This window comes from Harpia harpyja, chromosome 1, assembly GCF_026419915.1.
Source record: "Harpia harpyja isolate bHarHar1 chromosome 1, bHarHar1 primary haplotype, whole genome shotgun sequence".
Taxonomy (NCBI): domain Eukaryota; kingdom Metazoa; phylum Chordata; class Aves; order Accipitriformes; family Accipitridae; genus Harpia; species Harpia harpyja.
The window spans coordinates 35,678,758-35,750,676 of record NC_068940.1 but is presented as its reverse complement, the minus strand read 5'-3'; the positions used below and the strand labels follow the sequence as shown (position 1 = coordinate 35,750,676).

Sequence of the window (71,919 nt, the reverse complement as noted above, 5' to 3'; positions counted from 1 at the left end):
GCCTAGGTCATCTGATGCTCTGCAGTAGATCCATGGCTCAGTGCAAGGAATTTGCGTTGTGTGGGAATAAGCCGATGCACTTTCTGCTCTGGTCTGCCCCAAGCACTCCCCTCTGAGGAGTGCAGAGGTATAAATGCAGCTTTCCTCTGGTGCAAAACCCAGTCTCCAGTGTCTGGATGTAACTGTCGGCGTACGTGTACAAAGACACATTTAATTTAGGTTGACAGTGCTCTCTTTTATGATGCAGTGAACACTACTACTATGTAGAGAGGGAATGGAAATGTTAAGCTACGTAGTGTGCAGTGTGTAGTGGTTATCAAGGGAAACCAGCTATGGTTGCACGGAAGCTCATGGTTTTCCCAGAGCTGTACAGCTGAAGTTGGCATGGGTAAAGGTGCTTTTGGGGACAAGGTCTGTTACCCAGAAAGCGGGGCTGGAGTGAAGGGTGCTTCTTCCTGCAGGTTTCTGAAGCTTTACTTCTAGGACTTCAATGTTAAGGCCTTTCTGTAGAGGCATCTACACAGAGGACTGCTTGGAGGGATAAATAACTAGTAGTTTGTTCTCCTACTAAGAGGTTTTACACTGGTCTCCAAACAGTCCTGAGCTGGTGATAGCTGTGGAGTACTGGGATGTGCTTCGACTGAGGTGTAAGTACATGTGCGTGTGCATGGAGGTGTATGTACATCAGTTAACTCTGAAAAGATTGAGAAAAGCTTGAGACTATGCAAACCCAAGCAGCCTTATTCAGGTTCCAGTTCATCACTGGAATGGTATTAATCAACCACTGGTTACAGACACGTGTCTAAGTCACCGAGTTTGGATTCACAGACCTTGAGACAAATGGGATCTTGGGGATTATTAACCTAACGTGCTTACTGCAGGCGTCCCTGCTGGAATTCTTGTGCTAGAAATCATACTTATGCAAGTGAGGCTCATACAGGCAATTAATTTTAACTCCAAAATTCATGTCTTTAGTGTTCAGAGACAGGAAGGCAGCTTGAGATGTGGTTTCTCCCCATATCTAATGAGTTTTATTATGAGGAAATCTTCTACTCGATCAGATGCGTCCAATGATTCTTTAAAAGGCTTTGGATGTGTTTAAGAGGGTACCAGCGCTCACCACAAATGGAAGGAGGAAAAAATTTATGAAATCCGAGGCTTTGTCACCATGGTGACATCTATTTGAGTTTGGAAGTTGCATTAGTTTGAGCTCACAAATTTTTCTTTTCCTGTCATTAAAGTCATGCCTCTTATCCTCTCAGTTACCCCCTCCTTCTCTTCCTACCCCACAATGACTGCATTTAAAAACTAAATTTCCTTTCAGGGAACAAATACACAAGATAAATTACCTCCATCTATTACTGCTTCCAGCAAGCTGCCATTGCTGCAGTCCATATCTAAGTAGACCTTATGTATAAATGCAAAGAGAAAAAATAGTGTCTTCTCCTGTGCCAAACAATTTAACAGCTATGATCAGATATGTCCAAATGTGAGAGGTCTTTATCCATCCTGTAATAATCACAGTGCTGACCACACTCACCCCTCCAGTGACTCCACTGAATTAGGTGGAGTTCACAGCAGAGATGAATTTGACCTAGTAAGTACATCAGTGGTCTTTTGGGGTTGCTTTACATAGCACGCAAAGAAGCTCTTCAAAGATTTGTGGTACAACATAACCTTGACTTCAACTCTAGTTTTAATGGCTACTTGGAAGATGACAAAGACCACACTCTTTGGGAGACTGCCGTAGGGTGAGAAGCCTCAAAACCACATGGCCAAATCTAAGGATAAGTGAAGTCTATACAGCCCACACAACTGCAGTGGCAGCTGTCAGAAGTATGCCAGAGAAAGCCATGCTCCTCCTGGCTGACAACTGGAGGGTAGAGACTCTGAAGCACAACTTAAAGCAAAAATGTTCCTTTGATGGATATCCAAAATTGGTGACTGCTTCCTTTCAGGATGAGCATGCTGTGCCCAGGGAGACGCTGATCATCTCTTGATACAACACTGCAATCAGCATGGATTGATGGTGTGACAGAAACAGTGATCCATAAGCAACGGTACCTAAAGCCCTTGGTTTTGATGAATTTGGGTGTTTGTTTAACTTGCCATAGGAAGAAGCCAAGCTGTGGTTGATGAGTAGAGCCGGGACCAGATTTATCCATTCACTAATGGTTTTCTGGCCACTGAGAAGCTTGCTCTTAAACAGCAGAGATTGTGTCCTAGCACCTGATTTTTAGATGGAATTTTCTCCCCTGCACTGACCAGCATCACACATCATCCCTCGCCGCCTCAGTCTGTGCTCACAATCAAGTTCCCTCTCAGTAGCACGTATTTTATTAAATTTGGCTGTGAGAATGTCACCAATTATGACGGGAAAAGCAAGAGTGGAGGTTAGGGGGGAAAGGTGAAGGTTAAATTCAGACATTCATGAGTTTATGGGGCAGTTTGTCCTCAAATCAAAGCCAGGCATTCATGTCGAGCTACGTAAACAGGAATAAACGCTCATATGAAACTCGCTTAAGAAGCAAAAACCCATAAGAATGTTTGCCACAAAATATGTGCTTTCTTCTCCCTTCTCCTTCTTTCGGCCCCAAGAAAGGAGATTGCTCAGAACATGTTGCTATCCTGGACAATGTGATAACTCTAAAGATAAAGACAAAAAAATCCCTGCCAATAGACACGCAATCACGCTGAGAAGGCTGCTGTGTGCTGCAGCCACTGCTGGGAGCACAGCCTGCAAACTGGCTAGCGTAGGATCCCAGAGCAGAGGTGCATGCCCAGTCCTGGGGTGAGGAGGACACGTCCAGGTCCTTATTGAAGTGTCCAGTGATGTTTTTCCTCAATATCACACTCAGTAAAAAGTTTAACTCAAGGTAAAATTTTGGGAAGGAATGGGAAAACTGGTGAGAATGTTTTTTAAAAAGCAAATTAACCTCAGATCCCCAGCTACCTTTTATTTACCAAACAGAAGAAGTTTCCCTGTGTGATACATTTCTTAAATTATAGGTTTCCCATTTCCTGGCATCCTAATAAAGTCTAGATGAATGATGAGAGAGTCTGCTGGGAGAATGAGTAAACATCTCCTACTGTCTGGAATGTAAGACGACTACTGTCTTATCCTTTGTTACAGGTTGTTAAGATAAAATTACCCTATATATCAACAGCACTGTCAATGAAATTAGAAAGGGCATTCTACCTCCAAGCTGCCTGGAGGGTTTGAGGAGGGAGGAGGGAAGGCAGTTGCTTCTCTGTTTATTTTGGTTTTCCATTTGCTATGAAAGGAGGAATGGGGTTTTGTTTTGGGGTTTTTTGGCTTTGTTTTGGTTTTTAATGCAAACGAAAAAGAGGAGAAACGCCAAGGAGGATGTGCAAGGCAGGTTCTGGATATTTCACCAGCTGTGCAAGCAAAAGAGGAAAGAAATAGTAGCTTGGTCAAAATCCCGGAGTAGTTCATGCCTGAACTGCAGTGGCAGCAAAGTTTGGGTGCAAAGACACCCTGCAGCTGTAGATGTGGCCCCCATGTAGGGCAGAGGCTGTGAGTCCCTGAGCTAAGGGCACTTCATCTCTCCTGGCCTTTTGTCCCCCAGCACACGTGGGCGCTGAGCAACACCTGCCTGGCATGCAGTGTCCTTAAGGGCGCCCTCCCACAAGGGATCCTGGGGGCCAGCAAGCAAGGAGCACCCCAGGGTGCTTCACCAACAGCACCTCTCTCATTCAGCCCTTGAAAATCCCTGCTGTCGAACGTGGTTAAACATAACTGGCGAGTTGAAAAGTTAAGAGGTCTTGGGAAGACAGGCATACGTGCGTGACATATTCCCCAGAGCCTCATTCACATAGGAAGGGAAGCTGACAAGGAACACTTTCCAGACAAGTGTCTTCTTTTCAATTATTTTCAGTTCCCTTTAAATAGCAGAGGCTCCTGGGGTAATGTGTGCAGGCTCTGCTTGCTCTAATGAGTATTAGCTCATGCAGGAGTAGGTCCTGCTGGTGGCGAGCCAAGGGTGAGCAGCACTGTCCTTCCCGTCGTCTGTGTGTGACTGCTCGGGAAGGAAAGGCAAATCCTGGCAGCCCCGTTCACACAGTGGCCACCCTCACTCCAGCAATGACCACCCTGGTCCCAGGGAGACTGGCTAGAGAGCAGGGAAGGGGGCAGATCAGCATCGAGCTGAAACGATGGGAGGTGAGGGTTGGCATCCCGAGAAAATCATTTGCATTTTTGAGAAGACCCAATCTAATCTGATTTCTAATTCAGCTCTGCAAAGTGCCTACATTTAGTGTTTTCTCTAGATTTCCTCAAGACACCTCTCAACCTCAAATTTGCTCCTGTGGTTTGCCCCATTTCTGTTTCCACCACGCTATCTACTGCTGCAAATTTGTCAGCTACAGTTTTAGGAGCACCGTCATGCACATCCCTATAATCCAGTAGTGTCTCTCTGGTGTCTTTTTTCTCAAATCTTGATGCTGTTGCAGTTTTAGTGGTCTCTAGAGAGAAACCACTGGAGAAGATCTACTTCTCCCAGAAAGTATTTTCTCAAAATGTGAGTCTCATGAGCATGCACTTGATTGATTGCCAAAATAGTAGAAAACAGTCTATATTATCTGCCTGTACTCAGGAAAAATCCAGTGTTGACCTGTTTTCCTTGTAATTAGGCTTTATTGCCAAGTAATTACCTGGTTTAGACTTGTTATATTAATTGTGTCTTCAGCTGTCACTACTCTTGAATCCTATAGCCGTGAGAATGGGATCCAAAACTTAACTCCCACTGCCTCTATTCTGCACAAAATGAATTCTCTGCTCCAGACACCTGCCCCAGATGATCCCTGTGCTCCAGGAGGTCATGGGCTGTGGTGGGGCTCAAGGGTTTCTTATGGAGGGATGGGACTCTGGTGCAAGTCAAAGATAGCCTCATCACTTACATGTCCTCTCTTGTATCTACGTCAGCTTCTGTTACGATCTCACTCTTTTGCCCTTTCTTTCTCTGTTTTTGCCAAGCACTTTGGTTTTTTTCTTTTTTTTTTAAAGTTGTTTTTCCATTTTTGAAACTCAGACATTTCATACTATTTCAAACATATTTTTGTTTTGAAATCAGAAAAAAATGTAACTGAAAACAATACCAGAGAAAAGCTGGAAATAAAAAGCTGAACTTGGGTGAGAAATGCTCTTGGATTCACAAAGCATTCCTCAGTTTCCGCCATCTCATCTTGTAGTGTGTCAGAAACTTTACATGTCACTCTCATGCACTTACATGTGTGTGTGCATACATATACATATGAGAATTTTCTCTGACAAGCTGTAGGGCTTTGCTACAAATTTTCCATCCCTAACCACGTCAGGAAGAAAATATCTTAATGCTCTATTCACAAAATACTTTTGGCCTGTTTCCATTTGAATGTTATGCTTGTTTGCATAGGCAATTCATAGGGGAGTTCATAAAACCTCTTTTTACCTGAATTTGTGAATGCCTGCCCACTGCATGGGCTTAAAATGAAATTACATTGGAAAAGGGACTGTTTTGGGATGCATACATTTTGCACATATCCTTTAAATAACTCAGATATGTTTTCAAAGGAGGATGTTTTTCCTATGGACTGAAGGACACGTTTGTACCACTTACTATTTCTTCAGCTCCAAAACAGCGCTAAGTAAATAGTTGAGGTTTTTGCCAGCTCAGTGTTTCCAGCACTTGTATCTTCCCCTTAGAGAGATCCCTCACTAAAGGACAACGTCTTTCTTTAATTCTCGCTGCTTAGTTCCAGCAGGAAACCCTTCTGCTACCTCCATTCCCAACCTAATACTGTGATAATGCGGACAAAACTGCTTTTCGCAGTCCTGCTGCCCAGCCCTGCACCGCGGTGCCAATAGCGGCTGGCACAAAACGGATGTTTGTCTTTATTAATCATACACACACAATCTGCAACCTGAACTGTGTACAGAAATGAATGGAAAAAGTGCAACCTGACCGCGAAAGTATTATTTTATAAATAAGGTCCTTTAGTAGTAGTTAATTGGATACACATTTTGCTAGATTCATGATACATTATAAACTATCATATCTGAATTGACTGACTGAGTTCATGTTACATCTCCAAATTACCAATGACCATTCTGCCTTGCAACATCAGACCTTGGGTTCAGAAATCTAGCTCGAGGGCCTTTTTTAAGCACATGGCGCTTTTTTTTTTTTCTAATAGAGATTGATTTAGTGTATGTTTAATGGCCCCATAAATCACTCAACATGCCCAACTCACATACAAATTCTGCCAAAAAAAAAGTTTTCAAGGAAGCAGATGCCTTGTTCTTGGAACCAATTTGCCTTGCTCTCTGCGTGTGCGTGAAACCACCGTTTCAAGATCCTCCTTATAAAAATGTTCTGCTCTCCCAGGTCTGAACATTGGTCATTTTCTCTGGGACTGCTTTCTTTCTATGCCAAGTTAAACTCGGGCTATTCTCCTGCTGTGCCTGTTCTGTTCTAGTGCCTTTTAGATCAGCAATAAATAAATTCATTGTGCGTTTCAACAAGAAGAAAAAGAAAAAGCCGGAGTTGCATTGTGCTTGCTCTTGTGAAGATCTATTGTGTGCAAAGTAGTGTGCTATCAAATGGCGTAGGTCATTTTTCATTACCCCACTGAGGATGCAGCTCAAAGCAGAGGATTATAGAAACTCATTTCCTTTGGTTAAGGAAAAAAAAAGAGTTAACATTCAATAAACTCAAGGGCTATGACGCAATGTGGCCCTCAGAACCTTCCGAGCGGAGCTGTTAATAGCTTCCTTTCCCAGGACGCGGGTTTGCCCCATTCACTTATCGACTTTGATGCATTAGTAAAAGAAAATATCAACCCCTCATAACTCTCAGAAATGATACAATACATCACTTGAAAGTAAGCTAGGATCAACACATTGTTAACTGTTTGATCTCTCGAGTCAAAATTAATGATAGGTGTTTTGCACACAAAAAAATGAATGTTAAAAGCCTATTTAAGCTAACTAAAGACATCCATACAACATCAGGGTTGAATTGGAGGTGATTTCCTGCAATGCAGCTGTTATAAGTTTATCAGTCTGCGGGTGGCAGTAACCAGTAATCATAACCAGATTGCAGAAGGGTGGGATGGAACTTATCTTTAAATAGAAGATCTAACTAACTAACTAACTAAAGCAAGCTGGTTGAGAACTAAGTTCACAGTATTATTCACTAGAACACCCAAGGGTCTGGGAGAAGCCGCTTTTCTGTATATTTTAAAGAAATGAAACGATTCTGAAGGTTTAACTGCTAGGCAGGGAGAAACCAAGGTTCATAATGATTAACAGCAGACCTCCTGCGCTCTTGTACTCGCAACATTTACACAATAATGATAGCTAATAAGAAATGGCATTAAGAAATGACTTCAACTTTCTCTGCTGAGATGTTGCCATAGGCTGTTGATGAACTTTTAGCTCATTCTCTTGTGACATGGAAAGGAAAGATCTGAAATGTAGCATATATTTCAAGCAGAAGAGCAATTGAAAAAATTCCAAGAAATCTCTCTGAAGAGCCAAAGAGAAGTGTTGCACTGCGAGACAATGCCTCTGGACAATTACAGCCTGTTAGTTTTAATGCATCTCGAATTGCTTCCGTCTGCAGCTAATCTGACCACTGGAAACAGTCACTTTTGCAATGCCCTTTAATTTTTCTGATTTGCGTGTGGGCGGTATCTGTTGGTATTAATATGAATGTTTTCCGGATTGAATTAGAGAAAACAAGACAAGCTTTCAAAGTAGCGTCAACTTTCTTTGAGAAATGTGAACTCAGGAGCATGTCGAGGCAGTGGCAAACCGTGCGGATGATTTAGGTCTGTCCCAGATCACTGTCGTGCAAACACAAAAAGGAGTGACAGAGAAGTCCCACTGGCTCCTCAGATCTCGCCAGCACCACTCAACAGTGTCTTTAGCCCTCTTTGTTCTTAATTCTGCCGAATACTCTGCCTTTTCTGTGCGCTGCTTCAGGTGCGCTTGCAGCCGGCCTCGCTGCCCACGGCCAGCAGGGATACCCCTATTTCCTAACTCGCTGACCCATGCAGACCCCCTGTTTTCTATGACTGAATGAATCCCTTAAACAGTTAAGGAGCGAGCCAAAAATCTTCTTCCATTCCCAAAGTCAGCGGAACACACGCTTTGTTTTTAAACTCACACAAGTTTAAAATAGCTGCTGTGTTAGCCTTTCCCATCAACAGATACAGCTCCTGCCATCTCTCAACGCTCCCTCCTGCAAACAGCCACCTTGCCATTGGCTTGTAGGAGCTGCCTAATGCCCGCTTAAACCCGGTTTCTGGACACTGCAGGTCTGGGGAAGCTCAAATTTGCCTTTTTACGGAGAACAGACTGAAGAATGGCAACTACATTTTAACACAAAATTCTGATAAAAATGACTATGTTTTTAAAAATTCTTCACACAGCTTTCCTTCAAATTTTGATGGTTTAAAGCTAAAATAATCCTTCCCCATGTCTGACATCTGTACTTTATTTATGCAACACCTTTTTTCGTAGAATTTTTTTTCATTTCAGAGGTGTTTTTCAGTGGAGTAAAAGAAAACTCTTGATAAAAATGAAACTTTGAAATCTATTTCAATTAAGCCACTCAGCCATTTCCAGTTGTTTGATTTCTGAATCTTACTCAACAAAACCTCCTAATTATTTATCCATAGCCATGGGATCAGCTCACTCCCTTCTGCTCCCCAATGGGACTATAAAATCCTCAGCTGGCAAATCTGCCTGTACGCCATGCTGTGAGATATGACACATCACAAATATCTGGAGAGGGTAAATTTTCCATTCAATGAGGTAGCAGAGAGAGAACAATTTCATTGCCTATGTGACGACAGGTGGATGGTGGCCAAACACTTTCTAGTTTCTGACTTGCTATGTGTTTTCCCAGTTGTTATTGCTTTGGAAGTGACCCATCCCGGGCAGTCCAGTTACCAGTCTGGGAGAGCTGGACTGGGCAGGACCTATGGCCACTCGGTGCTTGCCCTCGTGCCTGTCTGCTCACTGAGTGTGATTACTCCTCACCAGGCTCCTTGGCATAAACTCTGTCCTCCTGCATGCAGTGCCAGGGCTTTGCATGCTTTACAGCCCACCTCATCATATCAGTTCCTTTAAAAATCCTGCCACATCTGCAAAATAAAACTTTTACAGACAGGGAAACTGAGGTACTGATGGGTGATGCCTCCTGCCCAAAGTTATGCAGTGGATGATGAGAAACAGAGATCAAGACTCCAGATCCAATTCCTTCCATATCATACTGAGTTACGTCTTGTTTAAAGTACAGAAGTGAGTGTAGCAATTATCAAAATTCAATATAGGAACTTTTTCTGTAGTAGGCTCTGAAATACCGTTGTGTTAATCGTTTAAGATATAGTAAGGGCTGTGTTAAGACATTGTGTGGTTTAACGCAATCCTTAGACTCACAAATTCACTGTTAAAACACAGCCTTGTGAGAGCGTGGGGAGCACTGCCTATCAATTTACACTGGAGGAAAACCTATACGCAGAGAACAGGGGAACTGGTAAACAACCAGTTAAGCGGTTCAGCCCGCTGTCACTCTATCCCCACTGCATCGCAAAGTGCTGAATTCCTAAATGTGGAACCCAGATGCAAAAATAACAAAGACCACATTAAAGTGATGTTAATCATACAAGCTATGGCTCTAGAGGAAGATGCGGAAGTGCTTGGGAGGCTGATATAGGACTGGGGGAAAGATAGCGCAGCCTACAATTGCTTTTTCAAATGACGTGTGAAGGGAAAAAGGTTTCTGTGCCTCTACCAAACCTCCTTGCGTGCAGCCTTGGGCATCTGAGACCATGCACATGCGCCCACACGCACGGGCAGGGCTCCCAACCCCTCTGCAGATGTGGGACCCCCAACCTTCCAGACAACCTTGGGAGAGGACTACCTTGGGAGCGATCCTTATTACAAACCAGCCATGGGATGTGGAAAATCTACCTTTTTTACACCAGGCTTTCCAGGGAACTGGTGATTTCCCTAGAAACACCCCAGCTGCCCAACCAGCCATGTGAAAGAAGCCCAAGCCCCCACTCAGAGGTGTGCTCAGCCCTCCTGCCTCTCCTTGCTGGTGACAGGACAGAAGGTCCCTCCACAGTGGGGCCAGGCAAGTGGGTGGCTTCTTGTGGCTGGCAAAGGAGTCTGTGAAAGGCCACGTAGAGACACAATGCGATTAGGTGAAGGTGAACACCAGCATGCACTTAGTAAATGGATGATTGCTTCGTTAGTGAGCTCTTTGGGACTGGAGCCTGAGAGAAGGGAAGATATAGGCTCTTCTGTACTTAAGCTATACCACCCGGGGGAGAGGAAATGATGCCTTGTGATTGAGAAAACCTGATGGGTAAATTATCCCCAAATGAGGTGAAAATCGGAAGCTCCCAGAAGGGATTGAGTTACAGGACTTTGAACCAGTCACTGAGAAGCTGAGCCAGACCTTGGTGCTGGAGGCCTGGTTAGAGAGGGTAGAGTTTGTCCTGAGGAGGTGAAAAGTCTTATGGCCTCTGGTGCTTCAGTGACTTGGGGAAGGTGTGAACTCTTCTTTCCCTGGAAGGACGAAGTGCTGGTGCTACCTTGATGTTGCTGCCTGCTTCTCTTCAGAAGACTCTGTGTGGGGGAAATGAAGAAGGTGACACCTGGTAGTGGAGAGGTAAGCTTTATCTTTTGTAGTCCTAAATAATATGATATAGTAGTTTGGAATGACTGAGAAATAGGGTAGTGTGGCTGTTGTGGGGGTATGGCTGGAGGGCCAGAAGTAGGGTCTGGAGGAGCCCACTCTCGGGCAGAGCTGCCATGCTGTGTGGGACACAGCAAATGAAGAGCCTTTATCTGTTGGTCTTCAGCTGGCCTGGTTACGAGTACGGAAGCAGAGGCATTGGGATGTTGGGGTTGAACACTGGACAGACGGCAACTTAAAAATGCTATGTGAATCCCATGAGAGGAGTTTCTGTGCAGTGTTTTTAGAGTAATGTTATTATAATTATTATTCAAGTGCTTAATTTGCTCTGGCTTCACCTTCTTGGTTGTGACTGGGTTTGAGGCTGGTTACGTACAGAGGCAAGTTGGGCAGTTGCCTCGCTTGCTGTGGCTAGCAAAATCTGTGTGCTGGCTGTGTGCTTTGTGCCTTGTTCTGCTGCTACACTCTCTGCTCTACTTACTGCCGGGGTTGAGTACAACACAGAGTAAGGGGAAGGTTCCTGCAACCTCTTCCCACCCTGCAGACAAGATAATCCTGAACTTCTGAATTTTGCTTCTGTAGTATGAGCTTGTCCTCTAAGGAAGAGCGGGTGTTGCTTTATCCGTGTAGGGGACCAAAAGCGTTGCTTGGAACAAGGGGTGCAGAAGCAAGAGTAGGAAGTGATGTTCTGCCTTTGAAAGCTGGTTTGCTCTTGTCCTTGGGACAGCAGAGTTCAGCCTGCAGTACTGGCTGGAGTGATACCGCTGGTCTGCGCCCCAACCCTGGGCGGGACGTGGTGAGCTTTATCCTAGAGTGAGCTGATTCCAGCCTTCTGAGTAATGCAGGCTTATTGGAATAAGCTTTCCTTTGATCTTGTAGACAGAAGTCCAAAACAGCTGCTCTGCAATAGATAAGGACAGTGACTCTCCAGGCTGATCGTGTTTGGAGATTAGTCCTCAGGATGTTGCGCAATGAAGGAGCGCAGCCCGTAAAGGCGAGATAGTCCTGCTGGTGTGCGCACCTGTAAATGGGACAGTGGTGTCAGGGAAGAAAGCTGTCTGCTTGTGTATCATGGCTCTAGCGTGCTAGGTGTGATGTAAATGGATGAACTTCTGCTTTGTGTGTCTCTGCTATATGCCCACAACTGTTTCCTCTTATGGAAACTGGGGAGAAATGCTATTCTTGCCTGTTAAACCTGGGGCATGTATGCTGAATCTGGAAGTTGCTGTAAAGATTTTTTTTATTTTTTCCCTTTTTAATGGAAATTACTTGGTTATGAAGTCTTTCCTTAAAGTTTTTAGTAAGAAGTTCTTAAAATCTGTTATTCCAAATAGATTCACTAAAATGCCTCTTTGTGCATTACTTGACTTAAATGTTGCTTTGGTCTTGCAAGAGAGAATGACAGCATTCACTTGAGATGGGTGTGTTTGGCAACGTTGATTTTGGGCTTCCTGAAGTGATCACAAAAACCTGTTGGATGTATGTATTTTCAGTAGGAAAAAAGCTCCGCATTCCCCTCAGAGCTTTTGCAGGGGATGAAAAATATTCTGTATGGATGATCTCTGTTGAGTGTGGGTCACTATGAGTCCAAGCATTGGTCCTTACCAGGAATCCACTACATCTCCAGGCAAGCTGTCTTGAACTGAGCAAAGGGCACCTACTTAATGTCTGGAGTGGGGATGATGTGGCTTGTGTCACCCCTTGGCCTTTGTATGTCACACCTTTCTTGGCACTTGAGGATGTTGTGGGCTGAGATTCCCCTGACAGCGATGCCAGCTCTCCCTGCGAGGAGCCGGGCTTGGATTTGGAGGCTGCCAGAAGTGTGGGTGAGACTGTGGAAATAACCTTTGCCTGTAGTCAAAGGTAGTCAGGAGTGGTGGTGGACATGACTTCACCGTGCCCACTGCTCAGCATGAGTAACCAGTTCCATGCATTTCCATGCCAACCATTAATTTCCAGATGCAATGACTAGCACGGTATTTTCCATTTCCAGATCTTGTTTGTATTGGCGTGATTTAAAATACTTTGTAATTACAGTGGTTCCTATAGTCAAACTGCTAGAGCGATGCATGGTGCTTAGAAGTTTCTTCTTTAGCTAGCAATTTTGGTAATGACAGTAATTCAGATAATCTATCTTTGTGGCCTTGTGGCTTTCAGAAGTATAGGGCTTTTCTTTTTTTTTTTTCTTTTTTTTTTTTTCTTTTTTAGAGATGCAGGCCTATCTCTATATATAGCTTGGTGAATATCTAGTATTCTAGATGTGTTAAAATAAACTTAACTAAGAAATTCCAGTCCCATTGCCACAAACTTTCTCATGTTGCTGTTCATGCTAATGCAATCAATGGGGGAAGAAAATGGAGGGGGCAGAGGGGCGAGCTTGGCAGGCTGCGGTGGCCACTGGTCGGTTACATTGCCAGGCAGCTTTGGGGGTTTGGTTGTGTGCCAGCAGCCTTTCCTCCTTGAATTGTTGAGCGATTGTGAATATGCTGGACTTTTCCCCTGAGCTAAGCAGACTGGATAGAAGTGAAACAGGCCAGGGCACAGTGAGAAACCCATGGCGTTGGCACCGAGGTGTGCAGCCCTGGGTGCGTGGGGTGGGCTGTCCTGTCCCCAGAGGAACATGGTGGTGATGCCTGACCAAGCTCTGGGTTGTTTGTGTCTGCTCCCCGCAAGTTAACAGTTGAGGGGGGATATGGTGGTTTCCTCTCAAAGATGAGGTGGCCTCAGTTGAGCTTCATTTTGGCCAACAGCTCAAAGCACAATAAACGGTTTTGGCAGCCAAATGTGACAACAGCCTATTGAACCAGGAAAATCCTTCGGTTTTGGGAAGATGGCCGAATCCCAAAGCTGCTCTCATTTGCTGGTTGTCCTGGTTTCGGCTGGGATTTTATTTTGGTTATTAAACTGTTCTTATCTCAACCCATGAGTTCTACTTTTTTTTTTCCAATTCTCCTCCCCATCCCACTGGGAGCGGGGAGGAGTGAGTGAGCGGCTGCGTGGTGCTTAGTTGCTGGCTGGGGTTAAACCGCGACACTGGTTAAGTCTACCACCAACAGAGACGCTCCTAAATTACTTCTGGGAGAAACTGGTCAGACAGATCAGAGGCAGACATCTCCCTCAGTGTGCAATTATATGTGCTGCTTGCTTTGAGAAGAGGCCAAAGCAAACGGGAAGCAGCAATTAAGGTAGGCACCAGCAATGAAGACCTAAAGTATAGGGCACGGTGTTTATCAGTTGTCGCTGCACAGAAAAGGTCTCTTCTTAATTTGGCTGAAGAGGGAAGAGCTGTAGCTCAATATTTTTGTGTATTGATTGAGTAACTGTTATTTTTCCCAGAAGGTTCTCATATGTAGAGGAGGGTGGGAGGGGCAGATGTTGATTAAATGTAAGCTCTTCTGCAAATGTGTGTGTGACCTCTGGCAAGTTGCTTATTCTTACCCTCCCTTCAGAGGCAAGGAACAGAGGTGGAATGGTCTGCCATACCTCTGTCCAATTAATCTGTATATTTTTCAACTAGAGGCTGACAAAACTGCGGGATCCCAAGTCTAGAACAAGCCCTTGAGGTCACTACTGTCATACCAACAATAAATCAACCAAAATCACATTTTTTTTGAAGTCTTTAGCAGTAGGAGCAGTAAATGCAGTCTCTCTGATATTCTGTGACCATGCAGCACATTGAAGCTTGCAGGAAAGAGCTGTTGAACACACAGCATGTCGTGTCCAGGATGTGTTTGTGTCCATAGTGTGTAGGGGAAGTCATGTGGTTCCTGTAAAGCAATAAAACCTCACTGAAATCTAGCTGAATTTGGAATCTGTATGTAACTAGAGATTCTGGTATCAACAGTTTTCTTTGTGGTAACCTGTGTATAAGGTTGCTTCTGCCACTTTCCAGAGATCTGAAAGTTAAAGCTAAATCAAATGAAATAGTGTTGTCACCTGGCTCTAGAACCAGGGAGTCTTAACAGATGGACAGGTGGCAGCAAGACCAGCGACGGCCAAATTGCTTCTGTTTGTGGCACCTGTACATGTATGCAAGGAAGTGCTGTGGAAGGTGTTTTGGAGATGCAACAAAAGAGATGTTGGGTATGTTCCACCTTTCTCCATAAGTGTGTAACTTGAAGCTAGCCCCATCAGCAGAAATACTCAATTTGATCCACAGAAATCTGTTGTCTGGCAAAAGGACAGTGTGCTTATTCCTTCTTCCCTCTCCCCCCTCCCTCTGCTACTTTCTAGGCTTTGCTTGAAGCTACTGTTGGTTTTGAAGTCCTCTTCCAAACCTAGATGGGTGTTCAACTCCCCAGGTCTTAGGGCAGCAGTCAAGTTACCTTCCTTTTCTTAATTTTATATATACACACATGTATTAGAAACGTGTAAATACATATATGGTTGCAAGGGTATCCAAAGCACGCAGTAGTGAGGACTTGCCAAAGCAGGCTAAGAGCTGGAAAAAAATCAGGCAGTTCAGGAAGATGGCTTGAAATTAGTGCTGGAAAATAAACATCAGAAGGGTTGGAGCTAGCTCATTTCAAGTGCTAAAGGAACTCTGTGTGCCTGCCTCTCCAGTGTCTGGTCCTCCTCTCTGCAACCATCCAGTACAGTCAGTGGCTCCCCATCAACCTGTCTTGGGTGTCTTCTTCCTTGCTTGTGTCCAGTGGACCTCCATGCCATCTGAAATCCCTTCTCTTCTAAACAACAGTGCAAGACTCATTCTCTAACAGTGTGATCCTTGATGCCGTCACAGTTTTATTACAGGCCTTAGAGGCTTGGTAGCCTGTGGTCAAGTTTACAGCTTTCCCCACCAATGACAGAACTATACCCTGCTGCCATCAAGAAGCAGTGGGAACAGCAAAGCTCACTAATGCTTGCTTTGTTAATGAGAAATAGGAAGTATTACCTTCAGCCTCAGAGCCCTACTTGAAAAACAGCTGCCCTCATAATAAAGGGGGGCCACTCTGCAGGGTGCTATGCTCATGTCTTTGTCTAGTAAGTGCTCCTGCTGTAGGGACATCATTGTCCCAGGTCCTTGAAAGCCTGTAGCTTACACAGTTCTCTAGTAGGTTGCTAACTAAAGGTTAATTTGTCCCAGTGTAGGTGTAGAAGAGGGATGTTGTCTTGCTTGCAGTGTGATAAGGGGCCACAGAATATCTATGCCACGCTCTTACAAACTGAGTTTTGATCCAGTGTTTGATTGATCAGCCAGGGACTGACCTAGATGATCTCTTCCAGCTGTCCATTTGCTGAGCATCTTTCAAGAGGAAGCAGGTGAATCATGGACTTGATACTTCCCTGGTCTTCTACCCCTTTTCATAAAGGGAAGGAGGACACATCTGAGGGGACATCAGAGTATGTCTGACACATGGTCTGGAAATGAAGCAAAGGCAACTCCAGCATCCTGCAGTGTTGGTGGAGATGTTTTTCTTTTCATTTTCTGAGAGGTGCTGCAGCAGAAAACCAGATCTGCTTCCTCAAAGACTGTCACTCCCATCTGGAGAACATAATATTTGACCTGCAGGCTAAATTTGCTGTCAGTCTCCCACATCTCCCAGGAAGGAGTCTCCATCTCTTTTAACTTGAGGCTGTTACCTCTTGCCCAAACAACAGGTTTCCCAAGGCTTGTTCTTGAGACAGGTGAGAAACATGAAATAAATGAATGCAAAACACAATCTTCTTCCTTTTTAACTAATACCAGTAAGAACACTTTGAAGAGAGAGTGCTTTGCAAGTGCTAATTAATAGGATTGTCACTGTGACTGCATTGCCACTGCAGAGGAATCGGGCTGCAAAGTGCAATGTGTCACTGAAGACGTGTGTCTCTCTGGTTGTGATATTTTTTTATTGAGCATCTTGTTCTCAGCTGCTACTAGAAGCAGGAAATCACTCAAAGCTGGGAAGAGCTGATACAGTTTGTGCCTTGAATTGGTTATGCTTTTCCACCTACTCCTGTGAAGCTGGAGCTATTCTTCTGAGCAGAAATCCCTCCAGCAGGTCTTGGAGGGAGCTGGCTGCCATTCCTGACTAAAGACTGAAATGGTTGCAAGATCATGACTGAGGTGGTGGAGGCTGGGGTGGGGGATATCTCAGCCTAGAGCCTAGACTTTGTTCCCAAGCACACCAACCTCATGAAAGTCCTTTACTACCTTGTCTCGTTCTTTTCTGTGGACCTACTGGAAGAAACCGTGGGACATTGGGACCCCAGTGTACTGACTCTATCAAGTGTGCTCTAAGCACATCCCCACTAGTATGGACTATTAAGAGCTTTGTTTTTTCCTGCAAACCAAAAATACCAACTTTTAAAAAATATCTGGAAATAAACAGTTACATGATCCACTGAAATTCATAACAAAGGACAAATTGAATCCTTCATGCTGTGTAACAGCCATAAATAAAGGCTTTATGGCTGAGAAGTTGTAGGCAACGTTCCAGCAAAATCGGATTTATTCCCTCCCCACCCCCTGCAATATAAATCTCTGGAAATGGGGGTTCCGAGAGCTGTTCTGACACACTGTTCACTACAGCTTCTTAAACCAGACTCCCTGCCAGTATTTATAGTTCAGGTTCTGTGCATGGTGTGTGTGTATGTAACTGCACCAGCTTTTACAGTTGATTCCTCAGTAGTCATGTGAAACCAAAACAACTGATGGGCTGAACTTAGAATCACTTGTGCATTTCTGTAATTTAAAAAAGAAAAAAAAAGTGTTCCTTGCTGTTAGGAAAAAGATCTCTTGATTAAAGTTGCTCCAAGTCAATGGTGGCCAAACCTCTGTGAGTTTGTTCCTTCTCCCCCAAAACCATTGGCTGGGTTTCCAGGGGAACCCTGCAAGATGGATTTTAACATCTGGTTGTACAGTTGCAAAGTGAGTACCTGCACACTTTCTTCTCGCAAATGCCTGGCCCTATCTCTGCTTGCTGTCTACTCCAAAATTTAGCCCTGAGGTTTCATGAAATACATCCTTGGAGTAATTAACCAAGTCCTAAAACTGCTGTCCAGCCAGGTCATTCCCCGTTAAGTAAGAACAACTCAATTCAGTGGATTTTAAGAGCTGGATTCTAGCTTCAGAAGCCAAATATAGGTCAGTAGTAGCAGTAGATCGCCAAGAAATGAATAAACAAATCAGAAGCAAAACTCTTCATAGGTCAGTTTGGGATCAGCTGAGTGTGTTGGTTTGTACTCCTTTCCTGTACACCTAGTATATAGTCAAAGATAGAAGCTAAAATGAGGAATTTGTTCTCATTAAGCAATTGCCCAATACCTTTTTTTTTTTTAAAGAGGCTGACTAGTACTTCTGTCCAAGGCAGACAGATGTAGAACCATCGACCTCTCTGCTCTTGTCTACAGCTTGTTATAAACGCTGAACAAAATGGCTTAAATTGTTGGGACCTGAGAAATGATATCTTTGAGCTCTGACCCTTCATAACTGAATCCAGACATTGAATGTCTCTGCTTCCACATATTTTATATGAAGCACCTGACACAGCAGCAACAAATAACACAGGAATAAATCCAGCAGCCTGCAACAGTTTGCCTTCATTAGCCAAGCCAAAGGTCACCTTGCTGGTGTCACCATTAGTGTCTGGCCACTACCAGGGCCATTGCCTGCTCTAGACCTTAGCAGAGAGATCATGCATTGGAAGGGAAGGTGGGGAGCCAGGTCAAAAGGCTCCCAATGCCTCTGTGGGGCTTTTTGTACCCCACAACCACAGTGACATCCCAAACCTGTATGTGCCACTTTGGAAATTTAGCATAAACCTGAAGTCCTGGGCTTGAGCTACAGGTGCTGACATGCTAAAGCACAACAGATCTGCTGAGAACCTGGCATCCCCCCCTTTTTCTTAAGAGCTGCTTAAAATAAGACCATTAGGCCAAAGTTATCAGCAGCACAGAGCTGCTAACTCAGGAGTCACTTCAGCTTCCCATTCAGAAAGGGTAAGTGCATGGTTTTAATTACAGGCAAGCCCATGGACATTGCAGTGAATACAGCCACTCGCCCCCTCCCAATTCCAGACACAAATGCTCCGTTCCCCAAATTACTGCTGACTGGCCTGGGATTGGGTTTTATTGCAGACAAGCAAGCCAATTCTTTTGAGGGTGAGGTTAATTCAAGCAGCCCCATGTAGAGCTTTATTCTGCAAATGGTTAAATGCTTAACCATGCCTGCAGAAATTGGTCAAGTGCAAAGCAACGTCTCTAAGGGTTTGTGGGACTGAGGCTGTAGCCCCCTTTTCTCCCCTAGTTTCCCCAGTACTTTTCTCTGATGGGGAAAAAAAGTGAAGCTGTCTAAAGATTGTGCTGTCTTCATTTATGGAATTATTTCAAACATCAGGATTCTATTAATTGGAGAAAACAGCGGATTTGTCCCAAAGTGGCAAACCTCACAATATCAAAATAACTCTCAAAACACTAAAATTAAAAAGTCTGCTCCTACTGCCTGGTCAGCAAACAGACCCTAGGAAAACCAGCATGCATGCTAGGAAACAAATCAGTGCATTAAATGTGTGTTATGCAAAACTTCTGATCTTTCTTAGCTGCTGGTTTAGGAATACAAATTCTACTGCATTAAGCAGAAAAAGGGAATAGATATTTTTATTTAAAACAGAGTAACCCAAAGTGGCCATAATAACCCATTTGTGTTGCTTTTGTACTTGGGTAATGAATGACTGTAGTATAAAGTGCTCCTATTTTTTGCCTCAAGGTCTTGTCAATCATTACCTGATAAATAAAAACTTCAAACAGGCTCCTTTTAGCTTAATTGGGCAGAGTTTCTCTCCAAATGAACGGCTGAATAGAGAGAATAATGTGTTTGCGGCAGCAATGGAAGTCAGCAAGCAGGGTATTTGGATGGAAACATACAGAGGATGCAAATTCTGAATTCTGAACTCAAAAGATGAGTCTTTTTGGTTTTACTTATCCAGAAAGTGTCTGTTCCCATTGCAGTCAGAGCTGAAAGGATTGAATAGAGCAGCAGAGGAAATCCCGCGATCCTTGGCAATGCCACTGAGCTGCGCTTGTGCGAGCTCTGCTCTCCCTCTCTGGTTTTAGGCTTTACAGCTGACACTTCCATAAAAATCAGAAATCTTAAAATTACACTAAGGCTTACTTAAATCATTATCTTTTATTATATGAACGTTGGCAGCAACGGAGGCAGTTTCCTGTGCAGGGACAAAAGGATCCTATTGTCAGTACTGGAACAGATCTAAACCAGCTCAATTAAACAAACATAACATCCTCAAAGTTTGGCCTGAAAGGAAGTTAAAATAACTGATCTATAAAATGTTTTAAATGTGCTTTAAAATGTCATTACTCAGATAAATCTAGCTGTTTTGAAGCTGGTTCACTAGAGTTTTATGGCCCTGCCAGTTTATGGCAGCATACGTATTCATGTCAAGAATGCCTCTTCCAGAACAGTAGATGAGACAAAGCCACAGTAGTGCTGCGGACTGAGGGGAGGCTGCAACCAGCTCAGGAATGGAGTTTTGGCTCCCAGGCTGGGAAAGCTGCTCCGAAGCATATCCAGCAAGTTGAGTGTGTTTGTGGCAGAGCTGGAAACCAACCGATATTTCATGATATAAGGCTGGACGTGTTGAAGTTAGTGGTAAAGCTTCTGTTGGCTGCAAGACTGGCACTGTAAAGCAGGATCATTTTTTTTTTTATGTGTTTCTTCCCTTCCCCTTGCTGGAAGCACCTCTGACTTACACTGGGTCTAAATGCAGAGAATTGGGACCATACTGAGAAATACCAGAGGATCCTCCTTCTAAAATTAGTCTAGGCATACAAAAGCGTAGTAGGCATCAGTTTAGGTCAATAAAGGTCTTCCCACTGATGCTTTGCTGGACTGCAGATCAGTGCATGAAGCACATATACTTATGAATTTGTAATCACTTGTGAAAGATGGTAGTTTAACTCCAAATTGCTGATGATTTAAGCCTCTGGATCAGCAAATACATCTACATAAACTGGCACAACTCTGCTCACAGTTCAAAGTAAACAAGAACCAAAAATTGCTGGTATGCCCTGAAGATATAATGTTTAGTTAATACAGGGATTTAGACCGTTATTTTTTTCAGCTGCCTCCATAGCAATGCGGTGTGGTATCCACAGTAGGAAACCTCATGCCAGCAGCATCTCTGAAATATGCTAAAACAATCTAAATTAGAAAATGTCAGCTTCTTGGCTGATGTTCCTTTGGAGTTTCTTTCTTCCTTTCTTGTGCCTCTATAATTTTATTGGGATGACTAAATCTCTGAACTATGTTAGCAGTAAACAGAACTAATTTACCCCCTGCTTCTTTGAAACAGCTGCTGACAGCTGCACTATAATTCAATCATGGATCTTTGCAGTGCAGACTGCAAAACATATTCATATTTTTTTGTATTCTTCCCTCTCTGTTGTATTTGGACTGAAGGAGTCGCACCAAATAGTGACATGTGCCGGTTTTGCTTGTATGTAGAGATTGATCTACGTGAAAACAGAGGCTCAGGATGAAATATTGCCCAGCCAAAAAGGTTCTTTGAATATAGGGAGAATAACCACGCAGATACACAATGTTGTTGGGATATCTTTTGCAAAGTTGCAATGATTTATTTTACTAGTTTGTACAAAAGGCTTCTGACAACTCCTGTATGAAAAGAACCAGAAACGTGTATGCATTTTTGCCAACTGTTAATAAATATCTTCTTAAATAAGGAAACAAATGTGTTTAGAAACTGAGAATCATTTTTCCTGGATGTGACTGAAAAGGAATTCCGAGGTGGAAATAAATAATTCTTCTTCCACTTGTGACAACTATTTACATAAAAATGTACAAATAGTGAAGCTGATGTTGAGCCTAGCAACAGAAATCCTGTTATTATGTTTCAAAAAAACAAAACCAAAACAAAACAGAAACAATCCCCACATAATATTTAATATATGAATCCTATACAGCAAGATACCGTGGTCCAAGTTAAAAATGCAATACACCAATGCAGTGACCACCAACACTGAAACACCCGCAAGAAAAACTAATCCTTGACTACTAAATAGTGGAAGTTTAGGCATGATTAGCTTTTAACTTTCTAGGCAGCACCTTAACCTCCTTTAGGAGGTTTACAGAAGCACTGGTGTATATACGTATACAATGTCAAAAGACACTTCCAATCTGTGTGATTTCAGTACCTCGCTCTAAATAAGAGACGCACTGAGGGCAGTTTTGGCTGTTTATCATAGATGGTCTTGTCTGCAGGCTCCAGGGAGAGATGGTCTTTGGGCCGCAGCTGTTGTCCTGCCGTTTGGCTGCGTGTGGCCAAAGTCTCACCTTGGGGCAGCTAGGAAGCTTGCTGGAGTTGCACTTGCAGAGCCTGCGTGCTGCAGCCAGGCTGGTCCTGCAGAAGTTTGAGTTGCCTGGGTTGGAAGCTGGTCACATCTGGCAATGTGGCAACCACTCACCGAGGCCCCGGTCCAAAACCTACCAATGTCATGGAGAGAATTCCACTTTCCCATGAGCCTAATCCTACTACTTAGAAAACTGCTGGGAAAACACCAATTGACTTAAATGAGATTAGTATTAGACCATCAGAAACAAGCTTCCAATTTATTTCATAGACAGTAATTTTTTTTCTTCCTTTGCTTATTCTTTTTAAAGTGAGGCATCTGGTCTGGATTTGATCTGTGACTTAAAGGAAGAAGAGCAGTGAGTGATTTCCAGAATCGGGCGGTTGCGTTCATTTATCTTCTTTCTCTAACTCTCCTCTAAGGCAAGATACAGAGCCAAGTTCCCACTGCGGCTGCATCGCCCTGTCCACTCACTGAGCAGAGGGAACCATCTCCATGGATTTATTATGTTCTGCACCCATCTGTTGGAGGTTTAGGTTTTTGAAGTTTGGAGATTTAGAGCTGGATGTGCTGTGGACCTGGTGTTTTATTGGACAGAATTTTCTTTTTTATCTCCCTGGTGAAATTTATGCCAATCCTACTTTTGTAATCACGGCGTATGCCAAAGTGTTGAATTGGTTTGTGATTGGTTAGTGCTACTTTGTATTCTTCTTCACAACAACTTTAATTGAGTTTTAACTACATAAGTGTGATGTTTGTGTAACCTGTGACTTTAAAAAAAGGAAAAAGAAAAGCCTTGAGGGGATGTTTTCTTGCTCCTGGTTCCAGTTTGTTGGTGTGGCTCTTGAAAAGGATTTTTTTTTTTAATTTAATTTTATTTTTTTTTAAAGGTGAAGCCAATAGTAGAGCAGGGATTTTATCGTAAACACTGACCCTGGGCAGTAATGTTTCCTAGCTTGTTTCTAGCTAGGTCTGTGTGGTGCTGGGTGTATGTCCCAGCTTACAGCACCTTCTGCACTTGAGCCTCCACATTGTCAAAAAAGCATTGGAACTTGTTCTGTCAGTGAAGTCAATGGACATTTTCCAAACAGAAGCAGGATCTTTAGCTGGCTTTCACAACTCTGTAACTGCTTAGGATACCCCAGCTAAACATTAGGTTTAATCCCTGTTTCTTAACATTTTGCTGCTTTCGTGTTTCAAGTTCATAGCAAATTCAAATTCTTTCTGGTTGCTAGAGGAAATTTCCTTCTCTGTTGACAGAAGAAAGTATACCCAAAAAGCCTTGCTCTTTGGAATTATTTTCTTCAGTTCTTTTGCTTGCCAATTAGAATTTTTTTTTTTCCTTAGACTGATCTGTCCTTTGAATTTGCATCGATCCAGATATAGGTTTTGCTACTATAGTTTAAAACTAGAAGTTGCATGTAATTAATCTTTGGTTTTGCTTATGAAATTGAAGCAGAGGGATGGAAGTAATAATTCTCTAACAAAATACCTGTTCACTCCAGGTATATTTTGTTCACTTATTTTATTGCAAACTGTGTTACAGGAACTACACATGCTTATCAGTCACAGCACATTCTCACCTTGGATAGATTATTATTTTTTAACTCTCAATCAACACTGAGTTTGCAATCTTCAGAAAGACTCATTTGCAAAAGTATGTATTGTAGGAGCCAATTTTCTAGGCAGATTTGGTTTTAAATGGTTTCTCTGGCTTGTTTCAGTTTACAAGCTCATTGTCTGTAATAAACTAAAACAAAATGTGTTCAAATACCACTTAGATCCAGAAACTGTTCCATTGTCTGAACTTTCAGAAGCCCGGTCCTAAAAACTGTTTGGGATTTTTTTAAACCCATTGCTGGAGTGCTAACCTTTTCCCTTCCCCCATATAGCCATACAAAACCACTCTTTACAAATAACTTTTTTTCTTTCCTACAAATCTAATGACAGCCACATGCTCGTACCACCATGTTCCTGTATTTTTTTAAGATAACATTGGAGCTGTCATCAAAATAGAGCACTGAGATGGCATTGAGTTGTGTAGGAGCGCAGCAGGGTTTCGGCACAGTCTCTGGGTTTATAAAGTGAACCTGGGGAATGAAAGTAGAGGCGTGTTAAGATTTACTTTTCCCCTCTCCTCCCCCATATTTTTCTTTCCCAGGCAACCTTCTTCTGTCTGTCCCATGCACTCACTCTGACATGTTTCAAACACCTGGCTTTGTGTACAAACGTTTTGAGATGTCCCCTGCCTGTACAGAGGCTGACGCAAGCACCCAAGTCAGATCTAGTTGGAAATCTTTCAGTGAGGCAGGTTTTCATTAGAAAATTCCCATTTGTCAGAGCAGTCAGCATTCTGCAGAAGTGTACCAGTTACGATAAACTCTGTGGGACGTGCGGGCGGGGTTTTGTGAGAAATCCCATCAGCCCTGGGCGGGGGGCCCCTGTCCCTGCGGCTGGCAGCACTGAGACCCAGCTGGGGCCAAGGGCTCCGGGTCCCCTGTGCTCCCTGCTGCGGGACCTCCGAGGATAGGGGGGAAAAAGCAAATAAAAAGCAATCTACCAGGAGAAAAACACGCAGATATTTCTTCCCTTGGGAACGTAGATGCTTCTAGTTTTCTTAACGCTTTTTGCAATGCTGTCCTTAGATGTGCGTGGGACGTAGATGAAAAGGTGCAGTGAGCCTCCTGGTGCCCTGCAGATGTGTGCAGGGGGCCTGGGCTGTTAAGCTGGACCCGAGCTGGGTAGGGGTGAGCATCCAGGCAGGTCAGCTGGGGGTCCTGCCTGGCCGGGGTACTCAGAACCAACGTGTCTTCTGGCCTGTGCCAAGAGCTGCGGTGCATTGGCTTTGGTGACACAGCTGGGGCTGGGTGGCCCCCAGCCAATGGTCCCCCTGAGCACAGGCGCTGTGTCGTGAGGACACGCCAGCTTGGGGCTCCCATCTGGACATCTTTGCACAATTTCATAAAACAAATACACCCACAGAGCAGCTGGGCTGTGTAATTTTGGGATTCACTGGCCCCTTTCTCAGTCTGCCTCCAAATCCGCTTTTGGCGGCAGCGTACAGTGGATCCTTACAGAGTTTTTCCAAGAGGTGCCGATAGTGGGTCTCGCGTCCTGCTCTTTCCTTCCCATGCAGTGGGACTATACCACCATCGAGATGCCTATCGCTGGGCCCTTTTAAACTAGAGAGAGCATGTCAATGCTCGCAGCGAAGACAGGGTAATTCCTAGCCAACTATTAATTCAGGCCACTTGGCTAGACATGTTGAGCCAGATGCTGCAGGCATCTTAATGAGCTAATGCAGACCTTCCTTCTCTTGTTAGCTTAGAGATTTTTTTGTGTACAAACTTATTTCTGAGTAGCACCTATCAGATATAATACTGTAGTAGGAGCTACAGTGCACCTACCAGTGTCTGTACAATGGCATGATTTGTAGCATTCATGTATGAATTCAACGGGAAAGCACATTCTCCTTCACAGTAATACGCAGCGTAGCCCTCCGGAGCAATGATCCAGTCCTTGATTAAATTGAGTATGTTAGATTGTGGAGAAAGACAGAAATACTGTGCAGTGAAACAAAAAGTAAAACAACACTTAAAACTATCGATTCATACATTCACATGCAATTACAGTGGCCTGCAAAATAAAATCTGGTACGCTGGCCTTTCTAATGCTATCTTGTACACCTCTAAAGCAGCTGCTTTTCCTGGAGGGATGTATCCCACTTTGCAAGTGTGCCCATAGAGTAGGTGAACTTCAGGGTTTAGTCATTTATCCATTCAGCAGTGTCCTCCTGGCTGTCCACAAGGATCACTTCACCCATCACTGAAATGCAGGTACAAGCTTTCAGAAATGAAAATGTCTTTAACCAGATTTAAAAGAATTGATAGATGAAAATGGAGAGAGCCGTATGTGCGTTCAACACTGCCAGAGGAAATTCAGGGCCACAGTTTCTCAAAAGGACCTAAGTGTTTTGAGTTTCTAGACAGTCTCACACTAAATATTTATATACCCTAACTTTGCAGAAGCACTTCTTAAGCATGCTAAAGGCAATATACGATTTTTTTTCCCTCAGGGATTAAAAAAAAATATCCAGTTCTTGGCTTGATCTCACTATTGCAGCTCGATAAGCGATCTGCAAAGGCACCCCAGCTCACACCCTGGTCACGCACAGCCTTACCTGCCACCCTAGGTCCCTGAAGCTGACGTAGAGCTCGTGCTTCTTGCAGGCTTGTCGCTGGTCGCTGCTGCTGTTCTCTGCATGGGGAGAATGGGTGGCCATAAGGCTGGGCTGCCCCTGTGCTTGCTGCATGCCCCAGCACCCACAGCAATGCCCCAACAGGGAGTGAGGCATCACTGCTCGTCTGCTGCACTTAAGGCTTTTATTTTTTTTTTTAAACATTTTCAGTTTTGGTCATAAAATAATGGCTGGGTTCAATATGTATGAAATGCCCCTCTGGCGCTTTGTGCAAAGCCAAAAAAGGCCTGAGAAAATAGTTTTGTTTTGTTTTTTTTTTTTCTTCCCTGGTCTTCCTCTGACCTCATATTAGCAAAAAGCAGATTTCTCTGATTTATTGCCTACTATATAAAAGGAGAACCTATGAAAGGAGTGACAGGGAAAGGCACCCTTTACCTATTTTCTAAATTCCTGTCCTTGAATCACCTGCATTACTGGTGATAGTTGCAACTTCAGGCCTACAAAAGCAACACACGACATTATCTTAATGTGGAATCTGTTCTTCTGTCCAGTGTGGCTGGATCCAGATTACAGACTTCTTGCAACGGGTGACAATGCTGAAGCCAAAGAATAAAGCATGGACCTGAATTGTGGATCTGAACAACCATGACTATCAGTGCAGTTTTAAAGTTGTGTCCATCCTGGACATATAGCCTGAGCTGGAAACCCAAGTAGAAGTACCAGAAAAATATTTTTTCAACACTTGTTGTTGGAAGCTAACTCAATACAGGGTCCCCAAGCTGGAATCAGGATGCTGGTTACAGGGACTTTTCTAACCTACTCACAGAAGTAAGAAATTCTTTTGTCCACTACCCATCCTTTAAAAATTGAATTGATATAGCAAATAGATGATAAAAATGCACACTTAAAACTGCAGACCATCTATGCTTGTGGAACTGCAAAACCCAGAGCTCAGAAAGATAAGCTATGGAAAACCTTTTTAAGAGACTCTTGGATTTCAGGTGAGAGGTACAGAAATACATACATGTGGGCAGGTCAGAGAAGCCACACCTATCACAAGGGCTGCAGAAAAACATCACTAGTTCTAGGACAGGAATGACCTGATTAAATATAGGGAAGCTGCAACAAGACTGATGGGAGAGAGTTCTCCCATAACCTCACAGGTAACCCCAAGCGATCCAAGGCAAAGGTGAGTCGCATAAGATGATATTGTGCCCTACGTTGTCATTTTCCTTCCACCTCTTGCAAGCTTGCCTTCAGTGAAGTGCTGGCAGAAATAGAGCTGGAATTTGCCCCTGCCCTCAGCAGAGACAGCCCTGTGCTGTGGTTCCTGCTGGGAAGGTCACCAAGGGCCCGTTATTCTGAAGTATCTCATAAGAAAGCCACATTTCTATTTCAAATGCCTGACGGAGTTTTCTTCCATATTAGGAAGCACAGCTCCCCCCAAAATAGCTGTGGTTATCCTGAGCAACGAATGGGTTTTCCTCTTCTATGCAAAATTTTTGGGACTACTTTTGGGGGGCTAGACTTAAAATCACAAACTCTGAAAATCTACAGCATTTTGATTCAGATCCACTGAAATATATTGTCATTTTGATCATTCATTGCTTTAATGTAATTATCTTGCATTTCAAAATGAGAGTTTATTTCATGTGGGGGAAAAGGAGATTTTCTGGTTAGGTGCCTTTTTCTTTTTTTTAATTGGATTAAGAAATCCCTCAGTTTAGCATTGTTTCAAAGAAACACTATTTTTCCAACTTCTTTTGAATAATCCCTAATCCCAAGTAGTTTCAAACCAGCAACTGAACACTAGTGGTAGACCAAAGAGACAACAAACAGACTGAACGTGGGAGAAACCATTCCCACGTTATCCCACGCCCAGAAACGTGGACCCCGGCAGCCCACACTGTACCTGCGATGTTGGACACCCGGAAAGCTTCCTGGTTCTTTGGCGTTTTTGATCGATTCTGGCTCCTTTGCTTCCCTCCCGTGGAGCGAATACTGCGGAGGTGGACCTCAGTGGCTTTGAAGAAGGCTACTGTGAATGGCTGCTTGTTCTGCGGGCCGTGCCTTCCAATAAGACCCGCCAGTTTGGGATTGATGCTTTGCCCTTAATAACAGAATGGACTGATAAGAGAGCCTGCAGTAACTTTTCATTTTCAGCAGATGTAGTAAGGATAACAAGGAGGAGAGCTGCTGGCTGGCTGGTAAGGGTGATTCCTAGGCACGTCTGTATGCGTTGATCCACCAAGGGCCTGGACTTAATCGGCAAAGCTGCTTCTGACAAGAGCAGCTCAGCACAGCTAACTTCATTTTATATCTGCGTGTAAAAGTTACATAAAATAGTCCTACATATAATTATTTTACCCTAAATCCGCTTAGCATTAACTTCTCCTGCATTCTTTAGAGGGGTTTCTTTAAGTTCACCAACCTATAATTTGAAGCGATCCTATAAAAGGAACCATAAAACTCAGCCCATAGGAACACTAAATTCCCACTGGAAGGTTATTAACTTAAAATAAAAATGCCTTGTATGAAATGTTGACAGAGTTCCAGATACACTGTAGCTGAGAGAAACAAATAGTTCAGATCTTTAGAGACATTTTGCTTATTGCTGCATCTCAGCACTACTGTACCTGATAACTTTGTTGCAAAATTGTTGATTACTGTTCATGCTTTCTTCATCCTGGGCTTTTAAAATAATTTGATTTTTGGTAAAAGATGATTAGGTGGTTTCTCTGTAGAACTAAATCAATTATTTACAAAAAACACAAGGAGGGGGTGGCAGTGGGAAATTTAATATTTTTCCCTGTTGTCTCCAAAGGATGTCTGGGTGCTGTTGTGAAATGCAGGGGTGATATCCAGAATTATCCTGTTCCAAGCTACTGAGTACTGCTGCTAAGTCAAAGCTATGTTAATGGCTTTTGTGATCCTTTTGCTAAGGACAGAGCTGGCCTTGTCAGCCACAAATCAAATATGCCAAAGGACAGCTGACACTTTCCTAGAGAAGCCCTGAAAGGCAGCCCAGCCAGGGAGAGCAGGCGAGGGGCTCTACAGTCTACTGACAAAAATGTCCTTATCTTACTAGTTTCTGACTACTGTGTCAAAAGCAGCTGGTAACCTGAAACATTTCTAGGTAATATTCTATAACTGCTGTTTTTAAGATGAGTAAAGTAAATGCTAAGGCTTATAAATTACTGTCTTTACGGAATTGTTTCCATCTTTGCTCTTGCATGTGGCCAAAAGATTGGTAAATGTGACAGACGCAGAAAAAGGGGGTTGTGGTCAAAGCTTGAGGCCAAGAAATGGACCAGCCTCAGGCTGGAGTCCATTTTCTGTTTTTCTAAAAGTGTGCAGCCCAGTGAGTAAGTCCCAAGCTGCAATACATGGGATTTGTGGAGAGGACTGCCTCAAGAGGTGTTTTAATGGAAGTTTGGCAGCAGGACAACTGCCCAGCATGGCCAGGCCTTGCAAACTAGATAAAGCAAAATGAATCTTGGGACAGGGCACCAGGAAAGCTTGGGTGAAAATAGCAAATGCAAAAACTCATGTACGTAGATTTATACGTGGACACACATCAACAACTTCTTCATCTTCTGCTTAAGCTACTTTCCGGAAACTTGTCCAAACAGTTTTCATTTTAAACATTTGAGGCTGAGCCCACAAAGTGCTTAAGCAAGTAGCTAATGCTAAATATATAAGTAGTTCCACTTGTGCCTAGGCTTTGCTGGATTGAAGCCTTATTTCCTGAAAACAAGCTCAGCTGCAGGAGTTAGAGCTCACTGAATACTGCTCCTATGGCTTTTCCTGCCCCTTTAAAGAAGTCTTTCTGCTTCCCAAAGCTGTTTAAACTAGCAAGTACCTCTACAGCTGTGGTTTTTCCAGTGTAAATTATTTTACCTTTACCATGTCTCTAGAGAGTAGGTCAGCAGTATGCAGTGAGGGGACCCAACGTCACACTGATATGTTTAATGGATTTGCATTAGTGCAGCAATAAGTAGCATTTGACCAATGAATTCCTCGTCTAACACCAAGATGTCACGTTCAAGACCAGCATGGTGGCAGTGTTCCCTTGGCAGGGGGGAAAAGGCATGTAACACTCTGTATGTAACACTCTGTATTTCTTTTTAATAAAGATGAGAAAAAAATCCCTTTCTAACTTTCCTATACATCTGGAAAGCAAGGTTAAACACAAGGACGCATGTGTAGTCACCACTAGACAATGATAAACTTCTCCCAAAAGAACTAGAACTGTGCTCTTGAACCAGAGGGCATGGCTTTATCTGCTTTTATGAAGCTACTTTTTTAATACTGTCAAAAATGGGATCTTAAGTAATAAACTAAGTAAACTTAAGTGGGCAGCTGCTGTTCCCATGTGCTGCTGCCAAGCAAGGTGTATTGGGTGCTGGGCTGAGAGCTTGCTGAAGGCTACTGAGTCACTCAAACACTTCTTTTGCTTGCTGCTTGAGTTGATCTCCATTTTCTAAGAGTAAACAAATACCCTTTGATTCCACCCTAGTTATACATGTTGATAGACTTATTTGGCAAGATTATAAAGAAATACAAAGATCAGCTAATTAATTTCTTTTGTATAATTTCATCTGAACAGTGCTTGTGATGTCAGAATTTTTTTAAATAGACTTCATGATTACAGATCTCTATGTAACAACAGATACAAAGGAAAGGGGTTTTCTTCTAATTCACTTAAAGCTTTGGGGGTTGCCCAAGCATATAGTGTTGCATCAAAATTCTGCTGTTTGCAGCACATGACTTTCATAAGAAGTCCAGGTGTAAAAGCAGCTTTCTTGTTAGTGCACACAGTTGGTCTAAATCCAAAGTGAAACTTGGGGAGCAAGGAAGGACATGTCCTCGCCATTCAAAATAGAAACAAAAATTCACGTGTGTGGTGGAGAAATGTGAGTGCAAAGGTGCGCTGCCAGGGGACTTGGTTACAGAAGACAAGCAGCCAACTGGTTCCTGTATCTCTGTATTTACTTCTTAAACATTGCAGTTGGCTTTTCTAGCTTTAACGACAGGATGATTAAAGTATTTTGTTAATCTATTTTGAGAAAGCAGCAAGTTACTTAGCAAAGGGTGGAAATCATACACAAACTCAGTTAGATTTCTCAGGAGTGCAAAAAGAAATCAGATTCCTAGTTTTCATTGAGTCGAATAACAGATGAGAATGCACTTATCACTGAACCTGGGAATTTCTGTCTTTGAAAGCTCTCTCTGTGATAGATCTGGCTGTATGCTTTTAAGGGTCCACTTCTAATTGCTCCAGCAGAGCAGACGGGGTTACTGTGTGTGCAAAGTTGCAGCGTTTCCTTGGATGCAGGACCCTGACAAGTCTCCACTGAAATCTGTAACATTCATAAATCAGCTGCCTTCCTCCTTAATGCTGAAAAATGGGATTTGCTGTAAAATCACTAGGTGAGGATGGGGGAGGACAGAGCGATAAGAAGACTTTATTGGTAGAAGAGCGTGAGTGTAATACTGTGGTATCCATAGCATTTAGATATATTAAGCCTACTTCTAGCTATCACTTTTCTGGGGACTCTGGGCTGGGTCTTGATGGTTTTTCCTATACGTGAACCACAATTGAACAAATGTGCCATGATCATGGACACAACTTCTGTACTTCCAAGTATTTCATTGAGGAGGCAAACTGGAAATTAAAAACAAGGACAAGTGTTTGAAAACAGGTTAAGCTTGTCTTAGCTGTTAATTCACCTTACTGTTTTAACTTTAAGAGTTAAGATTAACTTGTAAATCAGGTTGAATTTGAATCTTTATACAAAGATGGCAAAAGGCATCTATCATTGGGGTGGGGACTAGTAACTTCCATGGTGAAGCTCCTGCTTTGTATCTGTGTTTGGGTTTCTGTATTCACTGATCACTCAGGGCAGGTTAAAACAAACCCTGCGCACCTCTCTGTGCGCAGGTCTCATATGAATAAAATCACCCTTTCATGTAAATGATTCTCTGTAGGTTGCCTGTTTCAAAACTGCTTTGCACAGTCTTTATGCAAAATACTACTTACTGGAAACATTCAGTGTTGCATAAAAACCAATAGCAAGTGATATCATAGATGCATATCTGGAGAATGAAAGTATGTCCTTAGATAACTACATTAGGAGTATTTATAGTAGTTTTGAGCTGGGTTTTTCTTAACCTCTTTTGTGGGGCAGCCAGGCTGTTTCAGATGGTCCCAGGTCCTGGGAACCCTCCAGAAGATCCAGAATACTTTGGTTTCCTTGCACAAGTCTCCAAGTGAGCATCAGGAATCTTAAAGTTAAGATAAAGCAGCATGACTTTTTAGTTAAGACCAGGTTAGGAAAATTCCCTGCCTGATTCTAAACACATCCTTTCTGGAGATATTTCAGAGCCAGGTCTTCCCACCCATTCCCAAGCCTCACAGGTTTGTACCATAAGCACACTGCAGACCTTGGACTCCAGACCAGGCATGACTTTATTAGTAATTTCTGCTGCCACAAAGGAAATTAAAATGGTTCCTAGCTGTCTTCTGAATTTGAAAGGACTTTTGTGCCAATTAACACCAGTCTTCTACATCACTCAGTTGTGTCTTTTCGCACATAGCAAAGTTTCTTCCTCTCTCCTTGACTGGATTGTACTACCTGCAAATTAGCCAGCAGCGTATACATACCTTGATGACAATGTGTACGTAGCTAATACTGAAATGACTGCAGACAGGTTCCCAATCTGTTAAAGCATTTGAGTACATCCTTAACCTGAAATACGTCTACAGATTATTTTTTTTATTATTGTTATTTCCATCTTAGGCAAATGCAGGAAAAACATGCTTAAGAAATCCTGTTCAAAGGAAAGAGTACTGAATGCTAAAGGCTTCCCCTGGCTGGGAATCGTGTACCTGGAACAGACTCACTGATTGATGTTGGTGTCTGACACTCACCGTCGATGCCTTCCACGGATAGCTGCAGGCCAAGATTGTGTTGGGGATTCACCACCCAGTGATTACTGGTTGCGGTAATGTCAAACACCAGCCACCCTTCTTCTGCAGCCCAGATTGTTCGAGAGTCAAGCAGGAACAAATCTGAATCCCTGAAATAAAGAAGCGTAATTCCCAGTTATCGAGGCTTTCCACTGGAGTCTCTATAGGCATCCACATACATGCTTTAAGCAACACCACTTGGTCAGTCTTTCAAGCAATAGGCAGATTATGCCGGAGCTGGGCTGGCATGCTTTCCCATCTAATCACCTTCAGATGAAGCGCTTTTCTTCCCTTCAGAAAAGGGAGGATGGGTTGAAGGAGAGTTGAGGTGGTTTGGGGTTACTTTGCTGTTACAGTTAACCTTAGAGCTGCTGATGCAACTTCAGAAAAAACACTTGCCAGGCACAGATTTGCAAAATTATTGTTTGCATATGCAAACTTGGTAATTGGGCAGACAATGCTGCTCATTATCCTTTCCACACATAATTTCCTGACGTTTATGCATAATTGTAGCATTGGTGCAAGCCAGCTGGAACACGGGTGTGCATACATTAACATATGTAATGGCTTTCTAAATTTGTTCGTCTGAGGTTACAGATGATTGATTGAGGCAATAACCCTCTGCACAGTCACAGGTCTGCATTACTTTGGGTGGCAATTTTCTTCCAATTCGTTGCTTAATTTTTTTAAAGGCCACTGCTGAGTTATTCTAGTTGAAGAACTCATATCAGAAAATGAGAAAGATCTGAAATAGAGAGGATTTTGTGCATGTGAAAAGGGTGAAATCATTCTGGATTTACAAAACATTTCCTGGCAAATTTCTGTAAAATGAAAATTTGAGAAAACACAGATTCTGTAAAGGAAGGAATCTTCTCTTATCAGAAATGAAGAGAGAGATAAAACTTGGATGAAAAAATTGGATAGTGGTGCAGTGCCTTTATAAAAAATGACTTTACGAGAAGAACAAAGAAACACAGTGGAAGTGTCTAGACAAGTCCCGTAAGAGCTGCTTTTGTACTTGCAGTGCACAAACATGATAACTTGTTTAAGTGTAATTATATCCTTTTGAATGCAGAAATATCCTTGGAAAACCCTTTAATCATGTCCTCAAAGCTTAAAGGCCTTATTAATTTTGTCACTATTGATTTGTCAGTGCAAATATATATATTTAATATAGTTTAAACAGTGCCTCTTGTTTGCATGAAATATCAAGTGATCAAAAATGAATCTGAGAAGTGCTGTCGGCACAGAGGCTTTTGTCTCGTAGCTTTTAGTGATTCTTCTCCCTGTGAGGTACCAAGAAATCAGAGGCTTTTGTCCCACACAGCTGACTCAAAACAGAAATGGAGTTTTATTGCAATGTTTTTACTATCTAGCGTTCCTTTCAACCCTTGTGGGCCAGAGTGTGTAAGAGAGAATGGCTTTCCTCCATGAGCTAATAGATGTCACTGCCTCTGGCTCTGTGCTGGCTTACACGAAATTAAACTTCTGAAATTAGTTCCTGCAGAGCACGCGAGCACATCGCCCAGCATGCGTAAGAGGAGGAACCTGCCCTTTCCTCACCAATGCACGATACCTGGCTGAATATGCAGATGCAGCCAATGCTGCTGAGGGTGCAATTAGTGCTGCATGTGGCAGCCTGAGGGAAAGCAGTGCCCTTCTGCGTCAGCTCAATTCAGAAAGAGGAGGCAAGCTCTGGTGCTTGCAAGAGATGTTTTGCAGGTGTGGGATTATAACGATTGTAATTCCTCCCCTTGCCCGGCATGTCCCTGCCATGGAGGAAGGCACAGGAGAGGGAGTTTTGCTTTCTTTTAAACAAAGTTTTGGTTTGTCAAGTAAGCCTTACATCAGAACTGAACTTGCCGCAACGCTTCCTCGCTAAGGCACTGGGGATCCTATGGGGAGTATCTCAGCTGGTGTTTGGGCAGCCAAAGCGAGTGGCTCAGGACGGAGCCGTGGTGCAGCGTTGGCGAGGCTCAACCCAAGTGTTAGGAGCTGCTCTCTGGAGCTCAGTCAGCTTTGCTGAGTGCACCTAGGACAGCTGAAGATAAACAGTACGGATAACCCCCTCCCTCCACATACGCATTAGTTACAGGAATGTAAGATGCTTGAACTCTAACCGGGGGACAAATTTCCTGGGGTTTCATCCCCACCCAGAAGCAATGGCCCTGTTCCCACAGTGCATGACACAGCCGCGTGGACACCTCCCGCCCTTCCCTGTTTACAACACGCTGAACAAAACGCATCCCAGAGGAGCCAGGGACGAGGGAGTAGTACAGATTGGCCCGTTCCAATGGCTGAGTCCAAGTTTCCAGAAGTAGAGGGTTTTTATATTCACATACTGCATCATTTAAGCATGGCCCCTGACTGGAACTCATGATTCACACAAGGTTTAGTTAACAGGGACTTGGCTTGCTTGGTTTTTCTCCCTTGTAGTTTGCAGGTTGAAGATAATAGCAATAATGATAACTTTTTTTGGTTTTAGCTACTGCTCAACTCAAGTATTATTACTCAGAAAAACCAGCCTTTAAGCTTCCCATGCTGACATGATGCAATCAGGGTAACCAGACAACATGAGGCATCAAGTACCAGGGTGAGTCAGTCTGGGAAATTGTATAATGCGTTTGTTTTCCTGTAGTTACAGCAATGTGCAAACAATAGGCCTGGAGGGGAAGCCTGAAGTGAGAGAGATCAAAGGGACCCACTAAAGGGAAATGTCCTTCCCACACACACTTGGAACATTTGGACCTAAAAAGGCCCTGTTTCAGATGCTCCCTGGTGAAGTTCAAGCACTCCTGGATTAGCACTTTCCACTCTGGCCCACCAGCAGCTGCCAGGGATGGGATGCAAAACCTGACTCGTGTTGCAAGCAGAGGCTCCTGAGATTGTGGCGCCTGCTCCAATGTAAAGAAACCTCTTGTTCTTTTTAAAAGAACAACCTCTCTTTAAGTGGAATGCCCTGCTCTCCAAAGACTTATAGCAAACAGTGTTAAATCACTAGCTAATAGACAGCAGGCCCTTTAGACATCATTGTTGGACAAGGCATAATAAACATGGCAAAGAAATGTTATTCTGCTTAGACTTAAACAAAATTTGCTCTGAGGGCTCCCATCTAATGACTTGTCATATGAGATAGTGCTAGTTAAGTCTAACTAATGTGGCTGGTTTGAGTTTTAGCTTTGAGATAAAGATCTAAGCACAAAGGGAAAAGGTTTCTAGTGCACATCTTGCTCTCTGCTACCTTACTTACCAACTGTATGCATATTTAGAGCGTTCTTGGAACAACGTGAATAATGGCTCTCCAATCAGGTGGCAGAAAATCACTTTGGTTCTACAGCCCTGCATTCAATCCCTTCATTTGAGAACTTCAGAGCATGTGAGAAACTATACGGAACCTCTTACCAGACCAAGAGATAGGAAAAGGCACATGATCCTCATTTTACAGAAAATTAAGCTGGGATGTGGAAATGTTAATGTCTAGATTAGAGTTACATAAATTATGAAGGCTGGATCCAGACCACAAGTATGTTTTGTTGAGACCACATCAAAATGGTTCAGCGTTCAAAGTACTGACATCAGCAGGAGTGTCAAAGCTTTTAGCAATGATAAAACTCAGGGCTTTCAGCTCAGTTTTCTCAAGCATCAGGCTGTCAGGGGAGCCTAAGATGAGGACAGGAGGTTGGCACTTGTCTACTGATCACTTTGGTAGTGTCTGGCACTGGATGCCAGAAAGGAGAGTCACCTCCTGTTAGAAAGCACTCCCAAAAATTTATCTACAGGTCATATAACTGCTGTGTGGTCTATGAAATTTCCTTAGTGAACACGTTTTCTGGACTCAAGGGTGAGTAACAAGTATTGCAAAGTGAGGGTGGCTGGGGAGGATGCATGTGAGATCGTGTCTGGAAAGCAGCTGGAGTTATGGAGGTGGAAGGGCTGAAGCTGCCAAAGGGCTGTGGAGGGCTGGTGGCATGAGTGGGGTAAGAAAAGGAATCACGGGTGATTTGGGGGAGAGAAAAGGACTGGAAGAAGTGAGGTATGTGGGGATGAGTGGAGAAATAAGGGGAGACAAAATACAGAGAAGGCAAGTATCCTGAAAGGAAGCAGTGAGGAAGAGAGTTACCATGTTCCAATGCAGTAATTCTAAGAGAAGAGAAAGGATTAACAACCACGAAGCTTCATGAAAATAGTATGTATGGGCTCTTTGCCTTTTGCTGGGGTATTTTTTCAGCCTCTAGGATGCACTTTGATTTGAAGCCATAAACATTAGAAACATATCCAAAAATCAGAAGTGCAGCATCTCCCCTAATCACCTGCCTTGATAAGTCAGGGCACAAGGAAGAACATGGACTAGCGAGAGAGACTCAGTGAAAATAGGAGAGTTAGCAATTCTGCAATAGCAAGAGAGAACAGGAGATGAAACTCTGTATTTATAAACTATAATGCTACAAGGTCTACACTGCTTGAGGGTAGCCCTCTCACCAAACAGCCCCTGCTTTTGCGTCTGTTTTCTTCACTCACTTTCCCCATCCCCCTCATCGGCTCTGTTATTTCAAGCTGCTGGTTGACAAGTGGTAGTAAACACTAATGAGCACTTCCAAGTGGGATAAAAATAAATGGGAAGGACAGGCAGCAGCAGCAAAGGTGACTCTTGTCAACTTTCATTACATTGCAAGACAAGCTGATTTCTGTGATGTGCTGGCACTCTGGGTTGGGAGCAGACTTGGAGCCCTGGCTCACCTGGCCGTGTCCTGGCAGCAGCCAGCCCAGGGCCACTGCCACCAGGTCCTGCGGTCCCCTGCCTCTGTTCAGGTAATCTGCCAGCCCAAAGAGCACACTGAGGCTGCCTGACAGCCGCACTGCTCTAATCCCTACCTGCTAGTTTGAGGAATTACAGATCTAACAGTGTTTTAAACAATAACCATACTGTGACACCTAGCAGCAGACTTCGAATAGTTTTACAAATACGGGTCAACCCTCCTGCTTCCGTTTTAAAGTGGGAAACACTCGAGGCATGGCTATGTTAAATGTCCTATTGACTCGGTATGTAAACCACAGCCACTAAGCCAGGAGCATAATCCTGTCCTCTTGACTGGTATTCTAACCCTAGAGGGGCTGTTTGGGTCACAGGCATAGTGCAAGATAGCAAGTTTGCCAACAGGCAGCCCAAGGACAGAGCTGGCATGGGGAGATAGGGGCAATTCACATCCAGGTTTGAGCGGGTGGAGGGAGGAGAAGGCATAAAGGGCATCCTGGGAGGGTGAGAGGAGATCTGGGGTTAGAAGACATCTGTTTGGATTAAAAAACTGCAGTATCCAGATTCCAGTTTGCTTGGTGTCATTGCTTAAAGTCAGCTGCAGCTGTCCAAAGACAAGCTTAGGAAAATATTTTTCAGACTTTCCTACTTTGAGAGGGCCCCAGGATCTCCCTGGGCCTCTCCCTGGCACGTTTGCAACACCCTCTGTACACAGACCTGATGCAGCCCTCCTCCCACACCTTCCCTTCCCTGCGTGCCTGGGATCCCCTGGTTATCCTTCCCTTTCCCTCCCCATGCCCCTGGGGAGGAGCCGCCAGCCAAACAAGGCTGGGGGTCTCCTCCAGGTGAAGGGATGGCCACAGCAGGAATACAGTTTGCTGGAGGTGGTTTCTAAGGACCGGTCTGAAAACTGGCTGTACTGGTAGTGAAATGGATTGGTGTAAATTTTGTTGAATCTTGGGAGAAATTAAATTCACTTTAAAATTTCAGCAGATTCTTGATTCTGTTTTGTGTGTTTCTAGTAGTCGTGCTCCCTTTCCTATGTGGTGTTTGAGAAGGGTAAGATCTAGGTTTCAAAGACTGATTAAAAGTGGCAATGGGAGTCTGTTACAGAGAGATGCAACATGTTTCCCAAATATGAAGCCTCTTGTAAAAGCAGTGCTGAGAGAAATGACGTTATATACATATCTCTGACACTTTATATACAGCTGTTTCTATTCAGCATTGAATCACTGTTTATTAGTGCATCACTTAGCTGAGCAAGAGCCCACTGGGGTATGCAAAATGCCTCCTGCGGCTACTCAAGTGCCTGTGAAGAGTTGTGCCTTGCTAAGTGAGTTCAAGATTTTTCAGAGGTTTTGCAGGCTGCAGTGGCTTTTAGGAATGGTCTGAAAAAGAAAACTAGATACAGCTCTGTTCTTGGAGAGCTACAGGGTTTCCATGCTGAAGTTCCCTTGCTACTTGCTAAGCGATGAGTACAGTTATCAACTGACTTGCAGATAAGTCACCAAAAAAAAAAAATCAAAGCTATTGTCAGTACCTTTCTAGATGCTGTTAGTACTTGCAGATACCATCATGGTGCTGGGGCACAACGTTAAAACAAACTATGCCCTTTGCTGCACCATCTCTAGAACGATCGCACTGGTACTTAAAAAAGCTCCAAAAAGAAGGCACATCTGCTTCATGGGTTGGGTGGGCCTAAGCCTTTCTTAGTTACTAGATTACATGTTTCAACCCACAACATGGAAACAGACTCCAATGAATGGGAGAAAGGGGTCTGGAGAGGGGCTCAGGTTTGATCTGGGTGCAGAAGTGGTGTAGTTTGAAGCACAAACTAAAGCGTTCCAGCTGCAAGTCAAACCCAGGAATGCATCGTGCAAGATCTTATTTTTCTATAGGGCTGGTAACATAAGCATTCAAATCATTCACTGCCTTTGAACCCTGTGAAATCCATAATGGCCACAAAGTGAACATGTAGCAACTACATTTCAATTACCAAAGGCTGGTCAAGTACCTGGCTTTATTCTTTCCAGTAACAAAACTCCCATCGACTTCAAAGGGGTTGGGATTTACTCCACAGTGCAAGTGCTGGGTCCAATGAAATTGGAGATGTAACTCTGCGACAAGGTATTTTAGCTTCTGAAGGTGCAGACAGATGGGCAGGATTGAGCTCTGATGTTGACGGGAGCTATACAGTCTGCATTTTTTTCTGCAGCTTCAGGTTAATAAGCTGAGGATGATGCCCCGACTGATAATCTGCCCCAGAACTGCATGGGTTCTTTTTGAAAATACACAAGTTGCTATCAATTGCAACCGGAGTTAGGTATCCAACCTGCTTGGCCGCTGTTAGAAATCCCACTACATACCTGTGTGTCTCTTCAGCACTTAAGTCCCTTTGAAATTCTTGCTTTGGCCATTGCTTACAACAATAGTGGAGAGTCTAAGGGTAATGGATATTTCTTTTGCAAAGTAATTCACAAACTATTTCACGATTCCACTGTAAAAGTATCAAAGTTCATTTTTCCCAGGCTCATATCCATAAGCTTTATTTTGACATCTTCCCTGTGTAGGTGCCCCAGATAAACAACCTTCAACACCTTGTAGCAAGCCTTGTGCCCTCTGATGTGTGCTCCCTAGCACTGGAATCTGCTTTGCTTTTCCACAGCACCCAGGAGAGAGGAGACGGAGGCTTGAGCAGCACCCGGCTCCCTGATGGTAACCTTTAGTTCCCACTAGCAGGGTTTGTGACCACAAACAGGGACTTGATGTCCTGCTGCTCCGTACCCTTCTCAAGCCAGTCACTGGCTTTATAAAACTCTTTCCCAGGCTTTTGGGTGAGTGAACCATGAAGACCAAACAGAAGTTGGACATGAGTCACTGGACTTTAAGTTATGTATGCGAAAGCTTTGAGACGTGTTATATTAGTCAAAACATCAACTGTTTTTGCAGTGTTTATGATATTAGGAACACTTTTTTTCATGAATGTACTTGTTTGCTTAAAGTGAATAACTGATGCTTTGTGCCTAAAGAATGCTGTACATCCTTTTTATAAAGGAGATGTTGCCAGTTTGAAAAGCTTGCCTTGCAATTAATTCATAGATTTGGAAAGGCCAGAAAGAATATTTGATCATTCAGTCTGGTTTCCTATAAACACCTGTAATAATATCTTCAGTCTGACAGAGATATAATTTCTATAAGTCAAAGTCCAGAGCAGCATCCCGTCTTCTACAAAGGACAGGGCTGGGCTCTCATTTTTACTGCCAGGGTTGTTAGGTGTCTATCTGTCCATGACTGAGCAGGTGGATGGCAGAGAGCTTCCACCCTGTGTTCAAACGTTGGTACTATTCAGGGGCAGGATTTCAGAAATAGTCTGCTGTGGGTGCAGCTGTTTGCCTGGAAAGACCTATGCCTGTATTTTTCACCGACAATAAATTGCAGACAAGAGATGTTGCTGGTTAGATACCTGCCAGCCTGTCTGAACTTGTAAAGCAAGTCATTAATTGTTGAACTGCTCATACTTATGGTTTATTTGAACTGAGGGCACACCATCACACCCTCCAAACTGGAGGCTCATCTGAGGTTTAACTGAAAACCAAGCCTTCAGCGTATCTGACGATCTCTTCACCCTCAAAGGAAAAAATCTCCAGTCAGCCTCAGCTTGGGCTTTCCAGCTGCATCCCGTGCTGGTTTTGTGGCCCTAGAAGCTGTCCTGATCTCTGCTGTGTGTAGCCGTGTTACAAAGGAGAGACGATGCTGCAGCTGCCTCTGGGGAGCCTGGCGCTGAGCTTCTGCGCATTGGTGCACTTAAACAGTGCGCACGTAGTGGGGGGGCACAGGCCTGGAGAATGCCTGCTCTTTCAGATCCTGAAAGGCAATTCCAGCGATCTCCTGGGAGATCCCACTGCTCTTGTATCATCGTAAGAGCGCAGGGAGCAGGAAAACCATTTGGGTTTTTGTTGGCCATTGTACCTGCCGTGCTCTAGGGAGAGGAATCTACAAAGTCAAACGCGAGCAAAGGTTTTCTTGCCTGCGTGGGGGGGAGGGTTTGGCTTTGTTTTGCTCTCGTTGCTAACAACGTCAGATGGGTCTGACTTTCCAGCCTGCTCAGGATGAGACAAACAGCCAAGGAAGCATCAAAGTGAATGGGTGTTTTTTGATCAACATTGGAGAGAGTTTTTCTTTCTCCACTTGCCCAATGACACACTGACTTGGATGACTGGTCTGTGACAGAGCCGGTTGGAAAATGTCAGTGGAAAAATGCAGAAAAAGAGCAAATATTTTTACAAATGTTAGTGACAATATTTTTACCTTTGGTCAATCCAAACCAACAGGAATATTTTTTCAGGACAAACTGTTCAAAATTCACCATTGCCTGTGCCAAAATGTATGCAAAGGGTGAATATGCAGGAACACTCGCTAAAAATAGTGTTCCTGTGGTGACTATGATGCAGTAAAACTGCATCTAACCTTGTAGCTGGAACATCTGTATAATTAGCAAGATTCCTCACCTCTTCCAGCCAGTGGTTCATCGATATGCCTGCCCTTTGCATACATTTTTTCCTTTAGGAATAAGACTTTGTGAAGGAGACGGTTTGCAGAAACACTTGCTGCTCCACACATAACTATTCTCAGTAGGTACCTTACAGCCCTCTGTCAACATAGTTTTAACAAACCTGTGGATGTATCATCATAAAATTAAGGTATCAAATGTCATCCTAACTCTGTCAGTAAGATTCCTAGTGAGCACCTACCTCACTCACCAGGATCTGAAGAAGAACTTCCCTGGCAATCTGATGAGGAAGGACATTTACTTCAAGACCAGGTTTCTGGCAATTCCCTAACGCCCTGGCACATGGGTTAGGGCCCCTTCATCTGCCAACGCGTCTGTTGTTTCTGCTCTTCTCAAGAATGAAAAGTCATCCCTGCAGGCTTGTACCTAAATAACCTACTCAAGAAATACAGCAAAGGGAGGCTTCTATCTCTGGAAGGGCCTAAGATCTAATAAATGCTTATGGCAACCAGGACATCTAATGGGTCCTATGCACATTTGTGGTTTGTTGCCTTCTCCTTTAAGAAAGCCTGGTTAAAATGTATAGTTTGACTTATCACTCTTTGATAATAGATTAATATTAGCATAGTCCCCAAATCCTGCAAATTATTCTGTCATTAGAAATGCCAAGAGAACCATGAGTTTTAAGCCATAAACTCAGAATTTCAGATGTGAAAGAAAACACACCAGTGGTTAAATACTTTTACCATACAGCAAAGCCGGTAGAAATTGTCACCATTTAAAAATGTTGATAAGGTTTCCTGTCATATTTCAATTTTTTTTCTGCATTTTTATTAGCTCTTATAAAAATATAAAGCCAGAGTCCTGATTACACTATTTTTTTTTTCTTACCTTTTTGGACTTTCCCCTTTTTAAATCCCTAGCATTTCTCTTTTCATAAACCTAAATTAGGGCTGTAGTATTACTACCCCACATTTAGTAGTCCTAAAGAATAACTTCTGACTTGCATATGACTGTAAATATTTTTCATGTAAATAAATGCAATCTCACTTTTGGTAGGATTTGTATGTAAAAGAAATATGTGCAAATGAAACTAAGTGCCTTTGATAAATGGTTTGGGATTGCTGATTAATTGGAACTAAAAACAGATGAGAAAATTGAACATATGTTCTTATTCAAGTTCCCTGGAGGATTTGTCAGGGAGCTTCACATACATTAATAATTGCTTGGAATGGATTTAATAGCTCATCTTGTAGTTTTGCACATGCAAAACAATCAGTCAATATAAAAAGCATGGTGTCATCTGTCTCTGTTAATTAGGGATCTCGAATGCCTTTGGTAATAAAGGCTAGTAATTAAGCTACAATTAGGAAGGAAGCATTCGGATGTGGTTTTGCCACCTCAGGATCCATAAGCAGTAGGAGGAAGAGAGTAGGTCTCCCAGAAACCTGGAAATACTCTCAGGTTATGATCTTTCCCTGCACTAGCACATGGCTAGGCTTGTTGGCTCCTCAGCTACTGAGTGCTCCCAGGGACAAGAGCGACAGCGCTGGGGATGCTCCTTGGGGCATGCGGAGGCTCACAGGGCACCTTCTCCCCATGCCCTCGGTGGCCGACCACACGTGGCAGCTACGTGCCCACTGCATTAGCGTTGACTGAGATTTCAGTGTACAACCCTGATGCCCAAACCCAGCTCTTCAGGTGCTTTTGCTGATGGCACCAATATTTCTAAAAGTATTAGACATAGTTCTCTGAAGGAACATACTCTGCTTGTGCTTTCATTGGGATTTCCCTGTGGGTCACTCACCTTCCCGGGTGCTCCTGCAGTACCTGGTAGACACTAATCTGGAACGTTTCATTATCGAAGCGTTCGCGGATGTAATCCTTATATATCCTGAACTCGGCAGCCGTCACCGCTTCCCCCTCTGGGATTCTGGAGAGATCAAACCTGAACTCTCGGTAGTGGCAGCGCTGATGGTGAAACTCTCTGTCATGCTCCACTGAAACAGAAAAACAGCCCATTAGCCACCTGCTTTGTTCCCTTTCGCCTCACCGTCAAACAAGCTTGTGAGTTGCCACAACAGAAAAGGGCAAGAATATCTGATTGCAGCATCTCATGCTGTTGTTCGGTTCAGTAAAGCACGTAGGAAATACATGACTCTATCTGGGCTATTAAAGCATATATGTGTTTATCAGACTCTCTTTGAAACAGTTTTACAGCTGGCTGGTACAGGGTGTGGGTGACCGTTGTGTTTTAATGATTTTTGGCAGCTTCATGCTTGACAAGCGACTCTGGACATTTGCCACTGATAACGACCAAGCTGCTGTGGGAAGGAGCTGAAAGAAACAGATGGGGCTTTTCAGGAGTGCTGGTTCTTGGCCTGACTCTGCTTCTGAAAATTATGCACGCACACGCATACCCGCACACATGTATACACAAATTCCAGTCCTTGAGGCTTTTCATGCCAGTGACCCACATTTGGTGCCAGCTGAATTCATCACAAGCTCACAGACCCACTCTGAAGGGTCAAAGCTTTCATTTCAAAGCATCTTTAGCGATCAGGTCTGCGAAGCAAATGTTCAAAGCAAGGACCTTCTTCCACCTCCCAACCCTGACCGTGAAATAACAAGTGCCAGAGTCCTCCCAAGACAGTGTTAGGACAGCACGTTATCCCACCAAGTGACAGGTCTGCCTGTCTTCTGATGGACAACTGATGGTCTCGTGTGACACTGCTTGTGGATATTGAAGCTGAGGGTCAGTGTTGTGGGGAAACAAAGACTTCGAGACTGTTCTCCAGCAAGGGGAAGGCGAGGTGTCCGTGCTCCATCCCAACACATGAAGTGAAGCACCCTTCTTGGAACAAATTCCAAATTAAATAGACAAGTTGGACAAAGGAAAATGGGGAAACAGAGGTATAAGGGGATGAACTGACTCAATAGAAGTCACACCGCGTGACGTTTTAAGAGCTGAGGTTTGAACCAGGGACTTCCCGTATGTCCCAGTCCCGTCGTCTGTCCACTTGACCTCCCTGCAGCTCGACTGCACAATTCAAGTAGTTAGCTCTGAGATTTTCTTGGCAAAGAATGTGTGTCTTTCTACAGGCCTGATTCTCTTCTGGCAGCGGTAAATCCATTGTGTAAATCCATTGACTTAAATGGAATTACTCCTGAAAAAGAGGAGTTTCAAGCCCGAGTCTGGAAAGTGCTATTTAAATTTATAGTACTGCACTGTACAAATGTATATCAGCACTCACAAGGGCCTCCCCTGTGGCAGGGACAGAGCGTGGGGAGCCTCCGGCAACCGGGCTGTGTCCAAGCGCTTACACAGAGCAGGTTCAGCGCTGCTTTGCTGGCCGAGATTCAGCAGCTGGCCACGGGCTCTTCCTCCTCTCGCACATTACTTCTGCAAGGAGTCCAGGGCTCGCAGTTTGCCACTGTGTGATTGCTGCTCAGGGAAATACTTCAGAGCTCCTCCTAATAGCTGGGATTCATCTTAGAGGAGTTGTTGAGGTATGAAACCCCTAAACTTTCCAAGACAAAGGCGATTAAGTTCAGCAAATGGTTTTACACGTTGAGCAGTCTTAGCGTGCACTGAATGAATAAAGTTATTTTTGCACCTCTAGCTATAACATCTCATACGGCCGCAGAAAGATCACTCAATCTCTCATACCCTGAAGTGGGGGAATATTGCGAATATTCACCAGTGTTTGCAAAACAATTGGCAGGCTAAAACTGCCCTATAAATGCTAGCAACTCTATTAAATGTGCCTCAATCCCCTTCCGCCAAAGTATTCTCAGCAGGATAAGATATAAAGAGTATGATTTCAGTCTCAAAGGAATTTGTCTGCACCTAAATTATAGAGGGGAGGAAAAAATATTTTAATATGGAATAGCTCCTTTAACCACAACTATAGAAGAATGAATATAATGTTGTGTGGTTTTAGTTATATTATGGATACCATCACCAGCAGGGTGTATTATAGAGAGGTCTAGCAGTTGGGTGTCCCAGTATGATTTGCTCCCAAAGACATGGGAAGGCTGAGTTTTCAAAGGAAGGTGGGTGCACCTTTTCAGTGTACATATGTGATGACAACTACACCAGCCAACACCGGTCTTTAGCTGCACTTTATACACAAAGTCTGACAACAAACACATGAAGATGAAACTTTTTCAGGTGCTGCTAGAGTTCACAGTGATTCCACTGCAGAGCCCTAGAAAAAATGTGTCATATTAGTATGAAAAATTAACGGCCAGGGTCATAAAATAAAGAGCCCCAAAGTTTGAACTTTCCCATGCTTTGCAGATGTTTGGATATAGGGTTTTGGGCTGAGCCATCTTTAGTGTTAAAGCAAACATTCCTGTGGCTATAGTCATTAAGATCATGAAAATATGTGGATATGTAACTCAAGAAAGAATCCCAAGAAACCCTTCAACTCTGTGTTTATTGTTTTTCCCCTTTTTCTTTGCACTCTGGACCTATCTGCTGACCCAGAAGTAACAAATCCTTTCAGAACTAATTTATGAGAAACACTGACCCTGAATCAACATCTGTTAGATGACTGCAGTAAATCTTATTACATAATTAAACACCAAAATCTATGTTAAAATAACGTTAAGGGTCTGACTTGAACTCATAAAAGCAAGACTCTTCATTATGAAGGCTGAAATCCTATCCTTAATTCATGCTGCTGTGTGTTGGTATTTGTGAACATATGGTACAGTATATATGACCGTGCACTTTTTGTAGACCCCAGTAATACCTTAAGCACAACAGCATGAGGTAAGCAGGGGAGTGCTCAAGAAGTCTGAGTTTCCTGGGTTTGATGGGTGTTAGTCAGACCTTTGACAATACTGCAACTGGGTTGTTTCCAATTAATCACCTGAGGAGTTTGAACGGGGCGGGGGGGTGGAGGAGTGGGTGGTATTTTAAGTGTTCGCTGAAACAGTCAAGCGAATTGCTACAGCTCTTTGAATGTGACTGTAGTTACTCCGTTAGATCTATAAAATCCATGATCCCTGTTGACACAACATACAGCAATGAGAATCTTTTGGTCATTCTTGAAGGACTTGATCTCAGCTGTTTGTCAGCCATTATGCGTTAAATGCTCCCTTAAAAATCATCAAGCAATATGAATATTTGTCGGGTATACTTAATAGCCCTTCTGCCCCAAGAACTTGAACTCACATTTGTCCCAGGTTCGTGGTTCTTACAAATCACAACTACACAAAGGCTTTTGGTGAATGGTTTTAGCCCAGTTCCTTATTTCAAACATTGGAAATTCCAGCTCAGAAACTGTCACAATTCAAATGCCTTGGCAAGGCAGCTGCTTGGAGAGGAAGCCAAAGCTCTGGATGTGCAATCAAAGGTTGTAAAATATGAGAAGGAAGAATACCCTTGAAAAATAATTCTGCTATGAAACAGACTGTGTGCCTTAGCTGTGTGAAAACAGTGGATTTCCTCTCCTAAAGAAACAATCCAAAGTCACTTACAGGTGATGCATGTGTAAATGCACCTCTCTTCTCATTTCTAGAAGTGGTCTCCCATTTTGGAGGCACAACCACTGTAGAGAAATTATGACCTAGTTTAACACATGGCTCAAAATCTGCTGGTGCAAAATAACTCTTGGGCATGGTGAGTGTGGCAGTAAATCATAGCTACAGTAGGTGGGGATCACCAGGCACTCCCTTTGCCAGAGTCCTTTGGGAAAGGAAAGGTCAAGACGATGGGACTTGAGAGCTGTAGGGTGGAGGCAGACAACAGATTCATGAGAAAATAAGCAAGACACCAAAAAGTGTGCAGGACTATTAAGGTGATCCAAACAAAACAAGTACTTAGGTTAGTGGTTATCAGTAAATTTGCCACACCTCTGTTGCAAATATGCAAGTAAGCTCAGCATCTTTGAAAGCCTGGCCTTGACTATCTGTCTACAATCTAAATGCTGCACAGACTGCGCTCATCTATCTGATACAGATAGGGCTCTGATCTCTCTGAAGTCTTTTGTCTCTCAAAACTGACTCTGTTGTGGCATTATGGTGATGCAAGAGGAGGCAGGACAGCATAGTTGTGCAACAGGAGGGATGGTTAAAAGAAAACATGATAGATACATGTGCTCAGGTGTGAAGTAGCCAGGTATCAGATGCAAAAATATGGGAAAGCTGGAGATAAAATGTCAACAAATCCCTGGTACTTGTGACACGTCCTAAAGTGTACTCTTTTCAGCTACAAAACTTGAAAACATTAAGATGCAGGGATGAAAAAGCGTAGGTACAGCTAGAACTTGTAGCAATAACAGTTGAAACCAGTACCAAAAAAGTAACATTGGACAGAAAGTCTTGTGATCCTGGTTTAACACCCCTGGGTACCCAAACTTCTAAAGCAAATGACACATCAGCATAAAGCTGGGAAACTTGAACTGATCCCACATTTGGTTGTTTTCACAACAAAATATGTTGAGACTAGAAATAAGAGCCCCAACTATTTTCAGCTACTTTGTAAATTCCTACCGGTAAGTGAAAAGCTGGCCTGAGCTAATTCTGTAAACATTGGTTGGACCATTGGTTTTGTAAATATGGATTGATGGTGGGCAAGGCATGTCACATGACAGCAAAGATTATGTTGAGGCATAGCTTGCAGTAGTTATTATTTCTCTCTACACATACCAAAGAAACCATACTGTTTTAACCTTAGTACCAAGTGCAGTAGCACAATGTCAATCAGTAACTCCATGTGCCAAGCAAAGAACCAGTGAATCACAGCAATAACTTTCCAAGAATGACTGTGTTAAAAAATAATTAATACTGGAGCGTTAAAGAGCTAATCCAAACCCCAGGGAAGTCAATAGAAATATTTCCACTAATTTCAATGGATTTCACGGGAGGCCTTACTCTTGCTAATCTACCTACCTAAGTATTTTTATGCTCTTGTTTTCCGAAGACGTAAAAAATCTTTTTTTCACAAGCAAACACTAGATGAATAGATTCTGTGCTCAGGCTGCCAAACTAGAAAAGCTTCAGTAATTCCGTACCTCATCCTCCCTGGCACATTTGGGTGATGCACTTGGAATATATTTTGAATATTTAAACAAGTAAAAACTTAAGTTTTCCTATTAACACTTTCACCTGATAATATGTTAATTGTTTTTATAAGGCACTTTAAGAGTAGTTGTCTAATTTGTTGTAGCGCTCACAACAATTAGAGTGCTACTTGTTTCTCATTTACAATGAAAAAAAGCACCAAAAGGAATGTGCAGTAGGGTGTCTGTAACTACTTTACTCCCAAAAAAGGCCAGAAGGGATTTGTAAAGGACTTTAATCTCAAATAGATTAAAGGTCCTGAATTCCTGAGACTGAAAGATAAGTCGAAGGAAAATAGATTCCAAAAGACAACACCCCCTCACCTCAGCCTCTCAGCCATCAGCAGTTGCCTAAGAAAGCCCTCAGAGATTTGGATGCCAAAAGAAATCTGCCACACTCTGGCATCAAGGTCTAACAGGTTTTCAGAGTCTACCTGTGTCTGCCTGGCCCCAGGGACTGAAGAAGTTGTGTAGGTGAGTTTAGCGGGTAGGAAAATCTTTACCTGCTTTCCCTCTGATAGCTGCAGAGCTACAGAAAATGAGTGCTATTTCTTCAGAGATGGCTGAGGGCCGGCTGGCTTGTCCCGTGAGCCAGTGGATTGATTTTAGCCTTAGTGTTTTCATGAAAGAGCAAAAACCTACGCTTTGAGTTACACTGTTTTCATCCAGCAGTGCAAAATCTTGTTTGAATTTTCCAAGAAAATTTACCTTTAATTCCCTCTATCACCACCCCTTAAAATAGAAGCCAAAACTTCAGAAACTCTCTTGGATCATTTCAGCGTAGAGCACGAGATTCCTAGAAACCAGCTGCCCTGGGACCACCAGCTCTGCCTGGGGTCCACGAGCGTTTTCAGCCTACATATGTTACTGCTTCCGAAGGGAAAGTCCAACTCCTATCTATTGCTTCACCCTGCTGTGTCCCTTGGGGAATGGATTCAACTGGAAAGTAATTTTCCCTTCCCCAGATGAGTTTTCAGGTGGATCCCGTCGCCGCGGGTGCCCCAAGAGCAGCAGTGGCAGGAGGAGGAGCGGGGACCTCCCCGCGCGTTGGGAGGGAGGGCAGGGCCACCCCTTGGGCTCTGGGCTTGCAGCGGTTGTGAAACTGCGCTGTAGATCTTCAGGATGCCAAATTTGAGACCTCTCGATGGGATTCTAATTAACAGGCATTAAATGTTCCCTCTATAAATTGCACTTCTTTGTCTCTAAATTGGTGGATAAACCCATGTCACTTATGAAATATAGGCCTTTTCTCCTTATGTCAGTGAGGTTCAAGAAGGACGAAACCAATTAGGGGAAGGATCCAGTGGTCTCTGCAGCTGAAACAGCCTACTGGGCTCAGCAGGATTCCCGATTGAGCAAGAAGTGCAAGGTCAGTCCTTATACTTTTCTGAGGAAAAGAGGGAGTTTAATAAAGATTGCAATAATGTCATGCTAGGCCACAGTCTGCTAGGGCACATGTTTCCCTCCTCATTGTGCTTGACAGCAAGAGTTACAGGAGCAGTGGCAGTAAATTTATAATGGTAAGAATCTGGGAATGTAAAGTTCTGTGATTGGTTTTCATTTGCTTCATCCTCTCAGCTACAAGATTTACATGCTGACATTAGGCAGCTAAAGCAGCAGTTAAAGAAATATTTGAAGAAACAGTTAAAGAATATAAATTGGGAGTCCCATAAATGGAGCAGAGCAAATGTCCTGGGTTGTGTGATGGGATTTTTTTTTTTTTTTTTAAGAGTGATAAAAACAGTATTTGGAGGGCTTTTTTACATTGGATAGTTGCAGCTCTCAAACTCATCTGAAAGCTACTGCAGGTTTTTGGAGAAACCTAAGGAAAAACAAATGCACCCTTGATTTTGGTCTATGAGATAAGCTTACTAGAAAAATAGTCGGTGGTTTTTCTATAACTCATTAATGCATCACATCACCAGGAACTGTCATCATCCTGCCACTTCTAAAAACACAGTCTGTCTTTCAGCCACAGGCCCAGGACCTCCAGGCATCTGGGGGGGGTCTGGGCTCATCTGCCAAAGCCCTGGCCTGATGGTCTTGCCCCTGTCTGCCCTTTGCAGAAGGGGCTGCTCTGAGCCAAGGCAGCGCTCAGCAGAAGGGAACCTGCACCCAGACGCTCAGTGCTCATGTACCCATTTCACAGCCCGGTAAAGGGAGGTGAAGGTGATAAGCTATTTCTTGCATGGTAAATTCAGTGTGTGGCAGGGCAAAGTCCTGCCCCGTCCACGGGTGGAAAGCAGGACTAATGCATTAGTTTCAAATGAGATGAAAACCAGGCTCCATAAATCCCAATTCCCAACCCCAGAGGTTAGAAACAGAGGGGGTCAAAATTCTTTAGTGCTCACTCTGCAAAGTGATCTGGGGTAAGCATTTTTGCTTCGAAAGGGGGGGGGGGGGAAAAAGCCCTCTGGAGTTAATATTCTTCCTTTAGCCATCAGTTCATTTTTTCAGCTTTCAGCATGAAGGTGGTGTTGCCAGCAAGACCACCTAGCCACAAACCCAGCAGGGAGCTTCCAAAATTCTTCTAAACACTGACTCCTTGTTATAAATTGAAAAGTGGTAATAGCAACAGTGCATATCACATCTGTGCCAGGCTTCGGGCCTGGGAAGGAGCACTCTCCCTACTGCTCAACACAACTTGGAAAGATCCTTTCAGTCCACACATGTATCAGCATTAGCCATTTCTTTGTCAACAAATCCCTTAATACGTACCCTTTCTATCATGTACAGATGTCCAAAAAATAATGGAATACTGTACTACAAGATTAAACACTTTAATGTCAGCATATGTGTTGCATGACTCTGAACAATGGTATCATTGTGCGTGTACAAACAGCGGGTTGAAGGAAGATGGGTTTAATTATCTCCGAAGCAGCAGCAAGTTCTTCCTGACCAAGTTAAACTTCAGCTAGCAAGGACTGCTCAGGGCCGAAATTGGTATTTCTCTAACAAAACGCCTGGGCCCTTTCTGATGTTCTTCCAGTGTTAGGGTTAGTGCCGTACCCACTTCAGGCAGGGCTTCGGAGAGCGATGCGGAGCCACCTGCTTCCCTGGGAACCATGCTGCCAAGGAACGCGGTGGGGGATGAGAGGATGCTGCGAGTCACCACATCCTCTCACCCCATGTGTCACCCAGGCGACTTTTAAGTTAAAATTCCTTAGGACGGTAGACGGCAAAGGGGAAACATAGTAACTGGGAGGGAAAGAACAGAGAGAAGCGTGCATGCTGCCTTCTGCGTTTGAAGACGTTCCCCTGCCGGAATTTCTTTGCAGGCACTTTAAAGGCAATGCTGGATGGTAAAACTATTTCTCCTTAAAGAACATCCATTAACTATCTGGGCAGGTTATGCACAGGTAATCCATTTTCTTTTCCAAGTGTGCCCTGATTGGTACCCATTTACGCTGTGGTTTCTCTGCTGAAATCAGAGCCGGACTAGATGAAAGGTATTGTGAAAAATTTACACGTGGGACTGCTCTGTGAACATGAAACTCTCCTAATAGTAAACAGACCGATCGTGGTGCGAATCCTGATGCTGAGTTTGCAGTGTCTGTGTGTGTATCTGGGGAAAGCAAAGTTAAATAAGCAGGGAAGAGTTGTGTTTCTTCAGAATACCTTATTCACAGCCTTTGCACGTGAAACACGGCAGCACATAGTGCTGCCATCCACCTGCAGCCGCTGTAACGCACTTAGGATCGCTGCGGGATTTGGGGGGTGTGAGGGAATGGAGAAACGGGGGGATGACAGGGGAAAGAAATAAATGGGAGTTCATGAAGTTGTTCCTTTAGACAGACTCCCTCTATTTCTACCATCATCTTCCAGGAATCCAGTATAAGGAAATCTCCTGCAGGGCCTCCCTCATCTGCCTCTCAAATCTTGTTTCTCTTCCCCGCTTCACTGGGAAGGGGGGACCCAGGACAGTGCTGACCTGGGGATTTGCCCCTGGCAGCTCTCCCTTTCCCAGCACCTTGGGGATGGCATTTTTCCGGAGAGACAGAGGCAAGCTGGGTACTGTGGTGATGCTGCAAAATGCGGCTCCTTCTATGTCCTCCCAACTGGCCAGCGTTGTGGCCATCATGAAATGTCTCAAGCTCTCATGCTGTCACCGGGAGCAGGTTAACTGAGGCTGGTATTTACCCTCCACAGAGTGCACCACCAACAGATTCGGGCTGTTGTGTCTCTGGGTATCTGAAAGATGGGGATGCACCTGGACAGCAGCTCCGAGCCAAGGACTCCTGCAGCTCCCTGCAGGGACCATGGGCTGCCCAGGGCAGGCTAAGGCAGCTGCAAAGCTTCCTGCCCACCAAAGGCAATCTTAGCTCTTCTCTACACCCTCGTCTAGAAATGTCCCTGTAGTCAAACTGAGCAGTGAGCAAAATGGCAGGCAGAAGGTCATCATTACTCCTGCTTTCTTTTCTCTGTCTGCACCGTAATGTATAGCGTGGAATAACACAGCCTAAGAGCAGAGGCGTGCTGCTGTCTAATACATCCCCTAAACCCTCTGCATGCAGCTGTGGGAGGTATGTGAAGATGCAGGAATAGATTTTTCTTTTCCCTCTTTGAACAGAGATGACTGCTACATTACACGGCTCGCTCTCTCTTTTTGTAATTCAGGGGACAGCGAGGCTGCTTTCCTGGTGCTGTGAAATCAGTGAGTTGTATCCGGTGAGGCCAACTTGCCGGGGAAGCTGTGCCAGAGTTAGGTGTGAACTCCAAGTCACACGTTTTGCCAGTGCATCCAAGGGTCAAGGAGATAGTGGCAGCCTGGGGAGGAGGGGGAGGAATCATGGATGAGGGTCAGGACGGTGGAGACCGAGGCGAGAGCTGCGGCACAGAAAAGGGTAGTACGGGTCTAGAGGAGAAAGCAGGGCGATGGATGTCTCAACGGGGAGGAGTTTGCAGAGCACAGAGGGAGAAAAGTTAGTTACAATATGGTTCATTGAGAAAAATAATCCCCCAGTCCAACCAGCAGACAAATGGGGCCCAAGGTGCTTCCTGCAACCTGCTCTGAGGCTGGAGGCCTCTCAAAAGATCACTGATGCAAAAACCAGCAGTCTGCCCTGTCTGCTAGTACACACGGTGCTGAGCAAATGGAAACACATCCCCAGGCCCAAGGAAGGAGAGACAAGTGGCTGAACAGATCTGGTCAGAAAAAACGTATTCATCCAGGGAAGGTAAGAGGCAGCGTGGGAGACTACTACAGGGAAACCTAAAATAGGCTATTTGGGATGAAATGCAAATTTTAGAATAAAAAGATCCAGGTCATTCTCGAAAGCTTCCAAGTGTGAAACAGTTCTTCTTCAGCTTGGACCAAATTTCAGATCAGCAAGAAAGTTTACCCATAGTGGTTTTAGGCAGCTCTAACCTAACCTCAGGTAAAGGAAGATAGCCCACTAGTGACTGGTAGTCTGGAAGGGTGCTCATCCTCGGAGGGTGAGGGCAGCAGCACTGCAAGCTTCCCTGCTCTTCTGAGGGTGTCTGCTCACACCCCGAAGTCTGTCCAAGGGAAGGACTAAGCATCTCTGCAGGAAGCTACAAGCCTGCAGCACAGGCACCCTAATCTGCAAGAAGGCATGTGCAGAGGACATGCAGAGAAAAAACAAATCATGTTATAGTAACTCTTTGATGCAAGGATTTGATGATGCAGAGATGTGGCAGCATCAAATTATGCTCTTGCATTCCAGTTACTACACTGGGGCAAACTAAGAAGGCTTCAAACGTATTCGATAAATTAGATACTGTTCATAATAAACAGCTTGAGTCAGTAATCTTGGGAAAGTCACTGCCCAAGCGTCTCTGATGTGTTTATACAAAACAGACAGAAATGGCTAAACGTACCACTAATGCCCTGGAGAGCATGTTCATCCACAATTGCAAGGTCAGACTCCTCTGCCTTACGCTGGGCCAGTGAGAAAGGATATTGCCTACCAACTTAGTTTCAGTTTTTTCCAATTCTTACTTCCAGAGCATGAAGAACTTTATGAAAGTTGTGCTCATAAACTGATGCTTTTCAAGCTTATATGCTGCTAATTATCTTCCACTACACGATTTTTTCAAGTTGCCTTCTGTTCCTTATTACTATTGGTGCATTACTATATAGCATAAAGTTACTTAATACCGAGAAAGATTCAACAACGTTTGCAAAACTGATATAGAAAGAAGGACTGGATTCTGGACTGGTACAGCTGGTTTAAGGTATTTTAGAAGTAAATGAAATCAAATGAGAATTTATAATCCTTCCTGAGGTCTGGATTCCATCAGACTAAACTCATTAGGCATTAAGGTGCAGGTGCAGCTAAATAAAGGATTGTTCTGCTTTCGTTAATACCATAGATTCACATCTTGAGTTCAAAATAAAAGTCTTTTAAAAGCACATGTATATATTGTGCATCTACTGGCAACACTTGAAAGAGAAAGTTCAGCTGATGGAATCTTCAGATGCCTCATTTTTGTCAAAGGAATGTGCCCGTTTCTGTCCCAGCCACGCTAAGGGACATGAGTGGAAAAGTGACTGCACATTGGCCTCTTAAGACTTATTCATTTCATTTGCATTAGACTTCCTTTCATCTACTGAACAGCTGCCCAAATAAATAACATATATCTAATTAATCGTCCTTTAATATTGTACTGCCACAACAATACCAGCATCCCCCAGATATTCCGGAGTGTGGGTCTACACCTGCACAGGCTCTCTGGGAGGAACACAGCGGGAGTCGCAGGCACAGGGAATCAAGCCTTTTTTGTGGTTTACTGTGATAAAAGGAAAATAATTCAAAAACCAGTTTTCCAGGTTGGAGACCATATGACTTGCTGGATTTCTCAGCTGAAATCCCAGATTCTGGTTTTGTTGAGAAAGTAGTTTGTGGGATATTACAAAATAACCTGTGGATATCAGACATGCGGCCATCAGATAAGAATCTCAGCCTTCGATTGTAATCAGCAAAATTTCAACTTGGAATGTATACACTCCGAGCTGTGCCGTAAGACTGCAATTGGCTGGACCTTTTGAGCTTGTCTATGCAATAACAAACATCTGTGCCTTTCTGGGTCAGGCAAGTGCTGGGAGATTAGGGGGCAACAAACTATTCAGGGGAAAGGTCCATCTGCCCTGGAGGGGAAATCCCTGCAAGAGCAGAGCTCCTCTTGCAGCCGTGTTGTTACATCTATTGCATATTTTTCAGGTGTTCTGTTCGTGGGAGGTCCAGGGATATTAACACAGTTTATAAGCCAGGATTATTAGATAGAAATACAGTGTTTGGAGGGGTGGGAGGAAACATTTTGGAAAATAATGATTAGAGACTTCAATTACTGCTTAAAAAGATACTCCGGAGTGCCCTTCCTCAAGATAGTAGGACTTTGTGACCTATTTCACATTTTTCTTTGAGATCATCGTGTTTCCTCTGTGCTGCCAAGATAGTTGAGATCAGGTGGGGCACTGAGCACAGCCTCGGGGGTTTGAGACACGGGAACGGGAGAGGAGGTCATTGCCCGGGAATGATCCTCGCTGCCAACCGCTGCACATCCACTCGCTGTCCTTTTGCCTGTGAAGGGACTCGTAGCTTATTGGTACAATCTTTTTGCTTTCTAGGAATGTTTGCTGTGCAACGCATTTATTTTTATTGAGAAACAGGCAGGGGACTGTTTATTCCTGTAATAACTTGGTATGTGGGCCTGAGATCTATGAATATTAAAGATCTGTGAGTCGATGACATCCACATATATTTCCATTGGTAGATGCAAAATGCTAGTGTCTTAGAGCGATGGCAAGTTTAAACTATTATTTCAGAAATGTCCTCAGGGAACTTTTATATACATATATATGTGCACGTATAGAGTGCGAGGATGTGTCTGTCCCCTTTACACTTGAAACGTTGGTGGCCAACGCCCCAGGCGTAACAGCATCTGAAGGTTAGGAGAAGATTTATTTTCAGTTTAATTCCCACCCACGATCCCTATTATACAAGAGGAATTTTTTTTTTTTTTGGTACAAGATAAGTCCATCGGTGACATCAGCAGCACCTAGCCCTGCATACCACACTGCGGATCGCAGGGCTGGATTCCTGACACTGAGCCTCTCACTAGGGTTGGGCCATCCAGGCCTCCTGAGTCAGCCCCTAACAACAGCATTTTCTGTTTTGTTTTGGGTTTGTGTGTCTTCAAACACAATTTTGCAATTGCACTTCTGGGGTAAAACATGAGCTGTTGTAATACACCCTCGCGTCCTCACATCGGTTTGGTATGAATGAAGGGAACGCAGTTCACGTCCTGTTGCGTGCAACTGTTAAAAATAGCACAGAAATGGGAGTATGGCGTTTATGAAAGTGTCACTCAAGGAGCTGGAACACAGATCATTCTTCTCCAGCTCGGTCTCTCGCCTACCAGTCGCTACTCTCTTGTTGGGCTACGACTGCCAATGTGGGGAGGAAAGACTCTCAGCATATTAGACACACTGACTGAGATTTTTCAGTGTAACAGTCCTCATCTCACAGTTGTGGACTAATGAGCAAAATGACAGTTACTGTTTTCTAAAAAAACATTTGGCATTTGCTTGAACGTGTTTCTTCATCATTCTGGATTCTTTTATGTATTTCTGTATTCCCTGTGTCAGGTTTTAATGTAGCGTAACGGTCAGATATTTCTGTGGATATGGAGTCTAATATTCTTGTAATTTGATTATAATGCATGCCACTGAGTTGCAGGAACTATTGTATTCAGAGGTCAAAGTTCTGTTCACACCAATGAGAGAAGTTTTACACCACATGTCTGATTTGCTTCTCCTTTTCACCTGTCTCGGGAGACAAATGATTCATCACATAGTGCTGAAATATCTTCATCTTCTGATTTGGGCCAAGATTTAAAAGAGTGGTTACTCAAACCCTTCTTTTCGAGCTGAAGAGAAAGATCTGTGCTGAATGATTCTTTTTCAGCTCTTCTCTTCTGCACTTTATTACAAGTATATTTGTGTAATTAGGGGGCCCAGTAGTAATGTTGTTAAAATACAAGTGGGCACATTTATTGTTTCCTCCAAAAGGAAACAACCAATCTCCAGCAGTTCTGGTTTTTCCCTGTCTCAACTGAACATTTACTGCTTTATGTAGCTAGCAGATTGTGAGGCTAAAGTTACTTCTTTTTATTTTTCTTTCTATTTCTTTTTGTTAAAAAGAAAAAAAAATCCCCTCCTTTCTCTTAAACAAATGCTGGATGTTTTAAGGATATGGTCAGAAAGGGGAACTTAAACTCAGCATGATGTTTATAGTGCCACACAAGCTTCAGCAAAAGTGATGTGCAGTACTCTTTATTAACATCTAAAAAGTCCCTGTGGGATTATAATTACTTCACAGTAATAAACAAAAGTAGCAAGATTAAAATGTTCAGAATATTTTTAGTGATAGAAGCAATTAATTTTTAACCTTGAGAACCAAGGGAGGAGCAGCATCGAGCACGTGGGTAGAACACATACAATTAGGAATTGATTCCTGTTAGTGGTGAATGATTATCATTTGTAGCATTATAGATACTTGGCTGATGTAGATAAATTGTTGTTAAAATATCGATATAAAAGTATTTGAACACTACTAAATTGTAAGCACCAGAATTCAGAGTTTCTAAATTACAGTAATTTTTAATCTTCCATTTCAATGATAAAGCTGAACTTGCTTCCCCTTGGGGTGCTGAAGGACTCATGAAAGTCAATGGGCGTTTCAGGTACACAAGCAGTGAAATACTACCAGCCCTGTTCCTAATCCTTGCTCAGCAAGAAACCTGTCTCTCCATCAGAATTATAACTCCCAACTACTGATGCTGTATTATTTTATGAGCATTTTTTAGTAGTTCTCCCAGGGTTCTTCTGGTCTCTCTTAAAAAGTTTTACTGCCACTGTGCTGTGGGAAGAACAATTGGTAAAATCAGAGGACCGAGGCACTCCCACCGGTGCCAGTGAAGGCAGGATTTGGCTCAGTGGCTCCAGTAACGGAGTCAAAATTTACAGCCCCCCCAAACTTGGTACAGACACTGTGCCAGCTCCTCAGATGGTGTCAACTGTGGTGACTTCACTGCTGGGCTGGCCTTGGGCCAGGTTGCTCCAGCTGAGGATATTGCCCGGTGACATCAGTGGGTTTGCGTGGAGGTGTAATTCAGACAGGCATCGCGCGTTGGGAGGTTGCAGCCTAACGAGAGGAAACTTTTTGCTCATTTGAAAGGCAGTTGCGCACAACAGGCAAAACTCTAAAAAGGGATGCACTGCAAGATTATTGGCCCAATCAGCCTGATAGTGTTCCCTCATCCTAAAGAGCCTAAGAAGGCACTTGCTCGTTTTAATTATTATTTAGAGGGAAGCAGTGCCTTCCCTCTCCCCCTCCCTTCTTTTTTTTTTTTTTTTTTTCTTAAAGGAAGGTAGCTTTTAAGAGCTTGCCATGAAGATCTAAGTTAAAGGATTTTCTCTACTACAAAGCCTGCATAGTTTCCCAGGCCAGGTGGACCCGATAGCACTGACTGCATGCTGAAAAATCTCATCCCCACCCTTCAGGCACTTTAATTGTAAGCCTTTCCAGATACACTGGATAAACACTGTCAAAATGAACCTGAAAGGGTTGTTGTTGGTTTAGCCCTTAAATAATTATGAGTTTGTCTGCCTAATTACAACATAATCTTGTTTAAACTTGGATGGCTATTTGCAGTATCTTTTAAATGAGTTGGAATCAGAAACAGTGAAAAACTGAAAATTTACAAGTCGTCTACTTTAAGGCAAGGAAAAAGGAATTCTTACTCCTGTAAAATTTAATTCAACCTGACAACAAAAAAGTCTAACTTGGAATCTACTGCGGTAGGATAAAGATGATAAAGAATAGCACGGGACCTCTGAGATGCAACAGAAACTTAATACTCTACGGATAAAATTTTTCAAACAGTTTAGAAATAGTTTAAGGTAATTTACGGGAAGACTTGAGTGACAAAGCACATTACTTGAAGTGCCGTTCCTTCACTAGGCACTTTCTAAATTCTTTCTCTTTCATTTCTTTACTCTCAGGAGACTTTTAAAGCCAGCGAACCAAAACAACACTTTGTTTGTTGGTATAGCGCAGGGCTGGCACAGATGGCAGACGTTGCACCTGTTCCAATAAAATGGGAAAATTGAGAGATAAACCATAGCACTCATTAAGAGGAATCTACTAAAACATGAACAATTTGTATTTTGAATATCCTCCAGGAATAAAAGGAGAAATACATAAACAGACTGTGTTTTCACCATCATCACTTTAAAATAAATCTGTTTAAAGGGAATTTCATATTTGTTTCATGTACAAAGATAGTACATACCACTAAAGAAACTATGTTAATGCTTGAATTTCTTTAAGAAAGCAAATGATTTTATCTAGCTACTCCTATTCTTTTAAAGAAAAATTATCTGTTGGCAGTTTTAATGAAAATCGGTTAATCCCCCTATTCCTGAGTTGTGGCAGCTTTTTCTCCTTTCACATTTTCTCATGCTGAGTAATATCACATTCTTACAATCTTGTTCATAATGATCAGAATAGCAACACAAACAAAAGTCCTGCTCATCTATTAATAAATAACTGAAATTGTGGGAGGTGGGGGGAACCACAGAGCTGTTTGGATAGTTAGCAACAAAATTCACTGCAAAATAGTTTTTTCTAGGCAGAAGGCATATGCTGTGTAATATCTGATAGATTATTAAAAAGTCTTAAATGAGAAGAAACATTAAGTAACAGCTACTCAAAGGATAAATTTCTTCCAACATCTGCCTTGATCATCAGTGGCTGTGCTGTTCAACATCCCATATATCTCTCTCTATTTCTCTCACACATACACACACAAGCATTAAATACAAAATGTCATGAAAATTCCTAAGTATCATTTAATGTTGGCAGCCCTGCACTGTAAAGCCATTTATATAAAACTGTGGTTGGCAGCTCTCACTCTTCCATGGGAACAAATTAACATTGGCATTCCAAACACAGGAAAGTAAGGAAATTAGAAACACAGTTTATATTTGGCCAGCGCTTTGAAATACTGTACCGTGCTACTGATGTCAATTAATGAAAAGCAGAATTTTGCGGAGAGGGTCTGGTTTTGAAACACATTAACACACGTTAAACATGTTTGCACAGGAACTGGATTGTAAGCATCTTGGTTCCAAGACAATAAAGCAATTACACTAAAACTTGTAGTCTCAAAGTTGCCATTAATTCAATCCACTCAATCTGGATCACTAAAGGATTTTCACTGACTTCAAGATGTAGTCAACACAACTGTTTAAAAGAGAGTGCATGGCACAGTATCGTGGGGCTTGCACATATGAGCTCACACCCAAGATCCTCTTACGTTACCTGTTGTAACGTATCAGATAAATTTATGTATAAATAATGGAATTGTACAACGTATACCCAAATAAAGGGGCTCTTGGTGAACTTTGTATTTTTCATCAACAAAATAAGGATTTCTGAAAGAGGTATCTGAATTTGAATCGATTCAAGCTTTGCTACCTGCAACGTTTTTCTTGGCAAAGATGTTTACCGACAAAATCTTAAATGCTTCTGTTTTTTTCACATGTACACCAAAAAAATCTAGATGGCAGTTCATCTCCTGGCACAACTCCACTGACTTCAGTGGAATTACTCCAGCACGGAATTTGGCCCCGCGGTCTTTACAACACACTGTTTATTTGTACTGTGATTCAGATATTTTGATACCAGGAATCTTTCATCACTGAAGTTTCTCCATATGAAATATGTCTTTTATTAAGAAATATCAGTTTCACATTTTTGTCAAACATTATTTGTTAAATTCTGTTTGTTGCAAAGATGGGAATTCAGCTGTAGTTCAACAACATGGATTGGGCTAATAATGATAGGCAGTGACTAATAGGAGGTAGTTCGTGTTTTGATTATTTGCAGTAAAGTAAACCTCCCTCAAAAACAATTTCCAGACTAGGAGAGAAAACTGTTTGAAGCTCTAGCAGAAACTACTGCATGCTCATTATTTCAACACAGGGGCATTTCTTTGGCCCAATTCTTTTCTCAACTGTGATAGTGCAAATCAAGAAGGAGTTTATGGGAATTACTCTGGACGTATAGTTGTATAAATGAGACCATAGGGCCAGCTTCAGTAGAAATTTGACAATTTACACCAATGAAGACTTAGCCAAGAACTTTCTCTTGGGTTTCCATTTTCCAAACACATGTGTGTGCAGAACTTTATCCATGTGATTAGTCCCATTTACTTCAAACAGTTGTAGAATGAAAATCTTCATCCTGAAACTAATATAAAAAGCTTGCTCATTTCTTTAGAAGTTCCTTCCCTTTAGAGAAAAAATTTATACATATAATAGCATATTTTATTTTTATATATATAATATATTTATAGTTAATTCACATGAATATTTTGATGCAGGCCCCAGAGTGCAGGACTGTACCACTGGAAAGGGCTTAAAATACCGTGGTGTCTTAATGCTGTGCATCAACAGGTAGTCTCTTTATCAGGCGTGCTATCAAAATTTTCTTACTTGTGTTCTTGCTCAGATAATGTCATCCATCCTTGTGACTTCTTGCTGGTATTCATTGAGTTAGAATAATTTAGATGCGTAAAACTAAATGTGTTATCATTTTAACCACAAATTAACAGTTTCCGTATAAATATTAGCATTTCCTCGCTTGGTCCAAGGATAGAAGCTATAATGGCACTAACAGTATATTTGATTTAAACTAATTAAAAACAGAGGCTCTTGCAATTTAATATATTGATTTTACCAGTGGGACTTAAATCTTTTATAATAAGTGTACACAGCTGCACCGCTCACCCACCACCACTTTTAAACCTAATCCCTGCATTCCTCCTGACAATAACATGACAGGATCCACACATCCCAGTATTAGCCTTAACCCCGGTGACACTGCCAGAATGTATTAAACTAAAACACTGCAGTGTCCTATTTAAAAGAAGCCTGTCAACAGTCCTGACTAGGCTTTAATAGTTATAATCTTTTTTTTAATTAATGTTTCCAACCACTTATGTAACCTTCTCTCGCACATCTCCCCCCCCCCCCCCCGAAAATGTGTTTCAAGCTTATTTACAGCTGAAAACGTAATGCCTGGTTTCATGCTGCCTGCCCAGAGGCCATTAAACCTCCTTTGCCAAAGGAGCAACGGGGGGATGCACACACACACACACGCACCCAAGCAAAACCGACGGCAAGCAGAGCTCGGGTGGGAGCAGGTCCTGTACGCTTCACTTGTGCCTAACTCCTGTTACAAGCATCACAAGATCTGGCCATCAAGGCTTGGCTCCTTCAAAGCACTTTACATGCCGCTGGGTTTTGCCTTTTAAACTACAGTTCCTGGAGGGGACTTCACCTCCCCGGGACAGCCTGTGTGGGAGCGGAGGAAAGACCCTGCTTCTGGGATAAATCCACCGCAGAAGCGTGTGAGTGGCTGGGGACAATTTCCATGTGCTTTTGCCTTGCATGAGGACATCTGTCCTCGGCTGCTCCATTCTCTGCTACCACCGCACCCCTATGGCGGAGGTAAATAGTTCCTGTTCTGCTCTGCCGGTTTGCACCTGAAAATTAGAAAATGAATTAATTTCTCTCTAGAACAGGTCTGTACATTCAAAGAATACCGGCCGGTTACTTGCTGCACGGTCATTGTACTTCCTACCTTTAGTACGCTGCAAGCTTTCTACCTTAGCTAATCTTATACCACCAAGTGTTGCATATATCCATACTGTCCAAAACAATTACAGGATGTACCTGTTGAGGCTTGAGAGCTTATAGCAGCGCTAGGTGGAGGAGAAAAAAAAAAAAAAAAGCTGAGGGCTTGGCCTAATGTATGGACGAACCATGTGATCATGACCAGGCATCCAGGGCTAGCATTTAATCTGCTTTGTTTCAAGTGAGAAATATGTGAAGATCAAATAAGTTCAAATCCAGGTCAAATATCCTTGAAAATCTTTGATTTATATAAGCAGGAAAATGAGGTTTAAAAGAAGTGATTATGAAAGGGTTACTAAAAACACAGCTGTACGCGTACTCTTATATCTGAGGCTCTCCAAAGAAAAACTGTGTGACATCTATATTAACCTTTGGCTGTACACCAGTGAAGGCCTGTAGTGAGCTGGAATGCAAGGCAGCCCTTTCCAAATTTTAACACAAGCCAGGTTACAGCTGCAAATGCCTGCAGCCCGTGCTCACTTTATAAAGTATTCCCCGAAGGAAATTTTTTAACTGTTATAGAATCTTTTTCTAATACCCTACAGTGTTAAAGCCTGTTATTAAAGGGCAAAGAGATGGTTCTCTATGCCAAACACTTGTCAACAAAAAGGATAGCCAGATGGTATGAAATAAAAGGAAACTTGGGGGCTCTTCAGCTTCTTGATTTACATTAACAAAAGCCACTTTCATGTGCTCCTTCCAAGAATGACTAATTCCCTCCCCCCCCCCCCCCCATTTTTTGCCAGGATTAAACAATGTTGTTCATTTTCTAATCAACCACGAGACAAATTAACAAGTTGCATATCACTTGTGCCGACTCTTTTGAAAAATATTCTAAGCAAGTCTGTTTACCAAGGCAAGATTACCCACATAAGGACAACTCAATTATTTTTAGAAGAGAGGGTCTAAGTAATCTAGAGGATGTTTACTCCTTAGTTGCTGTTTATAAACTTGAAATTAAACTTGTGCAAAAAATGCTTTGCATTTTTTCAGTTCCTAAAATGGATCAGTTTGTAAACTGTACTTGGACAGGATCTGAAATGAAATTCCAAATACTGAAATTATAGTAATAAATTTTATAAAATTAGCCAGTAATTAACTGACTAACTTAGACCACTGTGGCTAAATTCTCTTTTAATTTACATGTAACTTCATTCTTGACACAAATCCATTCCCCATCCATCTTAGCACAGGTGTAAGCTAAGACAAAATGTAGCCTGTGAATTAACTGGTTATAAATCTAAATCTAATTAATTGTCAAGATTTTACAGTAACATTACATGCTTAGTACAAAGCTCCCTGCAACATAACCCTGAAATGGAGCACCTGTATTCTGGTTCCTCCCTACCAATACCTAGTATAAATTCTCAGGAATAAATATACACAGTATCTCCATAGGAATCAATGTGTGGGAGTTTTGTTGTTGGGTTTTTTTTACTATGTAGCCCAGTAAATCTAGCAACGAAATTTTTTTAATAAAGCAAAAAAGTGGTTTTGTAGATTAGCATTTGGAAGCCTGGAATAACATGTTTTATTTCTTGAAATTTAAAAGTATTATTTCTTTACTCACTTTTACTTCCTCCATTCTAAGGTGAAACTTTATTATGCTGTGACACTTCCACATTGTGATGGCTCTAGTATAGTAATAAAAGCCTACCTGTGAAATGCAATGCTCACAGAGTATCTCTTACAAAACTAGGACACAGTTTACTACAGTCTGCATTTAGCAATTCAGCTCTGCTTTAAAAGGGATCATTGTAGAAAGTCTCCAAAAAAATATCAGTTCTACAATAGATCTTCTAATTTCACCTTCATATCAAAGCAGGTGTTGTACTTGACTATATACGGGAGCGAGTGGCTGGTCTAATTCATTAAAACGTCCATAAACAAGCCTGTCTTTGTCCTATAAAGATGAAAGACCGATGACTATAATGGGATGAAAGGTGTGCACCGTGATGAAGAAAGCTATTATAGATCTATGTCCTTTTTAAACTCGTCCTGGCATGCACTGTTGACAAGGGAACAAAACAGCACAGATAAACCTCTGAAATGTGCCTTGCTGGTAATAATTCCACCTGTCCTTCTTAGAACCTATTGGATTTTGCCTGCGCTCTTACTGCTCGCTGACCATGCTGACAGCAATTAAATAAAATGGTAATTAAGTATTTTGCACAAAGAACACTTTTGGATTTCTAAGCCGACTACAGAACCCAGCAGGTTGAAATGAATGAATACATTCACTGTAGTCATCACATCACATCGCGACATCGATTATTGATTATGTACAGTTTATACAGGTAAAACCTGCTCTATAAAAAGTTCTCACATAGAAACAGACATATCCAAAATGTAATTTTTATTTCACAGTTTATGGATCCATGCCGCTCCTTTGTATTTAAAATAATCAGGGACCTGATTACCGGGGATATTAATTCCTTTCATGCAAAACTGCCATGGGCCGCAAAGGTGACTTTTCCTTACGTAGGAAGCATAGGGCGGGAGCGCCGCAGTTTCACTGATGAAAGTTACGCAGTAAATAACTACACCCGACGAGCAGAGCTGCTTCCCCAGAGCTCAACTCCCTTCCATTAGGTACTTACATGTTTCATAAAGGTTCTCTCCTCTCTACCGAAACGGAAACAGAAGTGTGAATTTCGCTATCGTTATTTCAACATCCTTTGTCTTCTGTTCGGGACTCTCCCTGCGCTGTGGTTGTACATGGTGTATGACCCAAGAACCACAGAGAACAATGTTAGCAAGATCACTCTTATCTCTAAAGTCAAGTATTTGACTGCCATGGGTATTTTTGGCTGCTCAAATATTTGATTTTAAACGTATCATTGCTGATCGGCTTAAGCGTCTAGCAGCAATTAGACAAACACTGTAATTCCAAATGGAAAGCACCAGCGCTCTGAAAGAGCGCAGCCCCCAGGCCAGATGTAATTCAGAGCTTCCCGCTGTGAAGCTTATGGTAGTTAATAAGGAGGTGCAGCTCACGCAAACTAGAGATCTCCCACAGCGTCCCACGTCTCCCTATCACGCAAGAATTGTGCCGGGATGGCTACCGTGTCTAATAATTATTAACGTGTGTCACAGAGCCTTCACAGCTACTGATCTTTTTCAGTTAGTTAAAGCGCAGGGATTAGAGAGGTGGTGATTTAGGTGGTGATTTAATCTTTGTTGCCTCTGAAGTTCCAGACAGTGGAAGTGTCCAGAACAGTGACATCCGTAAAGGTGTTAATGGATTTATTGGCGATGGGGGTGTCTGTAATCCCTAGCGGGTTATGTGCCAGAGGTGGGCTCCTCTTGCTCTTTGAGTGTCCCTTTGTTTGGGACAAAGTTTGAGTTGATCTTGTTTTGGAAATACCATTCAGATTCTGTCTCGAACTTGCAGGCACCCAATCTGTACGTGTGGTGGTTTCCGAGCTGCACATGACGAGGTCTAAAAATGGATAGAGTGAACCAGGTCTATAATTATATATTTAAAATAGAATGCTCATCCCGACAACATTTTACTCAAATCCAGCCAAGTCAGTCCACACGGGTGTGCAATCTACAGCAAGCAAATAGAAATCAGACTGGGCCGTGGCATCCAATTAGAGAGGCCTAGCGAGCTGCATACAAAGCATGCCAACTTTCTATCATTTGCATAAACCCATCCACATGTGCTTGTGAAAAGAGGCGAGTTAGCTGCATAAACCGGGGTCAACAGAAAAAGCTGCAGGAGTAAATAAGGATTTACTGTGGAATCCCTCTCAAGCCATTAGGAAAAACACGTGCGAGCAGCTCGGTCCCTTTGGCCGAGGGAGCGCGGTGCTGGGATGCCGCAGGGAACTATCCCTCTAGGCAGCCCTGGTGGCTCTGCATCCCGCACCAGCGCCAGCCCGCTGCCGGGAGCCGTGCCGGGACCCGTGGTCCTGCCCCGGTTTCGCGTCTTCCTTGGCGGTGCGGGATGCGGAACAGACCTGCTAATCGTCCCATCCTGCTCCTACCTGCAAATCCAATTTCTGAAGCGTGGCAAGCGACTATCAAAGGGAGAAGACGACAAAGAACTTAGTGTGTCGGCGCGCGGGGTGGAGCGTGGCGAGAGCTTGTGGCTGTCCAAATGCCGTGACGGGAAGTCGGAGCCCTTCTCCACGTTGCTGCCATTTAATCACCGCCTCGCAGAGCGGCCGCCTTCCCAAGGGCCGCTACCTGCCCTTCCTCGCCCCAGCGGGCTGCCGCCCATCCGACCCGCCGCGGGACGGAGGTCCCCGCCGGGGCCACCTGCGCCACCAGCCCCTGCCCTCCCGTTGGTGGCCGGAGCCCCGCTCCGGCCTTCCCCCCCGCCGCCCCGGCACGGTTCCCTCGCCCGGTCATCCCGGCTCCGGCCCCGGGGCCTCGCCGAGGGCAGGCACTCACCCAAGTTGACGAAGCTCATGACCATGTCGGCCTCGGTGAGGAAGTTGCTGTCCTGCAGGCTGGCCAGGGGCGGCCCCTGGGTGCTGAAGATGGGCTTGTAGGGGTAGGAGAAGCCCTCGCCCTCCTCGGCGGCGGCCCCCGCCGCCCCCTCCTCCACGGACATGGCATTGTAGAGGTCCAGCATGAACATGGGGGCCGAGTTGTGCTTGCCGTGGAGGTGGGGCCGCGGGCGGTGCGGCAGGCCGAGGATGGAGAGGATCTCCCGCTGCATCTCGCGGCGCTCGGGGCCGCGCAGCCGCCGGTGGATGAAGCTGGAGTGCACCTCGTTGTCCACCGTGAAGTCGGCGAGGACGCAGCGCAACCAGAGGGCGGGGGCGGCGGCGCCCAGCACCAGGAGCCAGGAGGCGGGCTGCCCGCGCCCCGCCGCCGGCATCGCGGCGCGGCGGCGGCTGCTGGTGCTGGTGCTGCTGCTGTTGCTGTTGCTGCTGCTGCTGCTGCTGCTGCTGCCGCTGCTGCGGAGGGGCGGCGCGGGGCTGCCCCGCCGCGGGACGCGCCCCAGCAGCATGCGCGGCGCGGAGCGGCGCGGAGGGACGGCGCGGCCCCGCACTCACTGCGGCGGCCGGCAGCCCCCGCGGAGGCGCCGCAGCCCGCTCATGGCCCGCCGGCGGCGGCGGGGGCTGCCTAGCGGCCCCGGCCCATGGACGGAGCGGCGGCGGCGGCCCGAGGCGCTTCCCCCGGCGGCGGCGGGAGCGGGAGCGGCGCGGTCTGCCCGCGTCCCGCACGCCGCGGCGGAGCCGTGTGTGCAGTGGTGCTCGGCGGAGAGGCAGCGGGAGGTTGTCTCTGGTGGGAGGAGCAGGCTGGAAAACCCAAGCGCTCTCGCTCGCCCGCTCCAAACCGCTTGGGAGAGAAAAATCCCTGTAACTGCCTAGAGGAGGAACATCTGATCAGGTTGCTTTTCAGGATGTTTGTGGAGGCTGCTGGCTTGGGGGAGAGGGTGAGCCGGTCCCAAGCGCCTAAATTAACGTGAACGTAATTAAGGAGAAGACACCCCAGGAGGGACGGTGGCTTATGTATAAGGAAGGGGCCCAAACTCCCACAGAGTTTAAAGATGCAAGTGTACCGTGTGTCTGCACAAACACGCGTACGCGGACATGCCTTTTGCCTCCCTTCCACCCCCCCTTTTTTTTTTTTTTTTAAAGCAGTACAGATGATAGGGAGAGACTGTCCGCGACAAAACCGACAGCACTAAATTACTTAAATGTGATGATTGTATATTCACGCACGTAGGCATGTACGGCCGTGTGCATAGAGCCCCAGGTCACCTTTTCCAACTGGCAGTGGGGAGAGTTAATGGAGAAGCATTAGAAATCCGAGGGGGGAGTTATCATACGAGAGTCATAAAACCAGCAGCCTTTACTTGGACTGGACCCATCAACCTGTGCACACGGGTGGTTTATGCCATTACATTATCCTGCTCCCTCGCCTTCCCCTTTCCTCCTACTCTCTGGTACACGCCTTTGTGGAATACTGTCGTGGGGTGGATTGTCAAGTTTTTAAAGCAGTGACTTTTTTTTTTTTTTTAACTCGGTGGGTCTACCATCTACAGTAATGGAGCCCCAGTCCTGATTAGTCCAGATAGATGTCTGCTGCAACAGTAAATAATAATAATCTCGGATAACAAATGTAGACTACTGCTTCCCAAATTTTACTTGGAAAGCAAGGGGAAGGTGGGATGGAAGGGTTTATCTGAGTCACTGAATCCAGCCCGAGGTAATTTCAGACACCATATATATATATATCCAGTAAGTTTACACTGACATTAAGATTCGTTCCTTAGGCAAAGGAGGAAGAAGAGGGGCAGGGGATAAAGGAGGTCAGCGCTGGTTTTTTGATAGATGGTTCATCTGATGTTTTCAGAGGAGCAACATCTAGTAGTATCCAGCACCAGATCCTGCATCTGTTCTGGAAACTAATATTGAGCACTTCTTTTAGCTCTTTACGTTTAAGATCCTTGCGTGAATGGCAGGTAACTAGTCAGAAAAGCTGCATGGGAAACATGTTGAGTGATTTAGAGTGTTTGTATGCATGCATGTGCACCTCTTAATAACAGGGAAACTGAGGCATGACATTGAAATGAATCACAGAGGTATTGAAGTAGTGGTGGAACCAGCATTAAACTCCTAGCTCAGTCCTAACACATGTTTGGGAATGGCTCAAGCTCCGGGAGGATGGTGGGGGGGGAGAGAAGCTGTGAAGCCACATCCACCTTAGGCATCATGAGAGCACTTGCTAAACTCACTGCTGCTGACGGGGGTGCTCAACTGCCACCCCTGTAGCTGCCTTTCCATTGCTCCCCACTAATGAAAGCACCAATACCTAAGCAGTTGCATTTTGGATGCCCAGCTAAGATCAAACTCTCTACCATCTTTTGTACTTCCTGAGGAGCAGCTCTAACCTGCTCTTAACCAGGCAGGTATTTGCCTAAATTTCTCTCTTGCTGAGGGTGTGGTTTCTAGATCAATTTAAGCTGTTCTAAAGCCGGGCTCCTCCTGAGAAAGATGGTTTTTTTCTCATCCCACCCCAGCCTGGATCTTCAGATGTGCAACCCCACCCCTCTCCAATGCTGGTACTAACACTTACATCCACACACAGGTCAGGTTCCGGTTTTAAAAGTAATCTCTTTTTAACCATTTATATATTTGTTTTTGCTGAATTAATTTTCTGCTGGATCAGCTCCTTGTTCGGACTGACTACATATTGTGCTGGAATTAGGGAGGCCACAGGAATGTGCAGCTGGGGGGCAAGGAGAGGGTGTCTGGGCAGGGCTGCCTTAGGTTGGCTTAAACTGGTGGTGGAAGGACAGACAGATGATTCGGTATCCCTCTGCTCTCCCTTTTAGCTGCAGATAACTTGATTTCACTTTCTTTTTTGTTCCTTGTAGGCAGTTTGTTTTTCCTGAGTTTTGAGTGTTGGCCTTTCATCAAGCAGCAGCAGGGCAAGGAGACTTGCCAGTGTCATTGACAATGAGATTAAAAAATCTGTAAGGATGGAACAGTGGACTGGAGAGCAGGTGTCTCTGCTGCCTGAATTACTTCCACCTGAATTGCTTGTAGCTCACGTTTAAAAACTGACTAAATTTCGGGTCAGTGTTGTGCTTTGGAATGACATTACTTTTTGAGAGAAAGAAAAAAAAAGATAGTTGGGGAGGTTTGGATCCTGACTCGTTGACACCTCAGGTAACTACTATGGAAGCTGTATGTG

At 43.7% G+C, this 71,919-nt stretch overlaps 1 protein-coding gene across 1 annotated transcript; it reads right to left on the bottom strand.

Moving 5' to 3' along the window:
* Positions 1-21,256: 21,256 nt before the first annotated feature.
* BMP7 (bone morphogenetic protein 7) lies at positions 21,257-69,370 on the bottom strand. Its single transcript, XM_052786886.1, has 7 exons — positions 68,659-69,370; positions 44,264-44,456; positions 33,155-33,303; positions 28,133-28,330; positions 26,203-26,279; positions 25,430-25,540; positions 21,257-24,112 (listed from the first exon to the last, which is right to left on the bottom strand). Exons 1-7 carry the CDS (start codon positions 69,221-69,223, stop codon positions 23,963-23,965), a joined length of 1,443 nt encoding a protein of 480 aa, XP_052642846.1. The 5' UTR covers positions 69,224-69,370; the 3' UTR covers positions 21,257-23,962.
* Between the last annotated feature and the right edge of the window lie 2,549 nt (positions 69,371-71,919).

Coding starts and splice junctions, on each gene's coding strand:
- BMP7 (XM_052786886.1), bottom strand. CDS start 69,223: ATGCTGCTGGGGCGCGTCCCGCGGCGGGGCAGCCCCGCGCCGCCCCTC. Junction 33,304..44,263: donor CTGCAGGAGCACCCGGGAAG/GTGAGTGACCCA, acceptor TCTTTATTTCAG/GGATTCAGATTTGTTCCTGC. Junction 28,331..33,154: donor ATCCGTGGAAGGCATCGACG/GTGAGTGTCAGA, acceptor TCTGTTATTAAG/GGCAAAGCATCAATCCCAAA.